This window comes from Tyto alba, unplaced genomic scaffold (assembly GCF_018691265.1).
Source record: "Tyto alba isolate M040663 unplaced genomic scaffold, T.alba_DEE_v4.0 Super-Scaffold_18, whole genome shotgun sequence".
NCBI lineage: Eukaryota > Metazoa > Chordata > Aves > Strigiformes > Tytonidae > Tyto > Tyto alba.
This window is the reverse complement of record NW_024881280.1, coordinates 17,538,861-17,610,949: the sequence shown is the minus strand read 5'-3', so window position 1 is coordinate 17,610,949 and position 72,089 is coordinate 17,538,861. Positions and strand designations below refer to the sequence as shown.

The 72,089-nt window shown below is 36.5% G+C and overlaps 1 long non-coding RNA gene across 1 annotated transcript; it reads right to left on the bottom strand.

The window, feature by feature from the left end:
- Positions 1–28,794: 28,794 nt before the first annotated feature.
- Positions 28,795–37,759, bottom strand: LOC116965724. The gene is made up of 3 exons (XR_004409593.2): positions 37,687–37,759; positions 31,097–31,238; positions 28,795–29,191 (listed from the first exon to the last, which is right to left on the bottom strand). It is a non-coding gene; the product is annotated as an uncharacterized LOC116965724 (long non-coding RNA).
- Between the last annotated feature and the right edge of the window lie 34,330 nt (positions 37,760–72,089).

Here is a 72,089-nt window from a genome sequence, read left to right as displayed (position 1 = left end):
GAGGGGCTCTCACTTGTGGGAGTGTGGCCGTGGGGCCTTTGTGTTTGGGATGGCCAGCTGGGAGCAGGTGGGTGGTGAGCAGCTGTATGGTACGTTACCCGTTGATACTGCTGTCAGCGTATTATTCTGTTACTGTTGTTAAACTGTTTTTATCTCAACCCGCGAGTCTCCCTTTGCCCCTCTGATTCCCTCCCCATTCCCAAGTGGGGGGAGGGTGGGTGAGCGACTGTGTGGCATTTAGCTGCTGAGTAGGCTCAAACCACAACATAACTACATAAGTACTCAGCTTTGATATCTTTGATATGTCAGTGAAGAATTGAAGGAAAATGTTTGGAAATAAAGATTCGGGAGAAAATACAATTCCAGGCAAAGCAAGCAAGGAAGTAAGTTAATATCTAAGTCTAAATTAAGCTTAATACAGAAGCTTTTAGTTTTGATATACAGTATCTATTAAGGGGAATTTATGATAAATAAAGGTAACACACATAATCACTGCAGAACTTTTTTCATATTTTGAATAACATAGCCTTTAGTCCAATGAGAAAAAGTATACAATTATTTTCACTCTCATGCTTCATTATTCCACAAATGTAGACATATGCAGACACGCATTCACACATACAATTCTAGGCCTTCAAGTAACTTCTTACGGGCTTAAGAAAATACTCTTCTGTTCCATCTAATTTATTTGAAAGAACATTGATTAATATTGCCAGTGGAAAATCAAACAGACTTAGCTGCTTGTAAAGAAAGCACTATAACCAATATCTTTGTCCAGTTCTCTCTGCTGCTGCTTCAGCTGTCAAAGTCAGTGGTGCACTGCAGCATTGAAGGTAATTTCCATTCCGTGTTAAAAGCTGTTTTCCTCAATTTTTTGGCTTCTTTGTCTTTTGGCTTCTTTGTCTTTCTGCTTGCCCCCTATCCATCTAATACCACTCAGATGTCACTGACACACTTACATTTACCACACCCCAGTGATTCCTATCCACCTACATGACATGCCTATAGCACAAATGCTGATGATGCATTATATGTCCAGCACTTTTTGTCGCAGTGACATTCCTCAGCGAAGTACAGCCTAGGGGCAGCTGCTGGTTCACAGCCACTTTCTTATGCAGCAATTATTCAGTTCGATTACATGTTGATGATAAGCTATTAAAAAGCACTCACGCAGGACTTTTTATTTACCAACAGTCATGAAATTCTTTTTTTCCTTCTACCATCTACAGATCTAATTGGAGACCAAAAGAGAAAAACCATCTGACAGGGTCTTAAAATGCTTGGATTAATTAATGAATGTAAATATATCTGTATTAACTGTAGTGTTTCTAAAACAAAAGCTCAGAGAAAGTGAGAGAAAGAGGGAAAGAAATAAAATAATTATATTCAAAAAATCACATTCTCTGAATTCCTGTCTCTTGTCTTTTCAAATTAATTTAGAAATAGAAATAGCAGAATGAAAAAAATGCATGCATAAATCTCAGAGGTTCAGTTCTTATATTGATGAATTAGCCAGATATCAAAGCATCTGAAAATAATTCTGGTGGGCAAGATAAAGCTAAAAATCAAAACAAAGTACCCCAGTTATTTAGCTAGTACCACTCAATATGTGGTAGACTCGGGAAGAACCTCAAATAGCCCCTCTATGTTGTACAGAGACAGCATTAAGAACTAGCTCTCTTGTTTTATTGCTGTGTGAACTAGAATAAAGGCTAAATTTCAATTCATTAGAGACTCCTGTGTCTTTAAAATGGAAGTACAAAAAAGAGGAAGGAAAACAGTGCAGAACTATAAAATGATCTGATACTTAAAGCTGTCTATATTAGAGATATAACAGAGAGTGAGGACCATAACACAGCCAGAATCTTGGTTATATGGTAAAAAAATAAGTGTTAAAGTGTGTTAAGAAGAGAAAAAAAATAAAAACAACACAAAACTAGGAGAACCTGTAAGTGGTTTATAATGGATAACAGACTTTGTTAAAACTGCTAGATCTGGCAAAAGGATGTAAGACTCATAAGTCAATTACAGAGCTCCAGATGTTTTATTTAACAAAAGGAAAAAGAAACATCAGTTTTATTTATTGGCTTAGTAACTGTTTAATATATGATAAAACATGAGCTTAATGTAAAGAAATATTTGTTCTTAAATCAAGTAAATTAGTAAGACCTTAAAAGCACACTTCTTTATTACAGCTCACTGCAAGCTAGAGTTGTCAACAAATAACGAGCCTTTTAAATCAGTCAGCATTTAGTATTATAATTGCAGATAGGTAAAGTTCAGACATAGCAAAATGCCCTGCTTGTGTAACTTATAACCCATTAGCTGGATCTAGTTATGTGTATTAGATAAGGATTGTAAGTCTAAGTCCTCACTTCAGGCTAAAAGTCTTATGTGTTGGGTAATACATGAGGTAAAATATACCAATTTGTGCAGAGCTGATTCCTTTATGATGGAATTCCATGGCTCCTAAAAGCGAAAGGAGAAAAAAAACTATGCCACACAGTCAATAATCTTGGAATGTCAAAGTAAAATAATAATAACAGTAATCATAGACTCATAGAATGGTTTGGGTTGGAAGGGACCTTAAAGATCATCTAGTTCCAACCCCCCTGCCATGGGCAGGCACACCTTCCACTAGACCAGGTTGCTCAAAGCCCCATCTAGCCTGGAGTGGGGAGGGGGCATCCACAGCTTCTTTGGGAAATCTGTAATAATAATAATGATAATAATAATAGGAAGAGTGCCATTTGAATTAGTAGGCATTTTTATAAATCTTTTTATTTGAGTTAAAGCTATTTAACTTAGTAAAAGTGCAAGTCAGTTCTTCTATAATTGCAGTTTTATGCATATAGGTCTTCTTACACACTGTGTAAGAAGATAATGCAACAAATTTAAGGATGATAACGCTAACAAGAAAAATACCTAAAAGTTAGACACTGCAAAATTATTCCCAAAGGTTCTCTGTAGAATTATTCTTGAGTCCCAAACCTACAAAACAAACAGATCCTGAATTGAAGTCCATAGTTATGACCTCTTTTATGGATATTTACAGAAGGCATTCATAAAATACCTGAGCAGATTTGAGGTAAACCATTTTTCCATCTAGAAGTCAGTAGGTGTTTTGATTCTTCCTGAGTTTTTTTGAAACCTGATTACAAGATAGTCCAGCTGTTCTGTCAAGTGGAAGAAAGGAAAACCATTACTGAAATGTCACTCTGACCCCATTCAAAGAATCAAAGACTTTTCAAAGAATCAGGTGTTGAAGTAAACCCAAAGATGATCAGTCTTTGATTAATGCAGTTTATTTTGTCCTCTGGAAAGAGATGGAGCCGTAGCGGAGGTAATGAATGGCTCCTGCTACTGTACATCAGCCACATCCAGTAGCTTTGAGCTGAATACTGGCAGTACAAATGAATTGGCATAAAAGCTCTATCAACCAAGTCAATGATCTTACTTTTTTTTTGTTTATATGACTGACATATTAATGGACAACAGGGAGAAGGCAGCTGGACCACACAATGTCATACAGTGTCACAGTTGGAATGTATGGAAAGGAGTTATTTGATATATTTATAGAATTCAGCATAGAACCATAAGGACAGAACACTTTGCCAAAGGATTAGAACTTAATGTTTTTTATAGATTCAGCTGTAGATATATTTTTATCCCACTGGAAAAAATATGGATGCAAATGTATTTAAATCTAAAATTAATTAAAGAATTTAAACAAAACAATTATCTCTTCTAGTGTTCTAGAAACTCTGAAGAATTAAAATCAGAACAGTCTAAATTTATAATTATATTACCAAATTTATTCTTTTACTTTATACTGGAGAAAATTAACAATGGTTTTCTTAGCTGTCTATTGTTGACCTCCTCTAATCCTCCAATGTATTACTTAATAATGCATGTTGTCAGATTAATTGTGGTTTATAATAATTTTTAATTAATTCCTTAATTTTATCTTTTAGATGAATGTTGCTTAAAAATAAGATTAAATGTCTCTTTTAATAAAATTGTAGTTTATTTGTTTCATATGACCATTTTCAGACTAAAGAGATTGCAAAAGATACTTATTTATTTTGATTTATATTGTAGAGTGCACATTACTTAATGTCAAACACAGTTCTTTCCAAAGTAACCTGTGTATAGTGGCACTCTTAAATAAAACTTAATCTTCAATTTTCCGAAGTTTATATGGGAAAAATAACAACAAGGAATATGAGAGGAACTTAATTGAGTGTTGGTCCATAAAACTTAAATAAAATTTTAAAAAACACATAAAATTAAATGGGCTTGGGGTACTGTAATAATGCAAAAAAAAAAAAAAAAAACCAAAACAAAACCAAACCAAAAACAAAACCAAAGGATTAATCTAAGTAATAATAAAATGCTAATTTCTGATGTACTTCTTTTAGTTCAAGTCATTGTAAATTATAAAAAAAAGACTTTGGAGTATCTTTTGGATGTTTTCGGAGTACAAGCAGATAATTCAGTAGTTAAATAATCAATAGACTCTTTAAAGACCCTGCACTTTCTGGATGATTTCTTGGTCTACAGAGAGCCATCCAAGATCCCCAGTGTCATCTGCCTCAGCAGCTCTGTGTGTGGTGACATCTCACTGTAGTTTGTAGAAATTTATGTGCTGTAGGGAGACAAGTATTGCTGAGCCAACAGGCTTTTGAGAGCCCAACAGTTCCTCTGATGGGGGCATAACAGAGAAAAACTACAGCCACCTAGTTCAGTTGGGTAGGGAGTGAAGAGGAAGAGTCTTTGCACAAACACTCATGAACAATTCACTTAACTGTAACCCCTCACCTCAGGCAATATGACTCTGTTTGGAGAAACGGAGGAATTTGAATAAGTGAACCAGAGGAATTTCAATAAGTGAACTTTGTATCATCATGACTAAGCAATAAACGTTTTCACGTTATAAAGATCTGCCAACCTCTCTGAAATATTGTTTTCTGCTGCTAGAAGGAAAAGTGACAAACTCCCAAGAATTTTCTTTAATGTAATTTAGCATTATATATGATATTTCAAGCTACCTCTTGCAAGAAAATGATCATAATTGTGACAAAACACTTGTTTAAGAAAAGGTCATCATGCTACACCATAGTGAAGAAATTATCTACTTGACAAAACTAGGCATCAAAGGTTTTTGAAACAGAACTAGCAAAGTACAGATTTTTTAAAAGGAAAAAAACCCAGCAGCTTAGTTACACTGTAATTTGTACCATCAACAATTCTATGTATGATAGAACGTAAACTGAAATATATAGAATAGCAATGTAGGAATTTCTGTATATAGCTCCACTGGGTAAAATCTTCCCTTAAAACTTAAATACATATCTTCAGCTTTAGCTCATGCTGGATAGACAGTGAGAATCAATCTTTGGGGTAATAAAAATCAAATGCAGCACATCCTCAGGACCCTAGTCAGCTGTCTGGCTGACAGTAACTACAACTTACAGCAAGAGACAATTATTTTTCCAGTTTTGTGTGCAGCAACAAAAAGTTTTACATTTATTTCTTCTAATATATTAGAAAACTACTTAGAAGCATGGAATTTGCATGCAATGCAATATATCTGAAGTTTGTTCTGAGTACTTGGTAGTTCAACTTTCTTAAAAATGTATTTTTTGGGTGTGTTTGTATAAACTTTAGGAAAGGAGGAAGACTGTGAGATATCAAAATTGCTGTTAATAATGTTTTTTGGCTTGGAATTAAAAAGTTGTGGTGGGTTGACCTTGGCTGGATGCCAGGTGCCCACCACACTGTTCTGTCACTCATCTCCTTAGCAGGACACAGTGGAGAGGAAATAACATGGAAAAATATCTTGTGGGTCAAGATAAAGGCAGTGTAATAAAAAAAAAAAAAAAAAAAAAAAAAAAAAAAAAAAAAAAAAGCAAAGGCTGAATGTGAAAGCAAAGGAAAACAAAGTATTTATTCTCTACCTCCCATCAGTAGGCAATGTCCAGACACTTCCCAAGAAGGAGGGCTTCCGTACGTGTAGCGGTTGTTCCAGAAGACAAATGTAATAACAAACCCCACCCCCCCACCCCCTTCCTCCTCCCTTTCCTGGGCATTTATTGCTAAGCAGAGGCCATATGGTACGGAATATCACACTGGCCAGCTTGGGTCAGCTGTCCTGGCCATGGCCCCTCCCAAGGTCTTGCCCACCCCCAGCCCACTGGTGACAGGGGAATCTTGGAGTGAGCCCTGATGCCGTGTGAGCGCTGCTCAGCAGCAGCCAAAACTCTGGGGTGTTACCAACACCTTTGCAGCTACCAACACACAGCACAGCGCTATGAGGGCTGCTGTGGGGAAAATCAGCTTCATTTCAGCCAGACCCAATACAAACATGAGTTTAAATGTCTGGCCACATGTGGAATCAGGAAAATTAGAAATTTAAGGAATATATTTTTATTAGGATGTTGAATATAACAGAAAGAGAGAGCGAGAGACACTTCCTCCTAACTTGAAGATCATTTAGAGAAACAGCTCATCTGGCAAGGAAGCTGTAAGCCTTTCTGGGTGAAAAGCAGGAAAATTATTTTTATTCCCCTGGGATAACACTAAATCTATGGAAGATGCTTAAGACAGCTGAAGTACAGCTTTGTGTAAAGTTGCAGATAATCTGAGTACTCTGTTAAAGACTATCAAGAAAGAAATTGGGAAAAAAAAATTTACAGCTCATCACAAGGAAAATGAAATTTGAGAAAAAGATTAAGAAGCAGAACCAGGAGTACAAGGCTCATCAGTGTGCCCTTGCAGATATTCTGCATTCAGCACCTGTGGTGCAACAAACCCAGGCAGGAAGTACTAACTGATATAAAAAATCAAGTGCAGAATCATTTGAGCAGGGGAGTTGGAAGGGCAGTGAAAGGCAGCTCAGGTACTGTTGATGACAGGAAAAAAAAACAAAAACAAAACCAAACACAGATACAACCTCCTGAGTAAGATCATTTGATTTGTTTAAAATATTGTCTTTAGAGGAATGCATTTCAGGAAAAACAAGCACATTGAATGAGATCCTATTCAGTTGTTATCAAGATATGTAAAGATAGAGGCATTGACCTTGGGATTGTAATAGATACCTGGTATGCCCATCAGTCCATGTCTAGAGCCACCTGTACTCTCACCTTTTCCCTGCATGCTCCCCGTAGAGAAGAGCTAGCACAGGTGAGTAGGACACATCCTCTCAGCCTTGACAGCCCTGAATGTAAACAGAACAATCACCAAAAAATATAAGGGAGTTACAGTGGTTGCCGATCTAGTCAGAGATGCAGTCAAGGCCGTATCACAGTCCTTCAGAACCTTGACAGATGTACAGCGAGTAGTGGCGATGGGAGACTAGCACCCTAGAAACCCAGGAAGGCTTGTCCCTTATTAGGCTATTGAGAGGATATCTATGACTTTCTTAGATTAGAGAGTAGTGTAAGCAGCATTAAATGAAAGCCTTTCTGTAGGAAATAGGTCTGCCTCTCTTCTGGGAAGGTACCGACAACATTGTTGAACTCACAGACCTAGTTATTTTGCTTAGACTAGAAGCCCAAACAGCAACTTGGCAGTGTTTAACAACATAAAAGCAACTGCATTTTTTAAATTGATACAATTGTCTAATTGTTACATTTTAGAGTTTGTGACTGAACTAGTAATTCAGACCCACCCCCCCACCCCCCACATTCCCCTTCCCCGCCCCCCCCCCCATTCTGGTCGGTTGTACTATCTCAGCGAAATATTCACGCTCTTTGAATGGACTCCCTGAGAAACATTTACACCACCAGCTGATCCACTCAACTGTTGATAGCTGTTTAAAATGTAGGCTCTGGTTCCCTTTGTGGCAAGATAAAGTCAGCTAGTCAGCTTCTTTGCTACTGCTCTGGTTAGTCACCCCTTGTGTTATTCCCCAAGCTTCATAGGCACATCATCCTTGCTCATCTTCTCTGAACTTTCTTCCATTTTAGCGGTTCATTTGTCAGGCACACACTAGAGCAAATCTTAAGACACATTATTAGTCCTACAAGTGCCAGTGAATAAAACAGTGTTATTGCTATATCTCAGTCATCAATGAGACATCAGCTTCTGAATCTAGTCATTAGCAGGGAGCAGATATTTCTAGATATGAAAACTTTGATGGTCAGTTCCTGTGCCATCTGTTGTCATCAGAAACTGGTGATGTTTTTATAGATCCTGACAGTGATGCCTACCAAATGTGTTTCACACAGATGGATAAATAAGTCCGTAATTACTGAAGTCAAATACGTATGTATTAGGACATCACATATAAATGCAAATGCTGCTGTTAATGAAGAGTACAGATTCAACATTAAAAAACCATACTTTTTATGTTTAAATATATGAATATAGTAGAGTCACAATAAAGCAAAACTTTGTAACAAAACTTATGTACAAGAAATTTGAATAGCCTTGGAGTTAGCTCCTGACTTCCTTCATGTACTACTTCAATACTCACATTTAATGTCTCAAACTGACAGTTGCAAAAGAAATATTGAATGTTATACAACCTACCCAAATATAGTGTCCTGGTTGGGGCTGGCCTAGAGTTCCCGTTGGTCTGGCAGCGGGAGGAGCTGCAGCACCCTGAGACCCCAGGGGCTCCCCAGGTCCCAGTGCCCTCACCTGTGTGCGGGGGCGGGGGGAGCACAGCTGGAGGGCTGGGCCCCGATTGGCCGATATCCCATGTCATGTGACCTTGTGCTCACTATATAAAGGCAGGAGTGGGCCAGGAGGGGCTCTCACTTGTGGGAGTGTGGCTGTGGGGCCTTTGTGTTTGGGATGGCCAGCTGGGAGCAGGTGGGTGGTGAGCAGCTGTATGGTACATTACCCTTTGATACTGCTGTCAGTGTATTGTTCTGTTACTGCTGTTAAACTGTTTTTACCTCAACCCGCGAGTCTCCCTTTGCCCCTCCAATTCCCTCCCCATCCCCAAGTAGGGGGAGGGTGGGTGAGTGACTGCGTGGCATTTAGCTGCTTAGTAGGCTCAAATAATGACATATAGTTAGGTAAAAGGTAATTCATATCTACTAGGAAACTATTTTTGATTCTCTGCAGTAGCTAACGTGATTTCTAATACAATATTCAGCATTTTACTAGTTCTTCAAAACTTACTAGTCTTGCTAGTTAGCATCCTTAATAAGGTTTAATTGCTAGTACAGCAGAAAAATTTCACATTCAAGATACTTAATGCCCAGCAGATTTAACTCCTTAAAGTGCAGGTGTGGAAGTTAACAGTTCCACTTAAAAGATGAAGTCCTTCAAAGTATTTCACAGTCTTTCACATTCTTGGCACAGGAACTGCAAAGGTAGCCTACCTTTAAAAGGTAGAGGCAATAGCGTAATAAGAAAACTTTGGTGATGTTACTGAATTATTTCTGAAACCACAGTTTCTGAGACGTGGAATTGCTAAGGTGTTGTAACTAAGTATTATAGTCAGGCATCAACCAGTGAAATAACTGAAGCAGCAGTTCTTGCATGAGCAAAAGTGAAGCTTCTCTATTCTGTTGGTTAGTAAAAAGAAAAGATGAGGTTTCAAGGAAAGCTTTGAGGTTTTCTTCAGTCATTGGAACTCCCAGAAACCCTGAAACTATAAATATAGGATTGTGACAATTTTGATCCTGTTCTAATAGCCTTCATAGAGGAGCAGAAAGGCATAGAAACCAGACCTGCAGCCATGCTTCCCATGAAGTCTTGTTAGTTCATCACAAGACACTCTACCAGATGGAAGGTTTATCAGGTAGATGAAACTATTTCTCAGCTTGCTGACTGGGAAGTCTTGAATTGTTGCAAAGCACAGAACTAAGTTATAGAAAACAGAAAGTTATATTTGTTTTATTTATTTTGCCTTGCTAATAAGGCATAATGCAATATGCTTTGTATGCCAAGAATTATGGAGATCTTGAGAGCCTGAGACCTAAGGCATTTAGTTCACCATTCTTTACCACAGGCAGTTTGTAGCTTAGGAGACTGATCACCACATTTATAGACTGAGCAATCAAGCATGAATAAGTTTAGGTATTTATGTCCACTTTTAAATTAAAAGCTTGATGGAAAAAATGCAGATTGTCAGCCTCTAAAAGTAGATTCCTATGGTGGAATCCACAGTCTTCACGTGAGATTAGAAGATCTCAGTATAATGTTTGGGAGGTGATATGTACTTCAGAATAATTTTAATCTCAATGGTTTTAAAAATCTGCCAGTTGGATTTGTCTGGTAAGAAATGAAACATTTTCCTTCCCAGTGATTATATATCATAGTAAGGAATATTTCTAAATGCTTTTTTTTCTGCATACAATACCTTCTATGGTTCAGGAAGTTAAGATTCATAGCTCTCTGAGCCTAGAAATTAAGGTAGTAGGAAAAGCACTGGACTTGTTTCTCCAAGGAAAATGCATCTGTTTAGTAGAGACTGCACTCAGACTTGCAGTGCATACTACTCTACCATATTCAGCAGTGTTTCTGTTCCTAAGAGAGTCTGTGGAGAACCAGCATGTGTATCTTTGCACCTGCCAAGCTCTCTATTCTGAAGCATGGCAAATACACTAATTTTGTAGAGCTCTGAATATTTTGATTCAGATGTACAGTATTCTTTCAAGCAGAATGATTTGCATTGTTGGAACTGATTATATGCATAAATTTCTTTTACAGTGGTATGCATGAATTTCTTTTATAGTGGTGACTTCCACATTAATATATACTATTCTAACATAGGAGCTTTTTTAACACTATGACTAGGATGGGGAAAAATAACTAGTGTTGTTATGCTTGTATAACTTCGGTGTATAATCAAAAATATATAATTGTTTTAAAAATAGTGTTTGGGTTCCTAAAACAGGGGAGACACTTTTAAACTGTTTTTTAATATATTCCTTTTTCTTCACATTTTACATCAATTTTCTCAAATCTATGAAATTTTCTTCACCTTGGTTTTATAGTCTTTTATTTCAACTAAGATTCCCCCTTAAAAAGCTTCTTGGGACTATGTGTCTTGCAGTTCTCTATGCCTTGGTAAATATGACAAGTGGTCTAGCATCTGGTACCTGACATGTTTTGAAGTGATTCAGTTCAGGCTACTTTAAGAGAAGATTCACTTTCATGATTGCTTCAGCCTCAGCTTCTACAGCTGTGCCCTCATCGTCTGCAGTTAGGCACACTGAAATTCTTTCTCATTAAACCAATTTTTGGTCTTTTTGAGATCAACATTTTTATTCAGCTTGGTATTCCACATATTTTAGGAAAACAGTACACCAAACCACTAACATTTACCCTAAACAAATTTCCATCAATGTACACTGTGAAATTCTGTATATTAGAAATTATAGTTTTCCAGACTTTCAAGACAGGAATCAGGCTAATTTCTGTAGTTTAATTACTCTCTGCATGGAAAGAACAGAGGGTTTTTCCATGCTTCCTTAAGTTATGCATCCTTGCTTCATATCCAGATTAGAAATTCAACTGTTAGATAAATGATTACTCTATTTTTTTGTGTTACTCAGACGTCAGTCAGAAAAATATTGCATGAGTTTGAAACTGACTTCGTGGATTAGGTTCTGGTTTACAGAAATTAAATTAATAGTACTTTCGAGAATAATAACAGCAACATCCCTACGGTTAGTTCAACCTGCTTGTGACTTACAATTAATGAATTTTTGTCACATGTAGTAACAGAACTAACACAAAATGATGATTTTTAAGGACTACTTCCATAGCTAGTCATAAATGGAAATCAGCTCCAGGCCTATCAGACCTAATGCTCCATATTGTATTTTGTTATTGAAAACTATCCTGGTATTTACATTATGGTTAAAATTAACCCTATTATTAAATAGGCAGTTTAACCAACCTCAGCATCAAAGTGTTATTTTGGTTTTCCAAAGGCCAATTATTATTGAGCAGTTTAATATAATAATGTAACTTTACAAGAGTGAACTTCATATGACCTCGCTGTAGACATATGGTCACAATAGTAAAAAATTAAATATTAAAAAGAAAGTATTTTCAACATGCAGCTGTTGGTCTTCAATCTTTTCCATTCAGTAATTCCCCTCCTCCTCAATCTGCAGTATGTTAAATCCCATTAATATACCATAAGTATGTTAACTTGGCATGTTTATCTCCTGTAGAAATATTGAAAATTAGGAAAAAAAAATGCTACAGACCAAAGCTATAGCTTTTTAACTGGCACAATACAAAAATATGCCAAGTTCTGTGGCAAGATCCCAATAGACAGATCTTTGGGGAATAGTTCTGTTATGTTTTTATGACTTAAAAGTGTAACTAAAATATTGTTGGAATTCATCTTTGATTACATTTTTGAATACAGTATTTTAAACAAGGGTATAATTTTTACACATATTTTCTTTCAACTGATACTTTCTTTCTGACTGCTGCAGGAAACTACTGGGACTGTGCATCACAGGTAGAAATATGTAAAAAAGTAAGTTAAGTATCATACAGTGTAAATAAGTTGCCTACTTAGAAGGGGGGCTAAGATGTTATTAATAGCCTATCTGTTCAATAAAGTATACATGTGTAAGTTAAAGTAACTGTCAAGGGTACCAAAAATCTTTGTCACTGTATCTTTAACTCTGAAGTTGCAATAACAATCTATTGCATAACAGAATTTGTAGAGCTGTAGCTTCAATTGCAAGACATTGATTGGCCTTCAAAAAAATACTCTCAATCAATATTGCCCTTGTACAGAAACTTCTTTTCGTGACTTAGCAAGCTATTTATGATATTTAATTTCTTACCTGAATATCTGAGCTACAGTTTCACATTCCTCAAAAAGGTAAAGAAAATAAAGCACAGTGATATTGTCAACTTTTCAGAAAGTATGATGCTATGGGATGCAGATAGAAAAAAAAAAAAAAATACATGGCTTTGTTATTACTAAGGTTATATGTTAAGATAGCACCTAGATATTAGCTGAAAAATACTAGGGTGGGATTGAAGCTCAGGGAGTAAGTTTTCTTTAAAGTTTTCCAAAAGGAATATGAATTTATGGAATACAGTTCATCCTGCCCTAAGGTGTGCGTTTAAAGTACTTCCAAAAGTATTTATCTCTGTTGACTACAGATGGGAACTTTGTAGACTAATTTACATGCGGGCAACTATTAGAAGTCAAAAGTTAGGTGAAATTAATTCAAGACCTCCCATTTAGATCCATTATAAAACATATGGAAAATGGAATTATTAAAGCCTATGTTTAACAATTTAGCATACAGAAGATGCCACACACAGTGTTTCCCTGCAAAGTACCCTGGAGAGTGTACAGTATGAATAGAGAGCAGTTAAAGCTGGTATGTATGTAGAGACAATGGAGAACAATCAAGTAAAATATCAGTAAATTGAACTGAGTATCCAGAGGACCTCAGTGAGATTGAGATAGATTTAGGATCCAGAGTAGGAAGTGCAAGATCTGGGGCTTGTATTTCAGCAGGAGAAAGAGGTTCAGATTTCAGACCAGGCCCAGTGAAGAAAGAGAGAAACTTTTTTTTTTCTTCTTCTATTGTTTATGAAGATAATCCAAAATCATCAAATCCCTGGTGGGATCCATCCCTCCACAGAAAACTAACTTTAATGAAATAATGATAGCTTTTTTGAATAAACCCCACATGTTCTATAAAGCATTCTGTTAACCAGAATCTATACCTGTTAAATTCTATTTGTTAATCTTTCCAGTTATGACAAATCAGATTAAATCCTAAGAGTTAATGTCAGGATCCACAAGAACTTTCTTATGGAGAAGAGACTGTTCAAAACTTTTTATATAATTTTCTATTGGAAACATGGTTTTAAACAGAGGTCAGAAATTCATCCTAGAAATAAATTGTTGATTTTAATTAGGGTGATAAGCTATAGAAAAATATACAGATAGGGTATAACACTCAAAACCTTAAATAGAAATGCATGTGCTGTTACTCAAACAGAAATTGTGAGTCTGATGCAAGTTTTACTGGGTGATGTTTCATGATGTACATTACGTGTGAGATATAAGATTAGATGATTGGCTCACTCTGCTCTGAAATCACTTGAATCAAATCCTTATCAGTAAACCTTATAAGGATAGTTAGAAAATATGGTATTTTTTTTCTTTTTTAATATTCCAGATAAAGTTCATTAGTGTTTACACTGTCTTTCTGGATTTAGATGTACTCTGATTCCTTTGTGAACGCGAATGCATATAGAAAGCATTATATTACACTTTCTTAACATGAATAGCATGACAAGATGACTCATTATGGTTTATAAGTTTAACTTACGTATAATAGCATTGTGGTTATATTATCATAACTGCAGCTGTTGTACTATAGTGTGTTCAATCATACACAAAAATGTGTGCCATTTTATGACAAATACATCCAAAGGAGTAAGCACTAAAAAACATGACCTTAGATCACTTTTTGCTAGAAGTATTTGTATATAAACTTGTATATCAACATGCACTGTGTTGGAAGGTATAAATAAAATTGTAATTTCTTCTCATATGGTCCCAAATCTTCCTTTTTTCTTGTTTTCTTTTTATTATCTTTCAGGATTACTTTTCAACCTCTATGACAATAAACCAGTGCTAATCTCTGATTCCTCACTTTGTTACTGTACAGTATTAAGTCATAACGGTTTAGACAAAGATGAGTAGACTACTCCACCAACATTAATGTTTGAAAGGTTTCAAAACTTTGAAGTGTGGTTCATGTTTTCTGTCAGGTGATGATTTGCTCTGAGTAGTATCAACATGAGGAATCTAGATACCAAAGAGTACATTAACAGTTTTCTACTGTTTGGCTCTTGGGATTTTCAAATATATTAGACAGCTAACTTCTATCCTTTCCAATTAATGTTTAGATGTTTATGCTGTTGCAAAATCTGCTCTATATCTATCAATATCTTTGAATGTCTAAATTTCACTAAAATTCAAAATTCTATAATTTAGAAAATATTTTTCTATAGAAGATGTTATTTGTACTCCAGAGTTTTCAGATCCATTTTTTATGCAGAAGACAGGAACAGTCTGATATATTCTACTGATATATACTCAAAGTGTGCTTTCATGCCCTTTGCTGTAGATTCAAAACTCAAAGTCTGGTAAGGCTCTTGTTTATTAAGATTATTCATGGAAAAAAAAAAAAAAGTCTTCAGTGAAAGCACACAGTCCAGTTAAACATTCTTTGATTTAAATATGAATTTAAATATATAGTTTCATAAACATTGGTGTTATAGGGTGTTTACACGTTATGAAAAGTGTAGCAATCATTAAATGATTAGGGACAGTTTAGAAGCCCAGTAAAATTGGGATGATACACATGGATACATTATTTAAGAGGGAGAAACTTTAAGCAGAAAATGATCATAAATTATTGTAACATACCAGTTAGTATGGAATTTCTGTCACTGGATGCTCAATATTAAGTGAAAGACATCAGAAATGTCATAAGCACAGTTGACTTTAAGGCAGGAGAATAAGTGACCTTTTAAAGTCACTTTTGTATCTATAATTCTACCTTAGTCTGACTAAAAATAAAATCCTCACATGGTTTGAGATGACAATTTTTTTAAGTGACTTATGCTTTTAGGCATCACTGACTTCAGAATGGTATTTCAGCTTCTCTTTCACTTTGCCTGCTCAGGAAACTTGACCTTGACGCTAATCACATTGTCACTATTTGATAGTACCTGATGTCTTGCACTCACCTATTGAATAGATACAAGAATCAGATAGATCATATATGGACTGTGTTTAGTTCAAATAGATTAATATTTAACCTAATGTCCCCATGGAATATTAGATACACCTGTGTCAACAACCATATATACTTAGTGCTGCAAGATATATTAGCTGCTTTGACTATATTTGCTACATTTTCAGAAAATACGTATATTTCTAAGCAAGCAGTAGTCCGGGGGGTTGTTATACTGAATCTCCATGGACCACTATTGGGTATGGACAACACTCACCAGTCAGAAATGCACAGATTTTGCTATCTGGGTGTTCACACTCTTTTCTTTGTAAAGTTTAGCTAAGTATAAACCTTCACTGGTCCACAACTTCTTAAGCTACATGGTATACAGTAAAGTAGGCTAAAACTTTAAGGAAAAAAATGGTAGAACCATAGAATTTATGGGGATTTGTTCATGAATATCACTTATAATGTAAGGTTTCCCTGAGCTTTTTTCTTTTTTAAGATATTTTCACTATCAAACATATCATAGTAAAGACATGTCTAAGTTAAAGCGACACTAACATAACAAAGTCTGGGATGGGAATTGAATTAAATGCTGAGTTTTAATGATAAGTATTTGTATCAATTAGATAGTGATATTCTACTAAAAAATGGCACTCCTTATGTTCACAAAAAAGCAAAATTTTACATTCTCTATTGAAATTTCAGCTTCCAGCTTTCAGATGATAAAATTTCTCATAAATGTAGGACCAAATTAATTTATATACTAATTGATGTAATGTACTGTAGTTGGACAGCAGAGGACAAGTGATGATATTACAAGGATGTCTGAACTAGCACTTCATATCTAATCAGCTTAAATAAGTAGTGCAATAAGCTTAAATAGCTTATTTTAATACATTTATTTTGTGTCCTGACTTTGGCAAATTGTTTTAGATATTCATGAAAGGTCAGAGTCTAGTCCATAAAATGTGTTAAAAATATTGTCCATCCAGCACCATGTTCAGTTCTTGAGTAGGAAGGGACATAGCACAGATAAGGAATGCTTTTGTCAAAACTTTAGTGAAATTTAATTGTATATAACAGTCAAGTAAACTGCTGATGTCAACATTTAAAGCACCATTCATATCACTAAATTACCTTTGGCTGGCTGTGGGAGCAGGTGTAATTTGCCTAAATGAGTGTTTGTGTATAGATAGACATACTTTAATAAAAAAATTTCACCATTAGTTTGATGGTCTGTATAATTTTTCCAGTATTAGATACGCATAGACAATGGGTTGAGACTGCTGATCTGCTGTCCATCAGGAATTCGTTTTTAAAATCTGTAATTTTTATTTGAATAGGAAAATTGTTATGTAATAATATGATTTTATGCACGATCACTTTAGAATTGTTTCAATAAGCCCTTCAGGTTATTGAATACACTTTGTACAGTTTCCCTCACACTCTACCTCATGTATCTCTAGTATGACTTGAACTTTTCATTTTTTTTTCATTTAGTTATAGGTAAGTAAACTTATTAACATGTTATATGTTCAGAGGAGTAGATTTCCGCAATAACAGTAAATATATACCTTTAACAAACCAGTAAGGTAATGGCAGTTGCAGTCCTTAATGATAAATGAGAGAATTCATACAGACTTTTTCCCAGTATCTAGATAATATTTCTGCTGAGAAGGCTTCACAGTTTTTTCCAGGAAATTTCTTCAATTTTTTTTTTTTTTTTTTTTTTTTTTTTTCAAAAATTAAGGGCTCCACTGTAATGAAAAAAAAAAAAAATCTTGGTTTCACCTAGTAAACAGATCTATACTGTGAAATGTGTCCATTCTATAGCCTATATTAAAACCATAACATTAGAGCAATTCCTTCAGTCTGAAAATCTTATGAATCAAACACTTGCCACTGTCTGTGGGAAAAAGAAATACTCTTCCTCTTACTTTACTTATATATCCAAAAAGCTGTATACTCTATGAAAAAATTATATGTTTCTGCTTTTATTATAGTGTCTTTTTTTCCAGATAAATTATACATCCAAATAATATCACCTATAACCAATAAGTATCATCTACCTACTGTTGTCCAAACCACACAGCTGGTAAAATGATAGGAAAGATAAGAATCCCAGTCTGATGGAATAAGTAGAGAGATTTCAATTCCATCTACAGCTTAAGTAGAGCTTCAGTGCAGAGTACTGAATTCTTTTCCTTAGTAATTTCTTGACTGTGACAGTAGTTTAGATTATGATAGAGTGAGGATTAGAATTACTAGCTTATCATTAACACACAAAATATATGATGGCAAAATATATTGAGGAATAGAAAATACAGATTTTTGGTAAGATACTGGGTTTTATTCTCTTAGACATTAGTCCGAAGCTTCTTTTGACTTTAATGGATCAAATCATGCCATTATTGTTCAGATGTCATCTTTTATCTTTGCCAAAGTCTCTTATATTCTTACTAGTGTCTTGCTTTCTGCAGGTATATCACACTCCTTCAGCTCTAAATTACAAATAATTATTTGTCTCATCTGTAAGATTTGTGGTCTTTGTTTTATGGCTAATTATTTAAATAATGATAATATACAGCTTTGGACTCTTCAGTTTATTTATCCCCTTTTTCTTGTGTCACCTATCTTCGATCATTCCAGAAGTCAAGCCTTACCTGTACTAATGCTCACAAAGATTTTTTTTTTTTTTAGGATTTTACATTCAGATACTTCAGATGACAAATTTTATACACACATGGGAAGTTCTTTATACTATATGTGGCATAGAACCTTAATTATTAAGACAGGAAACAGACAATATTCTCAGTGTCCTTCACTGGAACTTTAGCACAGAGGGATTAAATGAGTCAGACAGGTATCCGGCTGTACTCTTTACAGCTTGGCTCAATCATTCATACATACTTTTTTTTGCAACTAAAGGAAAAACCTTAAAAAGTCTTCAACCTGTTAGGAAATCCTAGATAAGCCTCAGTCTGCTGCACAAGGACTTGTAGTCTGAAAAAGATTCAAAATATTCTAAAATTCTCATGTCGTGTTTGCCTGATGCTTTGTCGTAAGTCACTTTTAGTTCCTGAGAAATTTAGATCTCAATAGGATCACCAGTTTCATCTAACTGTAGCAGTTAGTTTTGTCAAGATATTCTAGAATAAAGCCATGTGATTAGTGTAAACAATAATTAATAAATACAAATGTTAAAAACAAGCCCTAAACATAATTATTAATTTGAGATATTGAATGTATGAGTATACAATTTTTTGTGGGTGAACTAAATAAGAGAAAAAGGATGAGCCTGCTGAGGTTATACGAGTTATATGAGAAATAGATACCTATTTACTTCCTCAGACACATTTTTAGAATTAAGTGACTTAAGAATCTAGGTCTATCTGGAATTCCTTTGATCAGTTTTATATTTAAAATTTAATGTTTATTCAGTATATATACAGCTCACAAAGCTGATCAAATAAGATGCATATATATCTAAAATAATTATGGCAAATTTGTTCAGTTACACAAAATATTTAACACTGTATCACCTTTTTACTTAATCACCCAGCTGACCTACATTCTTTAAAACAAATTTTCCTAGCTGATTTTTTTTTTTTCATTTTGTATTTGTTATAGTTCAGGAAGGATTTGTTTTCCCTGTAAATAGAAAAGGTGCCTCTCTGTATAGAAGTGTGAACATGTTAGCAGGGGCCTAACATCTATGAAAAGCTAAAGAAGTAGAAAATGTCTGTCAAGGATGCTAACAGGACAGAAAAGTTATTTAAACATAGAGTTACCATTAGCAATATTGTTCTGCTCCATTATGTATACACAGCATTCTGTGTTTTTTATCATTTAAGTAGTAACCTGAAAAAAAGTATTCAAAATACTTTATATATATTCTTTTAAATCTTACTTTTTAGTGATTGTGGGACAATTAGTGTTCCCAGAAGGAAATATAACTCTTCCTTTATTATTACTATAATTATTTCATTAAGTACCCTTTAGGGCTTCAATGGCTGGAACTGTCATAAAACACAACATGGAATTTGTTGTAGAGATGGAATTAGAATTTTATTTCAGCAGTATTTTGAGGAAAGTGAGGAATTTTCACACAAAATTAGCACAGCTAAATTCAGAAGGAAGTAACTTTTGAAAAAAGGCACATACCTTTAATTATGTATTACATTTATTAAACCACTAATTGCATGTGATGTTTGATATTATGTCTCTTAAAGGCAATTTTGTGATGTTTAGCACTGTAAAAGAGTCAATGACCTGTGGAGAGAGTTATTTTCTTAAAGTGCTATACTATTCCTGTTGAAGTTACTAGCTTTGGCTTGTATAGAATTGACCTTCTTTGACTGAAATGAGGATCACATGGAGCCAGGTCAACAATTCTGAGGATGACTGACTTAGATTAACAGCAAGATCTTTTGTACCAATCCAACTGGTATGGCAACAAGGTGCTGACATTCAGGAAATATAGCAATGAGTGGCAAAATAAAATTGATTGGATCATATACACCCTGGAGATATTGTGGTCTGTTGTATTATAAATAAGGCAGTTCATATTATCCCTCCTGTGTTTCAGCAGCATAATAGAGCTAATAACGTGTAACTGATAAAATTTCTAATAAAGCCTTATTAAAAATATTTGTTCAGTGATCCTTTCACCCCTTAGTTTTGCCTTCTTGTGGCTGTTGGTGTTGCACTTTCAGTTTCTGAACAGCTTATGTCTTCCCTCTATTTTTTTTTTTCTTTGGTAACATCCTCTTAATTGGTTCTTTGCTCCGTAGCAACTTGTCTTAATGAATTCAATTAAAAGGATGTGATATTATGTGATGAATGTTTTATACTCTAATTTAACACATCTTAAAACTGAAGAAGTACAAAATGAGTATCCTGTGGCAAAGGGTACAAAAATACACTTCTTTCTCTCACGCTTAATTCACTTGAACTAGAGGCCATCATAGTTTGAAGTGGTTTTTGGTGTCTCCATGGACACAATGGACAATGACTTCAACTTTTACTCAGATTCAGAAACTGCTTTCAAGAAATTTACAAAGCTTTATTTTAGTGCTTGCCACAGTAGAACTTCCTTTGCAGGCATTCCTGGGGGCACCACACTGAAGAAGCTATGCCACAAGAAGGCAGGGCCAGGGATGACAAGGACACTGCATTAAGTACACTCTCCTGAGGGAAGTATGTAGCAGTCTCAAACCATATCCATTAGAATTCAACAGGAGATTTCTTGTCCACAATCTCACTGACATTCAGCTTATGTTGAAAGTGACAACAGTTGTGAGAAAATGATTACCATATTATGAAAGAAATGTCAGTGGACTTTCAAGTACTTTCTTCTGAAACAGTAATAAGATATGTGCAAATAGTACAAAATTTTATTTTCTTTTGAATGAACTGATGAGCAATGTTGTTCAATCTTGCTTTAAAATATGTTAAATATGTAACTATGTTACAACAATGTACAACAATATTAGAAAATAATTGTTCTGCTATTGGGATTACTTTGAATATCTGCTTTCTTAAGCTTGGATAAATGTAAATACATGTAAATGTGAAGTGAAGGCTTTACTTATAAAAATTTTGCTAGTTACAATTGAGGAAATAAATTACCACCCTAATAATATGGCCACTCATAAGAGCTTAATCAATCCCTACTCTATACTAAGGCTTCAGGAAAAAACAAAACAAGCCAAACCAACCAACCAAATAAAGAACCCCCCAAACAAGTAAACAAACAAATGTTTAAAAGGCAAATTCCTCAAAGTATTGACGTTATCATTAGAAAAGTGCATTGAACAATTATAGACAGGAATCCAGACCATTAGTGATAATGAATGGGTGGTGGAGACAGAATATATTTCAGGTATCTCCATTTTATCTATATATGCTTCAGTGGCAAAAAAGATCTTCAAGACAATTGCATTTGCAGCACCATTTGGCTAGCCTCTTATTGGTTTTGTTTAACCAATACAATATATATTCCAAACTCATCAACAGTTTGTGATGGATGTCAACAGAGCCAAGCTATTCCCTTACAGAGAAATATAACCAGAAGGAACAAAGGTGTCTTCCACATTTTTCCCCATTGCTTGTTTGAAAGAATAACAAAACATGATTTACCTCCTGTAAATGTCAGTTTAGGATGTTACAACAAAGAATTGTACAGAACAGTGGGAAATCTTTGGAAGAAAATCATCATCAAAATGATAAGAAACTCATTGGTTTGTGTTTAGTGAACAGCCTAGTTCTTTCCAACTTCATGTTACCTAACAAACACAAACTCACCAGATGGTGAATCAGAAAATCAAATAGATTATATTCAAACAAATGTAAAAGCACATTGAACAGTCATATCAAGAACATCCACAATCTTAACTTTGCCAAACCGAAAATAAATCCAAGAAATCTTAAGACGAACAGAATATCTATGAGAGACAGAGGCAAAGACTAGAATGGAAGAAAAATGAGCCGCACAGTGGAATTCAAGCTTCAGTACTTCAAGCCAAAGACAAGAAAGCTAGCCAAAGAAGAGAACTAGAAAAAAATACTAAGAAAAAATAAAAATGAGGAGAGGCAATGAATAAGAAAGGAGATAAAACACTGAAAATCAAGTGTGCTTTGTAGTGTGAAAACACAATATAAAAAAAGGTATATGGTGATAGCTGGAAATGTGGAATAATCCTGAAATTTCTCATTGTTTTGAAAAGCTAAAAATAAATCATACTACTCTTGCACAGTGGATATACATTTTGAAGAAGAACAAGCTGGATTTAAGACCATTAGATTCTATGTAGAACACTTATTCTGAAGACCCTGGTAGAAAAGTACTTCAAATAATTCTCAGTCAACAGCAGGGCTAAATTTCAAAGGCAATTGATAGACCACAGATATCTGGTAGAACTTTCATTTGATAGACCGAAGTTTTTGATAGAGTAGACTCACATTTTGGAACACCATTCTGTCATATGAAATCTCAATGGTTGCTAATGTTCTCAGGACAGGAATATAACTGAGCATAAAAAATAGCATCAAATGTATCTGCTTTCTCTTTCTGTCATCACTGATAACATCTAGAGTATAAAGAACTAGATAAAAATCCATATATTGTTGATATTATGGACAACACTGAGACAAAAAGCTGAAAAATTATCATTTGTAGAATTGAGGGCTCAAAATTATGACAAATCCTTGAAATGCTAGAAGATTAAACAAATGTTTAATATGGGAGAACAGTTCACCAATTTAAACAGAACTTTAATGAAGCATGAAAACCTCATAAATGTATTAAGATCAAGGTGAGGAAAAGTACAGACTGTATTCACTTAGTTTATCAGTGGATGGACTCAAAAGTTCACAGTAAGGATTCTTGCCAACACTGAGACATTTTGACTCAAATATGTTGATACATGACTGAAAATTTAAAAGTGTTTTGTAGAAAAAAGTAACCCTTCTGAAACAATAGCTGAGATATACTTTGCCTGCTTGGCTTAAGACATCTACAGAGAAACATGGAGGGCTGTGATGGTTCCCATGGGTTCCCTGACATGTGCATTGCTCTTGTCCACAGAGCAACACCTAAGACAACCTTGCTCATCATTAGTGTAGTTATCTAAAGTTTGATTAAATGAATATATAAAATCCAGAATTTTTTTTTTTTTTTTTTTTTTTTTTTTTTTTTTCACCAAAGGAAAGATGTTCTCAACAAAACCTGGACCTCAGATTTAACTTCTAGCAGCTGATTTTCACCAAACTCAACAAAATGTTCCTGTAGCTGGGTGCATACTTTGATTCCCCTGTGACAGTGTCAAGTAGAAACCAAATGCTTTGGAGACATGAGTACAAACACCAACAAACAAGAGGCAAAAACCATTTGAGATCCTAGAGTAGATGATATTAGTATCAGTAACAGTGTAGATAGCACAGTTTAATGCAGTTGAAGATAGACAAGGAAGTACAGATGTATTCACCTACTATGGGGAGAGTTTTGTACATTGTCCTGCTATACAATAACCTTAATTTATACTATAACATATATTAAAGAAATGGTTAAGTAAGACATAGATCTGAAAACAATTGTTTACATCAATCCCCAGATATCAGATCTTTCTACGTCATACACATATTTAGCAAATGTTCCTCATTCTGAAACCAATGAATTGAAATATCTATGCAAAATTTTCTCACTAAGGTTAAAGGGACAAATAAAAACCCAATAAACTAAATATCACCAAAAAATAAGAAAAATATATGGGTCAATCAGAAGAAAGATAACTTCTAAAAACCAGCATAATTTCTTGGAAAAAGACTTTTTCTCCATCTTTGGAATATTCACATTCAGAACTTCCTAAGGAATTTTAAAATTTTTTAAAAGACTGTGATATGAATGATATTGTTATCTTTGGATACTGGTTTTTAGAGACTGCTTGTTGGAGCTCAAGAAAATATTCGATCCACTAGCTCAACAGTAATAATTAAACATAAACATGCTGCGAATTACATATTATTTTTGTTGTGTTTATTACCGGGACTTCTTTTTCCATCACTAACTTAGTATCATAGTGGTACTAATCCAAGAACTGTGATGCACTGAAATCACAAACATCTATTACTACTAATCAAGTCAGAAGATGTCACCTACATGTTCCTACTTTACTTTCTTTGTATTAACCAGACTGTATAGCTAAAAAAAGATGCAGAGTCCACTAAGGGATGCTATAAAGAACATCTTTTAAACTGAATTCTGACTCTTGTGAGCCTACATTAAACTACAGCTTTTTTTTTTTTTTTTTATCATTCTACAATAATTGTAGTCCAAGAAAGTTATCTAAGTCTCTAGCAAGACACTGTACGTTAGACTCTATCAGATTGCAGAGACAAACTGTTCACTCTGCCGTTTGCAAAATAGAGATAATACAAGTGAGAAAAGAATAAAATGACTCTGGCAAAACTGTTTGTTCCATTTTAGGCATAGAAAATTGAAGAGCACTTATTTTACTATAAACTTTTTTTTCTATACCATAAACTTCAACTCCTTTTTCTTTGATAATCCATTCTATTTTTTTCAAAGATCAGAAAATTTATTATCTCACCAAACCCCATGCTGAGCTTTCTTCTTATCCTTTCCTGATTGTTGGTATTGTTGCAACCTGTTCACAGTAAATACATCAGATTATCTTTCACAGTTTGCTCAAGCTCTTCCACCTCCAGAAAGCTGTCAAAGCACTATTTGAAACACACATATACAAGCAGAAAAAATACTATCTTGAGAGAAAGTTTTCATTCTTCATTTACACATGGACTTGATATTTCACTTCTTGCAAATATCAGGTGCATCTTATAAATCAGATCATTAAGATAGTTTCAAATAGATTAGTTTTTATGTCCAGGCAGTCTGTACTTCCCAAAAGATGAGCCAGGTTTGAAACACAGGTAGCAGCTGAAGAAGATTCTGTGTGTTAAAGCATAGGCAAAAAAATTCATCATATTTTTGCAAAAACTCAGGGGTCTTTTTTTCAGGTTAAAATGAGGATAAATTCATTAAATATGTTGACTCCAATTACAGGTAGCACAGCATATCTAGATAAACTGGAAAAGGGGAAAGGTGATGGCAGATTCCAAAGGACAGCATGAGAGAGTAAGTCACTAAGGGCAAAATTAGAGGGCTAAAAGGAGAAGAGAAATTTAAGACAAATAAATGAAAAATCTACATTTTTGTCATATATTGACCCAACTAATGTTTTCTTAATGCATGTTCTTCAGGACTGTATCAAATACTTCTTAGATGTGGATGAAAAAGGATTAGACTTCAGGTCTCTTTTTTTTTTTTTTCTCTAGTTCAGGACAGAAGATACAAACAGGAAGATGGCTAAATGAATTATGTCTGGGAAATCAGGTTTCACACTTCAGCTCTTAACACATGCTTCAGCTTTAGACTTAGAAGCTTTCCTGTTGTTTCTTGGTTTATGCTAATATTCTGTATTTCTAGTTCTAACAACTTTGCTTTAAAAAGAATCCTGATAATGCTTATTGAGTTCAGTTACTGTTGAGCAGGCCCTTAAGTTTTCATGGTTGTTTGTCTCAGTCCCATAAGGAATTGTATTCTCTTTGACAAAATTTCCCTGCAGTTCTGTTTATACCATTTCTGTCGCTAGCTGTGCATTACAGAAGAGTTGCTGGGTTTCACTGTAAAAACAACTGCATTTCAGTAGTTGATAAATTGATCCCTGTTCATACAATTTTGAAAGCACTTGGTTGGCATTTTATTAATAACTATTCTCAAATGTTTTGTTAGTAATTCCACATGTATAGAACACATAGAAACCATCATTTCACATTACCAGCGCACAGGAGTGGCACTTGGACAGTGGTGTATGCTGTATGTTTAACACTTCAATTGTTGTGTCTTCTATCTAATCAGCTAGATTTTAAGGGACTCACACACAGTTGCTACAAAGAGAGAGAGTTTTATCTTCCATCTGGCTTAGCCTCCTGGTACTTATCCTCTAGTTAGTTCTTGCTCTTTTTTTCTGTCTCTATCCCTTTGAAAGGTTTAGAGAAAACACTTCAAAGTGTTGTTTTTCAAAGATGTGGTACTTAAGATAAACTCCCCTCCAGTCTGACCCTCTCCTCATATTTCCCATCTTACAAAAATTCACATTCAGCTTTCTCTTCTCCAATTTGCTGCTGTTATATCCAGTGGCCAAGCCCTGTGCTCACTTTCCATATGCAATCAAAATATATTAAAAAAAAAAAAAAAAAAAGAAAAAAAGAAAAAAAGAAAAAAAGAAGAAAAGAAGAAAAGGATAGAATAATCTTTCTTTTAAGAACTTCTTTTCTATTAAACAGTTTCCCAGTAGTTTGATTTTACCAGCCTGACTGCTAATAAGCAGATTGAGCAAGATGATTCAACATTAAAAATGCACTGCTAGTGTACTCAATCCATATAATAATTGACAATTTTTTCAAAAGGCCCTTAAAATAGGTAAGTGTCTAATTCTAACTGAGTTTCAGAAGGAAATAAAGAGAAATATCAAGAAATATTCTGATTCTAGGAAATGTCACATATCTCTGTATTTATCCCTATTTGTCATCTGTCTGATCTGTAATTTTCTATTCTGTGCATGTGCAACACAGATTGTCTTGCCTTTTCCCTAGGTTAAAAGAGTTCTTTGTGATAAATATGTGAGGTGGTCCAGCTATAAAGTACACAGTAGTGTAAAAATAGAGCACTAATAGTCATGTAGTATACCTATGTCAAAGTATAATATACATTCTGGGAAGTCTCTTATCAAGTGCAAACTCCATCAATCCAGGTTAAGTGCCTTACAGTTCTACTTTCAACACTATTTTTGGAGTTCATGTCTTTGTTTTATTAAAAAAAAAAAAAAAAAAAAAAAAAGCAAAACACTAGCAACAGAAACAACCTACCACACAGTTACCAAGCATTCTGGCTAACAAATTATGCAATGACAAAAAAACTTTTCCTCACCCTTGGCCTTCATTTCCCCCTTGATTTCCTAACTAATACAAGTGCATTGCCACTTAGATGATACTGGATCCAGGATTTGTGTTAACCAAGGCAGATCACTGAGACTGATAAGCTATTCTGAAAAGTGTCTGATTAGGTATGTTAGCTTTTTTAATGACTTGGTGTTATGCAAAACAAATAGGCCATGTTGCCCCTAGCCTGCTTCTTAGAATGCACTTGAAATTGGCACTATGTCATCACTGCCACCTGCTCATTCACTGGCAGGACAGAGCAAGATGATGTGTTCTGGCAAACGGATGTCCAGCAGCTCAATTACTGATGCAGTAACGAAGACAAAAGGGAAGAAATACTTATAAGAGCATCTCAGAGGGAAGGTCTCCTGTGACTCCCAGCACTACCAGCTAGTTATTCCATCCCACATCCCCTCTCTACTCTGTCTATGGAGTCATGATACTCAGTACCTTTGTGTACTCTTTGGCTTGGCGTACTCTTACAGATGATATATTTGAAAACTTGGCTAGACTCAGAATGGTAGTGCTGGAAAGTGTTAATTTCAACTGCTCACTGGCTAACTTCCAGGTCACACTTCCAAAGACTGATATCTTGGCTTAGTAGTGGCATGGGACATTTAAAGAAAGATATGCAGCAATGACAGTAAAACCACTGCCATTTTAATAGAATTTACAGCCTAGTATCATTTATGTTGTGTACTCCCATATATACTTACTCATGCCAGAATATTTAAAAAGAGCAGAAGTAAACCTTATTATAGATACAAGATTCTAGGAAATAAATGTTGCCTTTTTAAATGTCATTCCTTCTGGGATTTGCTTTTCTTTAAGGAACCACAATATGATCTAAATAAATTGCTGCAATTATGGCTCTGATTCAGAAAAGCACTTCAGCACATATTTAACTTAAGCATGAACTTGGCATGCATACTGCTGAGAGCTGGCTTGTGATGATGTTGCTGTAACTGAAGATAGAAGCCCTACACCTTTTATTCAGTACACAGCAAAAGTAAAACTTTCAGACAATAGCTCAACAAAATAAGTCACCTTTTGGAAACTATATGCTCAGTAACATAAAATCTACTGTGCAACTGAGGTCACAACATTGTTTTCCTCAGCTTTTATTTGTCTCATCTCGAAATAACCCTGTTACATTGATGAGTACTAACTAGTTTTATGAAATCAACACTAGCTATTACAGGTGTCCTTGAAGGAAAAAAAAAAAATCCATTTATTTCATGAAATAAGGCGATTCAAATTTAAACCACCACCCTCGCCAAAGACTGAAAATACTTTTTTTAGGAGGAAATTGACCAAGATCAATATAATATGACAAGGGTAGGTAGTTGTGTGAAAGATTGAAATTTTAGTCATACATGAAATCTAAAACATTTAAATGTGTTCTCCAGATAAGAAACTAGCAAATAAATATTTATTTAAAGTCCAGCAGACCTATCAGTAGTTTTAGAAAATAATAAAAATCCCTACAACAACATTTCAAATTAGGACACTTTTAATATTTCTCACTTTTATTTTAAGGCATAGATATCAAGCTTCATCATTACCCACACTAGGCTACTGTTATATGAAAGGACTGATTGTCTTTGCCTTCTTCCAACTGCCAGTGTTCAGACCTGCAAGAAATGCTATACAGAAAAGGAACCAGAGAAGTCTCAAAGATTTTTCCCTCCTTCTACAAGAATTAAGTCATTTTTCCTTACACCAAAGAAGGTGAAAGAGTCAGTGAGTTCCCTAATTGAAGTGAAAATCATCTCAGTCTTGCTTCGCTTGTTTTTAGGAATCTTGAGGGAAGGAAGGATTTCTCTCTGCAGAATCAACAAAATAAACATCTGTAAATTCCTCTGCAGGTCTAACTGTTTTTCATGTACATTCTTCATGTTCTGTAAATTTGAATAGGCAGTAGTGAACAATGCAGTATTCCTTGGTGGGGCAGGACCCTGTGAAAAAATGCAAAATAAGAATGAAGTAGCAAGGAGACATGTGTGCTGGGTTTGTGTGTGTGGTGGGGGTTTTTGGTAGCAGGGGAGGGGGATACAGTGATGGCCCCTGTGAGAAGCTTCTTGAAGCTCCCCCCTGCTCCAAGTTTAACCCAACTCTGCACCAAGGTCAAGTGATGGTGGCTGCACCTCTGCAATAATGTATTTAAGACAGGACCTGAGAGGACAAGTTGGAGTTGTGAAGAGGAGTTGTAACATCTACATGAACACATCAGTGGAAGAATGGAGGAGGAAAGGTGGGGGGAAGTGTTCTGGAGCAGAGACCCTCCTGTATCCTGTGGTGAGATGGCAGGGCAGCCCCCCCCCGCCACCCATGGAGGCCTATGGTGGAGCAGATGCCGACGTGTGGTTTGTGGGGTTCCTGCACTGTCTCAGACCCTGTGGGAAGAAGCAGCCCCCGCTGTTGTAGTTCAACACTGGGAGGACTGCAGCATGCAGGGTTGTCCCACACTGGAGCATCTAGAGAAATGTTGCAGCCCGTGGGAGAGTGTCACATCAGAGAAATTTTGTGGAGGACTGTCTCCTGTGAGAGGAGGACCACACTGGAGCAAGGGCAAGAAGTTCCAGAAGCTCCCCCCACTGAAGATGGAAAAAGTGGCAGCACTGACTGCACCCCCCCATTCCCTGCCCCTGTGCCACTGGGGGAGGAGGTAAAGATATCGGGAGCAGAGATGAGCCCAGGAAGAAGGGAGAGGTGGGAAGAAGGTGTTCTCAAGATGTGGTGAAGCTTCTCACTGTCCTGCTCTGTCTGTTAAGTGTTGTTGTTAGTATCTGTATTAAACTTACGTCCCTTTTTTTCTTCCCCTAATGAGCCTATCTTTTGCCCATGACCGTAATGGGTGAGTCATCCCTCCCTGTCCTCATCTCAAACTTCTAGAATTTTGCTTGTTTTCTCATTCTCTGAGTTAGAATTTAAGGGGGGGAGTGAGCAGCTGTGTGGTGCTCAGTTGCCCTCTGAGCTCAAACCACAACAATGTGTAATATAGTAGAGACTTTGAAGGCATAGTAAATGTTCATAAAGGAAATAATGCAAAAAAATTTAGAGAAAAGTATCCAAAGTCTATGTGACTGTTTTAGCCTGAATCCCTTAAACGTCTTCTCAGTGATAGCTTTCTTCTTATTGCAGAACATTGTTTCCCCCACCTGCCTTTTAAACTTTTGGATTTTGACAGCACTATGAGGTAAAGGTCTTCTCTGACTCATTAACTCCCCACGTTCCACTCTCTGCTCTTATGTTTAAAGTTTAAGAATTAATGTGGCAGCAAAGTCCTAATAACGGCACAATGATTTATGGCCAGTGACTATTGAATAACTTCACATTTGAGTATGTATTGGGAATTTAGAGAATCCTTATAAATAATATTGAAAAACAGTTAGAGTCCATAAATAATAACCATAGAGGCCAAGAACATAAATGCCACGCAATGCCTTGTACATGAGGTTGTACAAGAAACAACATTCCTGAAGTAGCATTCTAGATCAGAGCCTGATTTCAGCTGCGATGATATAATCCTCTTTAATCCCATGACCTTTTTTAAACCACAATAAATTTCTAGGTTTTTTTGTGTGACACATAAATTGATGCAAATGACATGTGTGGTATTATATCACTTCCTGTTCCTGTGCCAAAAATAGAAATTGTTGTAACTAATGTACCATGAATACTGTAACTGCTTGCTGTAAAGGTCTAACTGGGCCTGTCATCTGTCACTTATTTACCCTTTTTATGAGACAATCAATGAAACTTGTCATGTTGTTCTTTTTTTATGGCTCATTGAGTTCTTATCAAATACTCAGTGAACTATTGATTAACGGACAAACTAGGGAGTATCAGCTTTTACTCACCTTGAAACACTATTTCTGTGAACAGTAAGACTTTAAAATATAACTTTGCAGAGGTTCAATTCTAGACTGTGAATCATACATGGAATTTCAGATGTTTCTCAGCATCATCAGTTATTCATCTCAGTGTTCTTGTCCATGAAATCTGCAATTAAAATCAAATGCTAAACAGAATTTTAGTCCTTTTATATGGTAACTCAGGATTTTTCATTCCACTTAGATCAGTGCAGAAATACAACTGGGATCCATCAAAGCATAAATTTTGTTTGGCTAAAAAGATTACATGTTGCCAATTAAGTGATAAAATGTGATTTTTTTTGCATCTGGTTGCAAATGAAATGAAGTTGCTTTGGTCTTCCCTGAGCCAAGTCAAACTGGAATTCTTATTCATAACCATAATTTTCTTTTACTACTTGTGCTTTTCTCCCCTCAACTCTTCCAGATCCCTGCAGTCTTCATTAACCTCCACATTTATGTTCCCAGCAAAGGTTGCAACATTGTCTTTGTGTGATTTCAATATTTTCACTCTAGCTGCTGATGAAAATAAATTCCAGCAGTTGTTAGACAGGTTATATATTTATATATGTGGAAATAGGAGAGGTTACTGTTCTTCCTAGAACTTATAAAAACCCCAGGCTTTAGTTTTTGTACTATTGCTTTTTCAGTGCACCATTTTTAACATCTCTTTTTGTTGGAATCAGTAGTTAAAAAGCCCACTTTGGTTCTGTATACATGTGCATATGATTGTACCTAAAAGCTCGTAAAATGACTCTTTACAGTTTTTTCATTTCCCCCCTTCCTCCCCCCCCCCCCTTCTGTATTGTGTGATGTCATAGGTTCAATCTGCCTAATTTTTTCTTCAATCCTTGTTTTCAAACATTTTTATGCAATTAGCCTGCTTCCTCATTCTTTTTTCAGTAAAGCTGCAGTATAGAGACACCTGCTGGGAAATGAATGAACAGAAACAAATGCAAACATCCATTATAATATTAATAATAAAAATAGTAATAATAACATTATTTTTTTTCAAAGTGGAAAGTATTGGCTAACCTTATTTTGATTTGGTATTTTTAATTTCTGCAGAAACCCTATTAACCTGATCCAGGAACATTCTACGCAAGGATGTTCAATTTGAACGTTCAGTCTGTCTGATTGGAACAGAATTTAACTTATCCATGGGATTTCACATCTTTCCATACAAATATTTTGCTCTTTCATTATCAATCAGAGAGAATCCTTGTGATTTGACCCAGGAATAATCAATGCTTTCTGCCATTTTCTGTGCATTTATTTTAGAAGTTTAATTATTTAGGAAAAGTAAGTGTTAGTTCTAATGGTTCTATCTAGAAGGAAAAAAAACCAAACCAAAACAAAACAAAACAAAAAAAAAGAGAATATGACAAAACTAAAGCTAAGAAACTTATTACTGAAAACCATACTGTGTCCAATATGTTCACACAAATGTATAGTTAAAGTTAATGCTTCATTTCAGTTTTATATTGAAACTTTCCTCTCACATTAGATTATCATCCACCTATTAGTCACATAATTCATTAAAATCTTCATTAGTCAGAAAAAACAGGGTAATATACTTGGGTAATAACTATTTTATTATTGTATAATAAATTTGTTTATAAAACATATTATATATTGAATATCTTATTTATTTAGGCATCTAATTATGAACAGTAGGGGTTTTGTTGACTACTCTTTTCTGTAGTTTCTGTCATAATTCACAAGAAAATAACTTCCTACTCTGATTCAGAAGTCTCCTGAGAATAATTGCTGTAGCACGTCTCCTGAGAATAAGCACTGTAGCACATGCTCCAAAACAGTTACAATGATAGCTCCATGTGCTTATGAGTTAATGCATTCCTAGAAAAAAAATCATTCTAGAAGTTAATATTTTATGAACAGTTTCCTAAAAATATAAATCTTATAAACAAGTTAATATAAAAAACTATTAAACATTTTTTTTTTTTTGGTAATTTTGCTACCAGTGGGAACAAATAAAATTTTCCAAATGATTGCACTCAAGAATAAATTCACAAAAGTACTTTTATGCTGCAACATTTTGTATTACAGCTCTTGGCTTGAGGCATCTTGCTACCGGTAGAAATGACAGCACTGAATTAAGCATTTTCTTAAGAATGACAGCTGAGGGAGATTTACCATTTACTTGAAGAAATTCAATCATGTTTCATCCTACCTCTTAGCTAAGAACTCTCATCCCCAGGCTGCAGAACAGTATGGTACACTGGTCTGATGCATCCTCTGCTTTCCAAGGAGCCTAAACTGCAAGAGCCTGCCATTAAAGGTTCAGTAATGAAGTTATTGTGGAAGGGGAAGCTCCACTTCAAACTCTTCTCCAGTTAGTGTGCTAGGTTTAGATATGTAGGAATCTATTACAATGTGTGGAGCAAATTCAACAGGAAAGGCTGTTTCGAAACTTGACAGAGCAACATATTTATTTATGGGCAATTTGGCCAGGTAAGAATATTAATAAAAAGAAATTTTAAAGTGTAAATAAACAAGTTCTCACCACAGCTACATGCAATATTGTTATTTTATATAAAGAACACAGTAATCAAGGTGAATAATTAGTTCTCTGATACTTAGGTTCTCAACAGAAACCCAGATCTGTACCTTCTGTTATGTATTAGCCATAAAGTTCCTGAAACTACTTCCCGAGTGTTTCACTATCAGTCACTTTAATGGAAGAGCTCAGGTATTTTGTAAACCATTTAATTATGTCCTTTGCCACTTCCTTCTCAACTTACAAATATACCTTATTATGCCCTGATTTTTTTGTTTCTTAATTTCTTCATTTTTTTCTATCAGTGGATCATCTGATTGCATTAATTTTTGATACTTAATAAACACTTATGGAAAGAGTGATATTGTTATCCCTCCAACAATCGCTGTTGTAAACTTGAGTCAGGACTAGAAAAAAGAAATAATTTCTTGCCCAACCCATTGCTTGTTGAAAAAAGAGTTCCTCCTGCAAAGTAAGATGCTGTATTGTTACCTTTGGAGGGTCATTTTCATCCAGTTATATTCAGTCTATATGTATCTATTATATGAGTTAGATGTTCTGTTCACTTATTTTTTATCTAAGCTTCTCACATTTGGTATACTTTATCAACTTTTTTTTTTTGGGGGGGGGGGAGAGGAATTGATTGTCTGCTATTTAATTCCTTTGAATGACACTCCAGTATTTTTCTAGGCTGTACCTCTTTGATATCAATCTACCTACTACCTATTCATGTATAATTTTTGTTCCAGGTTGCACTGACAGCTACAATGTTACATGTGTCTTAGTGACATGCTAAGTAGGAGTCTGAATTCAAAATATATTTTCTTGTCAACTTTACTTCAGTGTCCTGTTTAAATAGACTCCTCAGCCAATGACACTTTCTTGCATCAGTAATATAAGGTAGAAATTTAGATAGCAAAAACTTAAGAGCACCAAGCAACCTTCCTAAAAGCTTTGAATTTATGTTTTTTTCTAATGATCTGAAATTAGAAGATGAGAAACTTGTCTTCCCTGATATCTATTGTGTTCATTCTGAGAGAATACTCAGATTTTACGTAAATGTGGAAAAGACTTTATGTACACATATTTATACATGTATACATACACATATACGTATAAACATATATACATGCACATATATAAACTATTACTAGATAAGCTCTCATATAAAGTGCAATAACAAAGCTCCTTGAAAGGTCAATCTTTGAGATAATCTATTCTGTTATTTTAATTATTCATGTACACACTTCTATTTCAAGTTGTTTCTGCATGTTTCTCATGACCAGCAACTTCAGTATATAGCGTTCAAAAAGAATATCTTTTGCTATTAACATTCTTACAATAATAATTGGTTTTTGGGTAGTGTACAACAAGACTAATCTCAATTGTGGAGGGCTTATTAGCATAACTTTCTTCATTGAAGTTTCTTATTACTTCTTTTTTCAAAAGTATCTATTAATACATATTCACAGATCACTCATAAATTCAGTACTTTCTAATAATTCTCTGTAAAAGAAACCTCCATGTCTATCAGTGTCATGACTCCAGTAGTATAGATTGAAGAGTAAGTTCTAAAAGTAGGTAGATTTCTCTATCTTAAAAACTATAAAAAACAACTATATCTCATCCTAATACAAACTAGCAGTTTTAAGTTAACCAGCTGACTTTAGTCAGCAGTAATATCTGAGCACAACCGCATAGTTTACCACTGTCCCATTTAGTATATCAGACATAACTGGTCAACATATGACTTTGTGGCAGACTTTGACATAAATTTTAAAATGATGGAACATAAAGCAAAAGGCAATAACTGACCTTATAGTAGTTGATAATTGAGACACAACATATATTATTAACTTTTTAAAGCATAATTGATTAAGAAAAATAATGTTTACAACGTTTGGAGTCACATAAGTGACCAATGTAACCAACATCTTAGATTATCCACTGGAAGAATACAGTACAGAAGAATACAAGCTAGTTCATGTGTTATCTACTTTTTTAAAACAGCTGATGTGGTGAAACCTAAATATTTACATACATAATATCTATTTTTATTTATTAACGACAACTATGTAGTAGGACCTGCTGCAACTTGCTCCTTAAAAACCACATTGAATTCACCTTTTGTTTATGAGTGCAGGATACTTTTATTCTCTTCAGTCCCATATGCTTTTTCAGAAAGTCTGGATAGCTACCACTTAAGCATTAATATTATTGCTCAGCTCCTGTTCTCTCTTTTCTAACTGAGTAGAGGTCCTGTTGTTTTTGTTCTCCAATAAACTTTACTATATATGTAAAATGAAACATGAAAATAAGACAGTTCTGTGAAACTGGTTCTTGTGCTGGTGTGATTAAGGAGAACACAGAAAGCTTTATCTGAATGATAGTAGCTAACCTGTTGTTTTAAAAGTGATTTTAAATGTATCCTTACTTCTCTTAACTAACATGAAATTTAAGCTCCCTATTTAATGTTCTCTGACAGTATTTGGGAGTTCAGCTGATATTCAGCTTGCCACAATGGGGCTAGAGGCTAGGTAATAATGTCTTAGAGCTGAGGACAACAGTTAACACTTATACTAGTTCCAGTTCTAACAGAACTACTCATTTAGTTCCAGTACCACATTTCAAGTCTACCCTGAAGATTCTCACCTGAAATGAGTTTAATAATGATTCCAGGCACTCAAAAAGAATGGGACATTACTTATCCTGATTCAGCTTCACTGATGGTGGTTTTCATGAGTAACCTGAATAAATTAGTGGAATAGACCTTGGAGCAGGTGGTTATGTAACATGAATTATGACTCCGTATCAGTGTGGATATTTCTTAAGCCTGTGTTACTATGTTTCATACATTTTTCCTATATATGTATGAAATGTTCTATCAATTAGACTAATAATCTCCTTAATCAAATAGTTCCTGGACTGCCTTCATGTAATGACATTAGGTGAAGTTCATATCCTTCTTGATAGCAACATAGTGGAATTGTGTTCTCAAAAAGCAGTAGAGAACCAAAGTCCAGATAAGAGACCTAAGTCTATATAGCCATTTAAGACACAAAAAGCCCCTCTTCACTGAAATATATTCTTGATCTCAGTTGAGGTCAAAGTCTCTGTATTATTTGGAAATAGATTTTTTTGTCCACTACAAAATCAAGAAAGGAAAGTAATTTCCTGAGTGTAACCACATATTGGTTTATTATTATACCTCTTGAAGAAGTGGAAAAGTGTATTCGTCTGCAACATCACCTAGAGAGATTTGAAGTGTGTTCTTGTTTCACTAACACATTAAATAAACTCTGGTTTTAAACATAACGTTTAGTTGGTTTAGGATTAAAATACCTAATAGAGTTCACAAAATCTATGTGCCCTTTTAAGAAAAAAATATTTGACACACATTTTTCCATATTCACCACAGTTCTTATTGAATAATTCAAATGGTGTTTAGTACAACTAAATGCATCCTTACATAATATATATTTTTTTTCTTTTTACTAGAGTCTTTAAAATAACATAGTACAGATATGCTCGTGATTTACAAATGGAAGAAAGATCTGAGACCATTGGCAAGCCTCACATATTACCAGAAATTTTGTGCCAATGAACTAATTACTAAAGCGTAGCTTCAAGTACGAAGCTTGCAGGTTTTATGAACTATCCACAAAATTAAGTATGTTTTATTTGTATTAGAGCCCTGTAAGAATCCTTTCCATAGACTGGTGTGTGGGGGTGAATGTGTGCAGGTATCTGTACAAACACCAATCCAGTGATGATAGAAGTACAAAATGAGTGTTCCTGAGCTGTAAAAAGATCACAGAGTATAATATTCTCAACATTTTCAGGAGAATGATAGTAAAACTACATGTTTATTTTGATCCTGCAAACAACCATGTGCCATTTTAGTCAAGGTAATGTGGGTTTCCTAGCATGAGTAAAGTGACACATCTATATAAGTGTTTCTATGGCTTTATGCACATAACTGCAGAAGCTGAACCAATTTCATATCTGACTTTAGCTTACCTGTTTTATTTACCAGCAGAATGGATTCAATACTTACATAGTCATCTAAAATATAATAAAACCAGAATATCTGTTATTCCTATATCACTCGATTTCCATTTACAATGGCATTACTGATTGTGAATAATTCTTCCCTGAAAGTAAAAAGAATAAAGGCATTATATTTTCAGCACAAAAAAAAAAAAAAAAAAAAAAAAAAACAGCAGGAAATGAAGGACAGGAGAGATTAAATGAAGTAAACATTTTATCTTTTCAATTGTTGCAGCAAGTGATGCTGCACTGCAAAATTTTAACCATAACTTTACACCTGTCCTGATCATGGTGGTGGAGTAGACTAGCTTTACTGTATGTCTAAATATGTACACACAAATTTTCAATCTATTAGTTTAGAATAGTTTTCCAGGATCATGTCCCATTTTCCTCTGCAATGCTTTCTGCCCCTACTAAGTTTAGCAGCAGGAAACAAACTTACTGGCACAAACCAAGCTTGTTTCCTAAGTCTAACATATTGGAAAGTAACAACTTATGCTTTTGTGTTTGATCAGGATTAGGTTAATGTGTTGATTACAACACATTACCACATACACACATAACATATAAAAAAATATGTAAAAAAATGTAACGTAAATGTTTTGCACATATCTTGGATCTCTAGGAAAGAACTCCTCCTCAGAAGAAAAGAGGAACATTTTTCATTCTTATTAATAGTTCCTTGTTCTGTTTTAATATCGTAAATGGGAAATCCCAAGACTCAAAGTGGGATAGAAGATAGTGTTGTGATTCTGATCAGTTTTCTTACAAGATGATTGAAAGCTAAGGATTAATGTTGTGCTTGGGGTTTTGTTTTGCTTTTTATCTGATGGAAGAAAGTTTCAGTTCACAGAACCCCTGACCAGCAAAGTGCAGTTGAAGAAAAACACATGCTTTAAAAAGCAGAACTCAGCACTTTGCTCCTTTATGTTATTTTCTTTTAACTAGAGCTATTATCCAGACCAATCTTCAATGATTGCTTTTAAGCATATAAGCAGACATATTATATACTCTTTTAAAACATTTATTAATATATATTGGCCTATATATTTTGTAGTTGAGTTGATAAGAGTATGCACTATAGCTCAGTAAGGACTTATGAAACAGATATTCATTCTGACATGAGTGGCAGTCATCAGATTCGGGATGTCTTACTGAAATGTACCCCTCTGCACTTTCCATTTCATGGGGAAAAATCCAATCAAATAAATTCAAGTCTAATTTTTTGATACATTTCACAGAATCAGGTAAGAGGGGACTGGGAGAGATCTTGAGAAATTTCCAGGTACAATTAATGTTATTTTCTATTAAAGCAAAACTATTGGACACATCTGAAATGAAATATTTAAATGTTTCAAAATAAAAATTGATCTAGAAATCAGCTGTAGAAGAAATACCTTTTTCTGACAGGCTTTATTAAACAAGTTTGCCTCTACCAACACAAGCTATGCTTACATTTCAATTCCAGTTGGGACTGTAGGACATGTTGACATACTTAGTTAACAATCCTAGCTCAGATAATGATATCCCTCACTGCAGATTTACTTAGATGGATATTCAAATCCTGTTTACAAGTAGAATATCTGTCCTATAACCACATCTACTTATTTCAGACTAGACAGAGCTTCAAGTCAAGTAATATATGTGTGTGTCTGGGTTTTTCCTAGAAGTTATATAGATACATAATTATCAAGTATGCATTAATTTATAAAATATATGGCAAAATATAGCCATATTTATTATATTGGTATAAAATATGTATTAATAGCTGTTAAGTTTCTGTGTTAAGACTATGCGCAATTAAAACAATAGCTACATGCTCTCAAAGTAAATATCTATCACGTTATAGAACAGATATTTTACCACCCTCACACTAGTTACACCACACTAGATCTGGCTCCCTTCATTAGATAAATACTTTTTATCATTATTTGAACATCTTAATTCTACACACACTAGACTCTTTGAGGCTTCTACACATCTGCATAAGGAAATATGTTTAAGATAGTCATGGACTGATGTTTTTAAGTAGCATTTGTTGTATCTAACTTGACTTGTGACAGACAAGTATAATAGCAATGGATTTTGGCATAGCTTTTATTGCAGAGATTTGTTAACAAACACCATAATGGTGCAAGGGGCATCATTTTCTGTCTATCTGCAGCTATGCCATTCCTAATGCCATTCCTGTACCATTAGTAATGACATTCTTTACACAAAACAAAATTGCACATAGTTGAATCACAGAAAAAGGATTGATATGACATTTACATCTTCTAGTTAACCAGCAAGACCTTTAGCTTTGCAAGATAAACATAAGCAGGCAGTTGAAAACACCAGTAGTACACAGGATGGAAGACATGAATTTATGGACAACGATACAGCCAACTTTCTGAGTAGACTACTTGAATTCAAAGGCATAAAAACTCAAAGTAGTTTTAGAAGCATGAACCTTCAAAGTACCTGACCTGCAGTACATAACAGTTGGCTGCAGAGATATAGAACTGACATTCTTTAGTGATTTCCTCTCCCATCAGCACTTCCCAGTCAGTCTAAGAGATTTACCTAGAGGCGCTCAAAGTGAGGTACAATGCAGAGGTATTCAAGTTAGCATTCAATGCTAAATTAGCTACCAGATAAAGGATAGTCTTATTATCAGACTCCTTTATCTTGTGCCAGTGCTTCCCAACAGAACAAATTAATTCCTCTGGGGTACATGGCTAACATACCTTTACTGGTTTAGTACCTGAAATAGCTCAATTGGGGTCAGTTAGCTCTATGCAACTCTTCATTGTACTACATTAGAATATACTGTGACTAAAATAGCAATAACTGAAAAAACTGCCAGGATTAGACCTTGTAGAGGAAAATGTAAGAATAACAAAATGTTCTATCTATAGTGAGGCTGTGATTAATTTGGACAGTACTTCAGAATTTAAGATTGTTGGAAGTAGATGGAAAAATCTACAGAAATTGTACCAGAATTGTGTCCTCCTTTTGGGTAAAACCACATTCTTTTCAACGCTTTTGATCTACTTTAGCAGTGATTCTAACACTTCAAGATGCCACAATGCAAGTTAGCCATAGTGAAAGAAATCTAATGAAAAAGAAGACCAGTTTTAAAAAATATGTCTACAGGGAGTGCTGTCAGGTAGTCTCTGAGGCCCTGCTCTTTATAATACTTCTACTGAGTTGATTGTATTAGGAATTTCACAGTCAATTACAGAAGTCCATCAGTGATAGGACACTTTTGACTCCAGAAAGAATATAAATGTTTGAAGAAATCACGTTCTGTAAGAACTGTTCAATCAGTGATTCATGTTTTCTGATCCAAATATGCCCTTACTTTTGCAGATTTAATTTTGTCATAGCTTGAAAAGTAATTTATGCTGTTTGTCTTAATTCCTTGCAGTGAGGAAATTCAGGAGAGTTGGAACACTTTTCTTTGGTTCTATTACTGAACAGAAGACTGTGGGAATAAGTATGTGCACAAAATCATCCTACAAGCTCTGTATTATGGGTATAGCTTATAATGACAGATGAGATACACAAAAACTAAGATTTTTGATGTAAATAGAACTGGGATGAATTATGTAACAAATTCTTACTAGATTGAATTCTACGGCAATGTAGTCTTCATATTTGTACATCTTTTTTTTTTTTTTTTTTTTGTAATGATGAGCAATTTATGGTGGAAACCAAGGCAAAGAAAATATGTGGGCTGGATATTTAATCACTGTGATTCTAGAAAGAAATAAAAACATAGTGATTTATAATACTGACCAAAATAATGTCAAGGATTAGAGCAGACTGAATAATATGAAAAAATCTAGCCCTCAGAATAAATACCCAAACTCTCAAATGCTTCATTTCTGAAGAACTTATTTTAAAGATGTAGCTAACAGTATTTAGTTAACAGGTTTCAATCATCTTTTACAGCTGTTTGTACATCATACAAAATGAAACAATTCTTCCACTCTGCATTTGATTAGTCTGTTTAGGCATTCTTAATATAATATTAGAAAATACGTTGGAAGAAGACTGTTCTTCTATGTTCTTCTAAGGAGCTTGTCTGTGGCCAAAGGCCAAAGGCTATTTGTGTGGACAAGAATTAAGGACAGCTATGTCAGAGTATGACGTCTCTGATGCAGACAATTTTTTTCTAACTGACAGGTTACGGTCCAGTGACAGTGTTCTACATATAATTTCTACCCTATTTACATGTATCCTGTTTGACCTCAATTCATCAGGAACGGTAAGATGCATTTAATCTATTTTTTACTGTCTTCAAGTAGTTGGTAGCAACAATGATAAACAAGTGATTCCAAGGTAGTTTCATATAAAAAATATTTAGTCTCAGTTCATTAATTAAGGTGCCTCTGTGGTCCATGAAGAGGTGAGCACTTCCAGAGGGCAATTCCTGCCATCCTAAAATATGTGTCAAATTTGCTGAGCTGAATTATATTTTGGAACTTCTTATTTTTTTCCTTTGGCTTAAGAAATGCTCATATGACTAGCTTAGAATGCATGTCTAATTTATAAAATGGCTAAAGACAAATGAGATAAATCACATTTTCAATTAATTTTTCTGTATATAGACCCTTCTGTAAAAAAGGAATATGAGCTTTAGAGATGTAAGAAGAGGAGCTTGGGTCTGAGTAGGTATTACTGCCTAAGGCAGATAGAAATCTAAATATAACATTTAACACATACTGTCCTAAGCCTACTCAGAACTGATAGAAAGTACTGTAATACAAGTAATAGTATCAACTCTTAGTCTTTAAAAAGAAAACACATTACAACTATTTAAATCTATCTCTACACTTAATGGAGAATAACACTATTTAGATGAGATTTCTTTAGCAAATATTTAGGTACTAGAGACTGATTTGGGATACAGGCAGTTTAAAATCTGACATCATTCAGGAACACCAATTTGCCAAGAATACAGCTGAAGGTTTGTTGGGGAAAGTACTCAGCCAATTCAAATGAGAGTTTCAAGACATGAGAGATGATTAGAGCTCTAATTAAAGGGGTAGCCAAGTTCTAGAGTTTGAACTGAAGTAGAAAAAGCAGTAGGACATTAATTCATTTAGTTATACATGACAATAATATGAAAATCTGACAACTCAAACAGCTGTGCAAATTATTGTACATATGTGCTACTCTGATTTTTAGAAAATCACACACATACATTCAGATTATGAGTCTGCAGAGGATTCTGTGAGCACAAGAAAATATCAGGGCAAACAGAAAAATTTCAGGACAGGGAAAAATTAGCATCATACCGCTGGGGAAAAATATACATGCAAACTACTGAATACCAGAGCAGAAGCAGAACAGTTTGATGACTGAATACAAGCTATAAAATCTATAAAGAGATCAGAAGGACTACAGAAAGTCACTGGAGCTTTCAGGAACCATCAACACCAGAAGAAAAGCTTGATTTTTTTCTTCTTTCCTTCCTCTTTGTGAAACCTCTTACAGTTCACTGTTTAGTCCATTCACAATCTTGCTAAATCTAACACTAGATTCTGTGCCAAAACAAGTAAGAACATTTCATCAAGCTGTGCTTTGTTTTTTATATATTATTCCAAAAAAATTGAAGGGGAGAGATATAAACAATGTGTTATGAATTTGGTAACCATGCATTTAGTAACACATTACCTTTTAATCTAAAAATTCATTAGCTAACAACAAGGGTTTCAGTAAACTTTTATAACATTGCAGCAGCCAAACACACACAAAAAAAGGGCATTGGCTAAACAAAACCAAGGATAATAAAAAACAAAAGGTTTTCTAAATTACTGTTGCCTGTGTCATTAAATTTCATATTGTGCATGGAATCTAAATACATCATTTTGTTCTGCATGACAAGCAGAAGTGAGCATTCATACATTACTCAGCCATTTAATTAAGAGCCTGGGATATTTGCAGTTAGCAGAAACTAATAAGGGAATCACATTTAAATTCAAATCACTCCTCAGGGTAGCTGTCTGCAACATAAGCAAAGCTTACTGGGTAGATGTTCCACTAAATGCTCAGCTAAAAGCTTAGTTTTACTGTATTTGTGAGTAAAGAATAATTCTGGGTTTTATTAAAGGTGAGAGTAAAATAAACAAATCTGTTTTGGATTTTCAAGTTATGTTTCATCTCAGCTATTTTTAAATTCCAGTATATCTATTACTTTGTATAGTAAAATAAGAGTGTGATTTAGGTGTTTACTAGCACAAAATAGGAGGTTCTATAAAACAGTCAGCTGGGCTTACCTGCACATGATATTTCAAGACATTTTGCAGGAATAAGACCTACTGGAGACAGCAAGCAGTCACTGTAACAACCTTAAGAAAACATATGAAAACCCCATATATTCACACACTGTGATCCATGTCAGGAAAACTTATTAAATAAATTAAATATACTGTACTACCAATTTTCTTTGTTGCTCACTACTGAGCAGCTCATTTTGCATTTTATTTGTGAATTCTCACTCTTAGGGAATTTCATATTTTTTTCTATAATGGACCAAAAGTAATAAAGAAAACAGTAGTAAGTATACTTAAAATGTCATTAGCCAGGAATATTGCCATTGATGATATGCAGATGGCCCTGCACTATCTTCAGACCACTGCCAGGGTCCTCACACCAGTTCTAATCCTTTCTTTCAGTTTTGTCTAGAGGACATCTGCTTGAAGGAACAATGGATCTGAAATCTTTAAAATTCCAGCCAATTTTCTGCAATTTGAATGGAAAATATGCCTCTAAAATAGGCCAGAAATGTTCTTTGAAAATAAAGCTTGTTTATGCCATTTCACAAATATAAGTAATGAGCTTTATATTAACCATAACCATGTTTTTAAAAAATATTGAGATAATGACTTTTTTGTTAAAAACCTCTCTGGATTCTAATATTTCAGGATAGGAAAATCAAACATTAATATCTGAAAACTCACAGGAGAAACTTGTTATTAATTATTTTTCTGCTTTAAGAGTTGCAAGCAGGGCAAAAAAATGCTAATAATTTGTTTATTAAAAATAAAAAATGTTAAACTCAAAAAATATGACATCAATAAAAAAAAAAAGTCATCCTCAAAATATTTCTTACAATTTTTCAGCATGAGAAAAGTTGTCATGTCCTAAATGTAAGCAACAGTGAATGTTTAATGTCTACCACAATGTCAGGGTGTGTCTATATTACAACAGATGCATTCTTGCGTAGCATGCAAGTATGTTTAAGCTAGTTCTAAATGAGTTCAGTAAAAAACCTCAAACAATGCAGCAACAGAAAAGTAGTGCTTCTATCCTAACAACGGATCACTGCTGTAAGCCGTTACTGTTTCACTCCTTGCTGCCAATCCACAATGTACATGTTCCCTGTTGGCCACCTCATCTGTACTTCAAGTATATATAACTGACAACACAAAATATCCTTTCTTCTGTGACCTTTCCACACTTCTGCTAAATTCAAGGTGGTTTTTTTCCTTTTCCTCTGAAGTTATTTTCCCAAGGCTTCTTCTGTTGGTCTGGGAGCTCACCAGTTCTGAGACTCTCAGCTTCTATATTTGAAATATTACATTTAAAATACTACATTTTTGGGGATTTTTAAACAATTTGGAACTTCAACACTGGTCATTATCAATTTTTATTACATTTATGAGGGAGTCTGCGACATATTTGTTGCTTTGACACTTTTGCCATATGTTGTCCACAAAATCATATTATCATACTTCATTTTTGTATATGGCATTCTTTTAAATTTAATTGTTTTATGGCTATAATGTCCAAAGATGATTCTTGACTTACAGTTTCCTGTAATACTCTGGTACCATGCAGGAATTGTATGATGTTTTCAAGCATTAAATCTTTAATTTTCATGTTTATGAGGATGCCTGTGCTAGGGTATGCATATATGCAGTGTGTCGTGGTTTAGGCCTGGTTGGTAGCCAACCACAATGCAGCACCTCTCTCGCCCTTCCCCTCCAGCAATGAGAAGGGACAGAAAGCCAGGCTTGGGGTTCAAGATAGGACTGGGATGGGGGAAAATCCCCCTTTTATGATCACGAGCAAAAGGCAGACTCGTTAGGGGAAGAAAAAAAGAACATACATTTATTACAGACACTAACAACACATAACAGAGTAAGACAGTGAGAAGCATTGCCACATCTTGAGAACACCTTCCCCCCACCCCTCCCTTCTTCTCGGGCTCAGCTCTGCTCCCGATATCTCTACCTCCTCCCCCAGTGGCGCAGGGGCAGGGAATGGGGGGGTGCAGTCAGTGCTGCCACTTCCTTCATGTTCAGTGAGGGGAGTGTCCAAAACTTGTTACCCCCTGATCCATCGTGGTCCCCCTCTCACAGGAGACAGTCCTCCACAAACTTTCTCTGACTTGAATTCCTCCCATGGGCCGCAGCATTCCCCACACTGCTCCGTCATGGTTAACTAACTTCCTCCGACTGGATTCTCTCCCACGGCTGCAGCCCTTCCCGAGCTGCTCCGGCGTGGGACACCCCTGCATGCTGCAATCCTCCCAGAGCTGAATTACAGCAGCGGGGCTACCTTTTCCCATGAGACCCTGGCCTTCTTCGGGCACAGCACCTTGATCATCTGAGCGGGAACGACAGGCCACAAATCAATGTCTGCTCCACCGTAGATCTTCATGGGTGGAAGGGGGGGGGCCGCCCTGCCGTCTCACCACAGGATACAGGGGGGTCTCTGCTCCGGCACACCTCCCCCCTCCTTTCTTCCTCCATTCCTCCACTGACCTTGGTGTTCACGCAGCTGCAGCAACTCCTCCTCACAAGTCCGACTGCCTGTCACCACGTCCCTTCTTAAATACGTTATCGCAGAGGCGTAGCCAATTGGCTCAGTTTCCAAACAGAAGTGGAGCTGACTTGGAGCTGGGGGAGCTTCGAGAAGCTTCTCACAGGGGGCCTCCCCGATAGCCCCCTCCCCTGCCACCAAAAAACTCCACCACTCACTTAACCCAAGACACAGTGAAATGGAACAATGCAGGGAAGTGAGCATTAAGTGTCAACCAAGTCTACTCCAAAATTAAAAGCAGTTTGATTGCATCAGCAGGATTACACGTAGTCAGCATTTATGAGTGGCCTGACATATTTCTGTAAATGCAACATCAACCCAGCACTGAGCTGTTGCTTTCAGATCTGAGCTTTTATCACCATGTTAGAGCTCCCTTGTTTGCTTCTTTATACACTATTGGTTGGAACCAGAGATTTCTGTGCCCTCTTAAAATGCACAGTGCAAGCAAGCCTTCAGAGGATAGATATGTATTCTTACTCTTCATTTGCTCATAAAAAAAAACAGAGGAACAGAGAAATAAAAGTTTAAAATGCCTTAGGAAACATTCTTTTTCAGCCTTATGCTTCTACCACTTGAAAAAACTGTGTTTATCTAATAGCACTTGATGACAGTGAAATCAGCAACAGAACTGTGATCGAGTGCGAATTTGACCCATGGCAAATCTTAGAAGAGCTACTTTAAATGCCAACATGTCTTGAACAGCTGTTCTCCTATATCATAACTGGAAGAGATTAACAAGTTTGAAGTCAACTGAGGAAAAACTGTTCTAGTAGAAATATCTTGACTGTAAATTAAGATACATTCTGTAATCTATTAACCTTAGCAAAACTGTGTGAGTAGACTAAGAGTTTAGCTCTGTGAATTCTGTAAATCAGGTTTATTATTCACTGTTTAGTTTTGTCATGGTTTAGGCCTGGTTGGTAGCCAACCACAATGCAGCACCTCTCTCTCCCTTCCCCTCCGGCAATGAGAAGGGACAGAGAGACAGGCTTGGGGTTCGAGATAGGACTGGGATGGGGAAAAATTCCACTTTATGATCAAGAGCAAAAGGCAGACTCATTAGGGGAAGAAAAAAAGAACATATATTTATTACAGACACTAACAACACAAACAGAGTAGGACAGTGAGAAGCATTGCCACATCTTGAGAACACCTTCCCCCCACCCCTCCCTTCTTCCCGGGCTCAGCTCTGCTCCCGATATCTCTACCTCCTCCCTCAGTGGCGCAGGGGCAGGGAATGGGGGGTGCAGTCAGTGCTGCCACTTCCTTCATGTTTGGTGAGGGGAGTGTCCGGAACTTGTTCCTCCTGCTCCAGTGTGGTCCCCCTCTCACAGGAGACAGTCCTCCACAAACTTTCTCTGACATGAGTTCCTCCCATGGGCCGCAGCGTTCCCCACACTGCTCCGTCATGGGTCACCAACTTTCTCCGTCTGGATTCCCTCCCACAGCGGCAGCCCTTCCCGAGCTGCTCCAGCGTGAGACACCCCCGCATGCTGCAATCCTCCCAGCACTGAATTACAGCAGCGGGGCTACCTTTTCCCATGAGACCCCGGCCTTCTTCAGGCACAGAAGCTTGATCAGGCAAGCAGAAGCCACAGGCCGTAAATCAATGTCTGCTCCACCGTAGATCTTCATGGGTGGCAGGGGGGGGCCACCCTGCCGTCTCACCACAGGATACAGAGGGGTCTCTGCTCCGGCACACCTCCCCCCTCCTTTCTTCCTCCGTTCCTCCACTGATCTTGGTGTTCATGCAGCTGCAGCGACTCCTCCTCACAAGTCCGACTGCCCGTCACCACGTCCCTTCTTAAATACGTTATCACAGAGGCGCAGCTGATTGGCTCAATTTTCCAAACAGAACTGGAGCTGACTTGGAGCTGGGGGAGCTTCAAGAAGCTTCTCACAGGGGCCGCCCCGATAGCCCCCTCCCCTGCCACCAAAAAAACTCCACCATTCACTCAACCCAGGACAAGTTTTTCTGTGGTAATACACAAAACACGTCATAATACATCTTGAAAAACCTTGAAGTCCACAATCTTGAAGTAAGTTTTCATATATAACGCCAAACATGGAAAAATCCACAAACAATCCCCACTGCCTGAACTTCTTCACTTTCTTTCTTTGGGTCTCCCAGAACACCTTCTACTTCAAAAGAAGTTAAGAAAGTGCATCACCTTATAGTTCAATAAAACAAATAAACCTTGAGCTGTGAATAGACACTGGTCTGGTATTTTGCTTTCTTAATGCTAAACATTTTTAACACTTCATGACACTTGTCTTTTCCCTATGGCAATATAAAAAAGAGATGAGCAAGAGGGGTGCTCAAGCTGACTGAGATAGGAAACATGGCAAAAGGAATGAGAAATAAGAAAAAAAGCAGAGGGAATCTGCCTTCTCATTTTCAGGATTAAAGGAACAGTATCAGGAGCAATACTGGATGTACAACTGAGAGGAGAAGAAGGGATTTTCTACTTTTTAGCTGATTGATTTTATCTGGGAGATCATAAAAACATTTGAGAAGTGTGAAGATTTCAGAAATAATTGGGAGAAGATAGGTAATGCTTGCCACTGTCTGTGAGGTTCACCCTTGCTTGTGATCCTTTCACAGGTAAACTTATATGCACGTGGACATTGTATTTTCACTGGTGAATAAAAATAATAGTTCTTTGTATGATGACACTCGTTTTCTTCCATAGCAGGGTATTACTATGGAAATAAGACTGCTTGGAAAGAACACTACTTGATGTAGAAAGTAGTCACAAAACACAAAATGTTCACAATCTGAGTAAAAGGTAACAAGATTTTTCTCTATCCAGAACACTCAACCAGTGCTCAGATCCTACAGAATAATTCATCTTGTTTACAATTTGCTCCTGAATGCCTCCTTTGGGGCAGAAGGGGTAGGGAGAGGGAGTCCCCACAGCTGTTCCCCAGTATGTTGCTTACTGTAATTCAGTTTATTTTCAGCTGCCATCCTCCCCAGGGAGTAGAAATGGGCTTACTTGTGCTTACCTGGGAAAGAGCAGGACAGGAAACCTGAGATGTACATTAGCTCTGTGGCAAGGGAGGGACCGTGACATTCCTGTTCCCCTAGAACTAGCATGAGCTTTATGACCTGCCCATCCACATAGGCTGAGCACAACTAGTTACAAGCACATTTTGTAAGTATCTCTAGGTTAAAAATTGCCTAATCTTTTGAGAGATACCAGTAAATAACAAACATATTTGCACAGATCAAGACCAATTAACATATCATTAAATAATATAGGTTTTTTGTGTTCAGGTTTGGCTCTGTACATTCATTCATTCATTTACCTTACAAAGAAAAAAAAAATCATGTCTAATAGGGTTAAGTCTGGCATTTATTTTTGTGAGATTTTATGTGTTCCTTTTATTTTTTCTGTGTAATCAAGTTAATGGAAGTATATTTCTCCAGAAATACATTTCTCCTGCACGTGTCAGGACAATTCCAAGCACAAATACAGAATGGATGATGAGTGGATAGAGAGCAGTCCTGAGGAGAAGGATTTGGGGGTTTTGGTTGACAAGAAGAATGACTTGGTACCGTGTGCTTGCAGGCCAGAAAGCCAATGGTATCCTGGGCTTCATCAAGAGAATTGTGATCAGCAGGTCGAGAGAGGGGATTCTGTTCCTCTACTCCGCTCTCATGAGAGCCCACCTGCAGTATGTAAAGACATGGACCTGTTGGAGTGAGTCCAGAGGAGGGCCAGGAACGTAATCAGAGGGCTGGACTATCTATCCTATGAGGACATGCTGAGACAGTTAGTCATTCAGCCTGGAGAAGAGAAGGCTCCAGGGAGGCCTGCCAGTACATAAAGGGGGCCTACAAGAAAGCTGGAGAGGGACTTTTTACCAGGTCATGTAGTGATAGGACAAGGGGAAATGACTTTAAACTGAAAGAGGATAGATTTAGATTAAATACAAGGAAGAAGTTCTTCATTATGATTGTGGTAAGGCACTGGAGCAAGTTTCCCAGATGGATGCCCCTTCACTGGAAGTGTTCAAGATCAGGTTGGGCTTTGAGCAACCTGATCTAGTGGAAGGTGTCCCTGCCCATGACAGAGGTGTTAGAACTAGATGATATTTAAGGTCCCTTCCAGCCCAAACAGTTTTATGATTCTATGATATTTTAGAGAATGACAGCAAGCAGGCTGAGGATATCTATCATGATTTTTAACTTGTGTAAAATCAACAGAACATAGCAAGTGAAATTCTCCATGTGTCTATGCCTTGTGCAGCAGAAACACAGTCCATGATCCTCTTGTCCAATCACATGACTATTTCAGAGGGATAATTCAGGATTCAGAGTAATTTGCATATTCTTAGCTAGGTGTAAACCAACTGTAGGAGAATATCTCTGTCAGAAATGATAGATCACAGATCATAGTTTCAAATGAGTAGTCATTGTTCAGTAAGGGAAAATAAAACTAAGATCATGTGAAATTTGCAACATATTCTTAACCTCCATCTTGTTTTCTGTGGTAAGGAAGGCCTTTATGGAACAACTATTTAAAACCTATGATGGATACATCCATTAAAAGTACTCTTTATCCATATTTTTTCACAAGAAGCTTATATGCATTGCTCTGGTAGTCCTTCACAAAGTGGTCAGCCAGTAAAACACTGACATTTAACAGTTTTAAGAAGTTAAAATTGTGGACTGCTTTTGCATTTTGTTGTTTGTTGGCATGTAGCTAAATCCAAGACTCAGTTTATGGCAGTCTCATTACTGTTCTAATTTTAGAACTGGAGGTCAATAGTTCTCTGAGTTTTCATCCCTTTTCTTTCCTGTTACTCTTGCAGAATTCTTGAGTACCTGGGAAAACAGGCCTGAAATTTGATTTTCCCTGCCACTTACACAAAATATCACTCATGGGAAATCAACACTTGACTGGGCATTATACTTTTTATTTCAGTATAACTTACTATATTTCTCATTCAGAAACATTTCATAGAATCATAGTATCATAGATTTGTTTAGGTTGGAAAGGACCTTTAAGATCATGAAGTCCAACCGCTAACCTAGCACTGACAAGTTCACTGCTAAACCATGTCCCGTGGTCTTGTAGCTATCTTTTAAATACCTCCAGAGATGGAGACTCAATCACTTCCCTGGGCAGTCTGTTCCAATGCTTGACAACACTTTCGGTGAAGAAATTTTTCCTAATATCCAATCTAAACCTTCCCTGGCGCAACCTGAGATTGTTTCCTCTCATCCTATAACTTGTTACTTAGGAGAAGAGACAGACACCCACATCACTACAACCTCCTTTCAGGTAGTTGTAGAGAGCAATAAGGTCTCCCCTGGGCTTCGTATCTCCAGACTAAACAACCCCAGTTCCCTCAGCTGCTCCTCATAAGACTTGTACTCTAGACTCTTCAGCAGCTTTGTTGCTCTTTTCTGGACATGCTCCAGTACCTCAATGTCTTTCTTGTAGTGAAGGACCCCAAACAGAACACATTATTTGAGGTGTGGCCTCACCAGTGCCGAGTATGGGGGACAATCACTGCTGATAGTCCTGCTGGCCACACTATTTCTGATACAAACCAGGATGCTATTGGCCTTTTTGGCCATCTGGACATACTGTTGGCTCACATTCAACTGGCTGTCAATCAACACCCCCAAGTCCTTTTCTGCCAGGCAGCTTTCCAGTCACTCTTCCACATGCCTGTAGAGTTGCAGGGTGGTGTTGTGACCCACGTGCAGGACCTAGCACTGATCCTTGTTGAATCTCATACAATTGACCTCATCTCATTGATCCAGCCTGTCCAGATCTGTCTGTAGTATAGTACTTTCCTGCCCTCAGGCAGACCAACACTCCTGCCCAGCTTGGTGTCATCTGCAAATTTACTGAGGGTGCACTCAATCCCCTCATCTAGATCACTGATAAAGATTAATCAGAACTGGCCCCAATACTGAGCCCTGCAACACCACTTGTGATTGGACACCAACTGGGTTTAACTCCATTTACCACAATTCTTTGGGCCTGGCCATCCAGCCAGTTTTTCACTCAGCAAAGAGTACATCCATCCAAGCCATGAGCAGCCAGTTTCTCCAGGATAATGCTGTAGGAAACAGTGTCAAAGGCTTTACTGAAGTCCAGGTAAACAACATCCACAGCCTTTCCCTCATATATTAAACAGGTCACCTTGTCATAGAAAGAGATCAGGTTAGTTAAGCAGGACCTGTCTTTCATAAACCCATGCTGACTGGGCCTGGTCACCTGGTTGTCCTGTACATGCCATGTGATGGCACTCAAGATGATCTGTTTCATGACCTTCTCCAGCACCAAGGTCAAACTGACAGGTCTGTAGTTCCCCAGATCCTCCTTCCAGCCCTTTTTGTAGATAGGCGTCACATTTGCTAACCTCCAGTCAACTGGTATCATCATGCCTTCCTGCTCTTATAATGTTACCCAGAATATCTCCTGGGTCTCTGTTTGCATTTGAAAGCATACTTTTAAGTGTTTTTAATTGTGTTTTTTACTGTAGCCATCCCCCCCCCAAAAAACCAAAACCTTTCTGGGAATACGTATTTTTATTCATCGGTCTATTGGTCTCTTTTAATAACATTTGCAATGTTTTATTTCCAGTTAGTTAATGTTCTGCAGTTACATGTAATTTCCATGCTGTATTGTGTCAAAAAGAGATAAAATTCCAATATAAGATTAATTAAAATATCTGAAGACCTGTGTTACATATCGATGTATAAAAAGGCATAATTCCTCACAACTGGTGTTTTGACCTGAAAAAGAATAAATGGTTTACTTTTAAATTAATGGCATACTTAGCTGTTCTGTCACACCCTTCTGTCCACAGTTTTCAGAGGACATGAATTGCAATTTCTTTATTTGTAGATGGAAGAACTGAACCACAGAAACTGATGAGAGCCTAGCAGGTTAACCTGATGATTCAGTACTTCTTATCTTTCTGAGGTTGCCCTCATTTGCCTACAGTGACTTATAGTAGTAGGATGATTCTCTTTATCTTATGGAATGCCACCTGCAAGGTGCTGAGCATAAATCACTTACAGGTAAAGGATGTAATTATGCCCATGAATTCTACCAAGACAACTTTCATGCATATATTTAAGCCCAAACAGAAATGATGAGCTTGATGAACTGCATTTTGGTTTATTCAAAGGACCAGCAAAAAATGTAAGTTCTGCCAGTGTAACATATATGTGACCTACAGTATCCCAACTATTTCAGATGTGTGCCTGTCTCAGGCAAAGCCTTTCAGTTGTGGTAAATTATGTGGTGGCTTTGTGAAGGGGGCAAAACATTCAGAAGGAATTAGCCTATGATGAGAATTAGATCTGAAGTAGCTGATGCCTCACCTTTCCTTATCTGTGCTTTTTTTTTAATCTATGTTAAAATTACATTCTCTGTAGTGTTACCACTACAGAACAGAGAAACTTTCATACAAAAGAAAAGAGATAGTTGGATTTTTATTTCTGTAAATGGTCCTTTTAGGATGGGATGTGAAAGAGATCTCTTCCAAATCTCATGCTTTAAAGCAATACCAATAAATGATACAGGGCATCTGGTGACAATTGATACAGGGCATCTGGTGACAACTGACATGAAGAAGGATGAGGAACTCAACAGTTTCTCCCCAGTTTTCATTGGTAATTGCTCTTCACACATCTCTCTGGTCCCTGAATCTCAAGTCAGGGACTCAGGAAATCAACTCCAGTCCATCATAGGAGAAGACCAGATTCAAGACCACCTGAGCAATTTGAACATACACAAGTCCATGAGACCTAATAAGATGCAACCCAGGGTCCTGAAAACAGATGTAGCTGCTAACTGGCTCCCCATCATATCTGAAAAGTCATGGCATCCAGGTGAAGTCCTCAGTAACTGGAAAAAAGGAAACATCACGCCCATTTTTAAAAAAGGTGTAAAGGAGGGCACTGAGAACCACAGATGTATTTGGTTTGTGTGGCAAGGTTTTGATAGAGTGGGGCTGCAGGGGTGGCTTCTGTAAGAAGATGCTAGAAGTTTCCTCTATGTCTAGTAGAGCCATTGTCATCTGGCTCCAATTATTATATGTCTACCAGGGACATAAGAAATAGTTTGCACATAAACCTCAATATTTTTCATCCATTACAGAGGCTATAACAGACATTACCAATATTTCCAAGTATATAGTTATTTTCCTGCAGTATTTCTTATAGAAATAATGGGGTTTACACTGATAAATCAATTATGTATTATAAAGATAGGTCCCTATAGTGAATTCCATATATACGTATTTACATTCAATTCCTTTTTAAGCACTTTTACAACCTCTGCAATGTATCTTGAATAGAGTGCATAATGACCACTGTTTTGGTTTTGTTGTTGTTGTTTTGTTGGTTTTGGTTTGTCTGTTTTTGTTTGGTTTTTTTTTTTTTGTTTTTTTTTTTTTTAATGGAGAATATTAACATTGTATTTATTGCATTAGAGTGGTTCTGAAAACACTTCTGGAGTGTGTTCATGACTGCAAGATAAGTCTCCTGTTACTTCTTTAAATTAAAGTGAAACACCAATTTGCAGGTGATTCAAAACTCCACAGCAGAAGGCTACAGTACTCACACAGACATTCTTGGATAACATTATTCTGTGTCATCACAGTAATTTGACATACTGTGAAGCAAAACACATCTGAACAGAGCCCTACTGTTCTTACATCACAGGCACTTTTTCTGTTTTGGATGACTGATATACTCTTTACTGTTGTAACAGCTGAAGCAAATCTTTCTATACAGCCTCCTATTTCATTTCACATATAGTAAATGCATGCAGGCATTTTATAGTGGAGATTTTTGAGTTTGAAAATAACTAAATCTTAATTATCTTGTTTGCATGAGAAACAGCACACTGTTCATTCCACCAGCTAGTTCAGGCAAACAACCCCCTTAAGTTTCCAGCCACTTGCTCAATAGGCTTCTTTTGTCTAGCAAACCTGAATTCATCCTCTATATTTGCTATTAAACATACCAGAAAAAAAGGAATATTTGGGCCTTGAGGAGAAAAGGAAAGTGGAACACTGCATCCAAGAGTGGCTGAAATGAAACACAAGTCAAATCACTACAGCCCTTCGAAGAGAAAAGTGTGTTATGGACCCAAAAGATTAAGATGTTAGGAAATTAAACTTGATTTTTAAATACTCCAGAAATACATCCAGAACCCATGCTAATCATTTTTTCTGTGTGACAGCGTTGCCTTATAGGATAGGTTAATCCTGCTCTTTCTACTGTTACATAGAGAAAGAGAGTAACAACCTGTCTTCCTCTTGAGACAGCACATGAGCTGCTTCTCCTCTTTCGTACACTTGCCCCATGGACAAAGGCAAAAAGAACTGACAAAGCTGTTGCTTTAAACTCAGTCCTATGGGATGCTCCATTATCAATATCTGTTCTGTACTTCAGAATGTCCCAGGAATACAGTAGATCTTTTAAACCCATATAATTCAAGTGTACAAAATTTTCCAATTTGCTGTTATGTGGTTTCTTAGAATGCCTTTGCCACTGTTCTGCCTGAATTCTCTTCAGTGGAGCCCAGTTTAAACATTCTATTGTTTCATGGAAGTCATGAGTTTAGTCTATTGTGAAACTTAGAGACTTGAGACTTCCCATACCAATTTTCTCATGAGGCGATGAGCCGTTATTTCTTTTTTAATCATTGACAGCAGTGTAAGATAACTCAGAATCCTAATTTTTATGTCTCAGCTTCAAATTTAGTCATATTTAGTCATATGGTTTGTTCCATCTCTTTATTCTGTAATGGGGAAAGAACTGTATGTGTATTAGTGTTCCGTGGAATTGTTTTGTTTTCAGTTTAAGCTGTAAATTGTTTACATTACAGGAAACAAAATCAGAGAAATGCCACTGATATTTGAAACAGAAAATACCATGTTTGCCATGAGCTTTAGTTTCTGTGAGAATTAGTCTCTAAGATTTTTGTTTCTATGAGAACTTAAAACAACAAGAATAACATTGTATTGTCTGAACAAGCAAGTCTTACCCTTCTGACTCAGCACCACATAACTCTAGACTAACTTTTAAAGTGTCAGCTTTGCCTTATGCCCCTTGAAACTGAATTTACCCTGATGTTCATGCAGCTGAAGAGAATGTACATTTTGTTGCTTTCACAGTCTCTTTTGCAGCTACGGAGGCCCCCAGCAGCAATCTTGACAGTTACATTATCAAACTGCTTAGAAGTTTTAGTCTAGACAAGACACACAATCTGATTAAAAAAAAAAAAAAAAAGAAAAAAGAAAAAAAACAAACTAAAATGAAATACTAAAGATACTAACCTTATTTAAAAACAAATGAAAAATCATAACTCTTGTTCTTCTCATCAAATCACTACTAAAAAACATTTGATAAAATGCTAATTCATTTGCTAAAATCAAAATGGGTACCCTCACTTTGCCTTTACATGAGGAACTCAATGAAAATCATGTAGATTTATTTATAATAATGCTTCCCACCTGTGAATTTGGTTTAATAAATGCAGTACAAGCAAATCACAGGACACAGAATAATAAACTTTTCTGAAGATGTACTTGTGCTAGAGGTAGTGGTAAACAGGCAACAGTAAACCTCGAGAACAAGTGGTAAAGCTGAACAACTGAGTATAGAACATGGACAATTTTCTTAGTGAGACTTTCCTATGAAAAGGTTGGAATCATTGTCTATGATTCACAGCTTTACAGTAACTCTTTTTGGAAGTCTTCAAAGACCTGAAAATGGGATCTTCTACACTTTAGTGGTCAGGAACTGCTTTAATAAAGCATCATTTAGACCTTCAAAGAAGTTTAGGATTTTGCAGGAGTAAAATTACTTTACAAAGCTATACTTTCTGGTCTGTGTCTTGTGGAATCACAGTGCAGAATCAGACTTTGAATTATGATCTTAGCCTGCAATTGATGTAGACGTATTTGATTATTATTTGGGTATCAGCCAGCAATGTTCATTTGATACAAAAGCCTTGTTAAGTCAAAAAGAAAGGTTTTAAACACTCTACAGTGAGGAAGTGATGTTTTCACAGATAGCTTGTATTATTTCTTCCGAGCTCCAGGTACTCATAGCACTTTCACAAACAGGAAAAGTAGCTCCCTATTCTACATTAGAAATAAGAAGAAAAGAATATGAATAGATGATTATGGAGGTTTAAGAATAAGGAGGGCAAATCATGAAATCAGCTATTGTGCAATCACATTCTATTATTCCTATATCCTCAGGAGGGTAGACTGTTTTTATTTTTCTATTAGGTTCTAAATTAATGTATTATATTATTTGCTTAATAAAGTAAAAGAGTAGAAAAAGTACAGTGGAGAGGAAAATAAGAATTAACTCGAAGTGACTTTTGAAAAAAGATTCTAAAAAAAGAAGTAACCAAATCACAAAATCATCTTGGACAGAAATGACCTCTTGAAACCATCTAGTCCAAACCCTCTGCTGAAGCAGAGTGGGCTAGAACAGGTTGCCCAGGGTATTTTAAGTGCTCTAGAAAGAAATACATGGAGGTCCTGTGGTATTAGTTTACTCCATACCACATTGCTGATGTACAGGATAGGTGATTCCTGCCCTTTCTGCTGTCACATACAGATAGTAACAACCTGCCTTATTTTGCCTGAGATAGCATAAAAACTGCTTCTCCCTGTCACACATGGAGAAAGGCAGAGCGCTGGAAAAGCTGTTGAGCTTTTTATATTTCTCTATACCTTGAGACACTTCAGTATCTGTGTCTCTGCACTCCAGAACACCCAAGATGCATGGCCAGTGCTCAAGTTCCATGATATAAAAAGGATTTCAGCATGAGCAAAGAAGTCAAGTTACCAACAGCATAGAAATGATTCATGCTATGTTCACAGAAGAGAGAGCACAAACAGAAAAACTGTAACTGGAATGTAGGTACATCTTTAATTTTGAAAGTGAAATGCAGTTGAAATCAGTGAGAAAAAAAGCTCAGTATAACACAAGGATGTAAGGAGAGGGATGGGAAACAGTCAGAAAGGTCATAGTGGCAGAGACCTAGTGGATGAATTTGTTTTCTGCAATGCAAGTACTAAAGTAGCTAAGAAAGAAAACAAACAGAAATGACAGAAATGAATAGTCTTCTGAAATGACTGAGATACAAATAGACTTCTATCTGTAGGACTTTCTTCTGTGAAAGCAATGAATACTGGGAAGGTCATAAAATGTAGATTTAATGAATTAATATAGCCTTAGAAAGAGAAAGCTGAAACAAAAGTGAAGTTGAAATCCTTGCCCACCTTCAATGAAAATAGAAGTATTAGTGGTCAGGGAGTGAAATGAAAGATAGAGAAAATATTTCATTAGGGGTTCTTTTATGTGTTTTCTTTGGGGTAAGTTTAAATCGAGGACACATATGAATCAGTCATCAATATTCAAAACCTTCAAAAGGTCAGCAGACGGGGTGAGTGGTAAAAACAGAGGAATGGCTTTGGAGAATTTGATCATCAGAATGGGTGAAATTATTTAGGTAAGGGAACTCTTATGGGGAATAAGAGAGGTGAATACAACAGATGAAAGATTCTTATGGTATATTAACTGTCAAAGTCAGTATGTATTGCCCTGTGGTTTGAGATCTTTTGTTACCTCTTTGTCTTCAGCATAAAACAAGAACAGTATCATGTCCTCTGCTTTGGTGTAGTAATTTCTAGATAACACAATCCATTTTTCAGCTGTTCTGTCCCATCATTCAGAAGCCTGAAAAAGAAAGGAATATCTTAGAAAAGGAAGTGAGTATGAGTAGATATTAGTGGCTTCAGGAAGAAGGGGTTTTAGCAGTGAAGAAATAGATCACAGAGACTCATGAGAGATCTAAGAAAGCAAAAGCATTAAAAGAAGGAGCAAACAACAGGGTTCAGTAAGAACTTCAGATATGTCTAACAAACTTTAGGGAACTTCCTAGATCTTACACAAAAATGAAAATAAAAAAAATCCTGAGAACAAGTTGCCTGAAAGTTAGAAATCAAAGCTAGGAAAAAATGAACAATTTGGTCAGTTCACAGGTTAGAAGTGGCAACTACCAGTATTCTGGATGAGGAATGTACAGTCACTGACTGCTGTGGAATATGTGCTAATGATATGGAACAAAATCCACAGATGCTTGCAATTATTTAAGTTAGTTTCTACTGATATGACTGTGATGGTTTCAAGTAAACCCAGTACAGTAAAGGAAGAGTTTATGAAAACTGAACTTCCCTGTTCATGATTACAAGGAAGCATACCTTAGAACATACCTTCTGAACTACCAACAGTAATTGAACTATAGAACTCAGGGGAGTAGGAGATGGAAAGAGAAAAGTGTCTGATTTTAGAGATCAACTAATAAATACTTACATACATAAAAACCATGGTTGAAGATAATACCGGAGATATCTTAGCAATATTATGCAAGCCAACAGTACAGTTTCACCTTGACCACTGATGATTTCTGGTCACCCTGCCCATAAATTATATAAAAACTGAAATGTTCAGAGGAAAGTGACAAAAAGAATAAGCACAAAGAGGGTCCATAGAAAGTGCATTGAAAAGATGAGTAGCAGGTAGTGTGACAAAGGCACAGAAAAACCATGCTTCTATTCATATGCTCTCAGAGAATAACAAGACCTCTGATAAAATGAAATGGTTTTTTATGCTGAAGTTTCCATAAGATGAGATATTTTTCTATTCTTAAACCAAAGGGTTAGAAAGGCTCCTCATTATGCAGGTTATGACATGACATTATTTTCTGGCATGGATTTTTTTACTTTTTTTGAAGCAGCTGACACAGGCCACCATCACAGACAAGTTCCAGAGTACTGAAAGCCAGAAAGATAGTATAGGAAAATGAAAAAAATATGGTCCTAATTCTATTTTCACATTTGCTGAAGTTTATTAGAATATACTTTGATAAGTCTACTTGATATATTTTTGCTGACACATTAAGATTTCATAGATTTCAAATCCATGTCACTTTAATAAACTTCCTTCAAATTACAGTTAATTTCTTATACTGTTGATATTTTCCTGCCTTTTGATATCTGCATTTTCTTGGATTCTTCTGTGAATTTCTTTCAGAGTAATCAAAACTTACAATACATCTTGATAAATGGGGTTACTTTCTACAAGAAATCACTGAATGCTTGTGTTTCTTTACGTATTCTAATGTGTGCATAGTGACCACTCATGAATAAAAATATTATTTCAGTAAGAGACACATAGAGAGGGAGAATAGGATTGAAAAGAAAAAGGAAATTGAGAAATGAGGAAAGAAGAGGAAAGAAAAGGAAAGTGAAAGAGGAAGGAGGGTGGAAGAGTTATTCTAGAAGAAATCTGAATTTTTATTATAATCTGGTAGGCTTTTAGGAACCCCTGAATTATGCTCACTTTCTATAATAAATCCTATCAAACTGCAAATTTAATTATTTTTACATTGTAAAACTACTTCCTTTGTCCCTTTTAATATGACAGATGTTATTGTATTAGAAAATATTACTTATGTAATTTTTTTCTCTTCCAGTGATTCCACACCGAGACCCATCTGACAGACATCATGTCTATATTTATTAATTTTTTTCCATCTAGATGGTTAATCACAGTTGTCCTCAAATACAAAGGAATATTCCCTTACTAGAACATACCAAAATAGTCTTTCTAGATGGCAAATTTCAATGTTGTAAGTTATGTTTCCACAATTTCCCATTTCTTTATACAGATTTATAGAATATCAGCTGCCAAACAGTAGTAGCCTTCTTAATTACATTTATACGTTTCTTATTGCTTCATTCTTTTTGTTATTTTACTTTATAAAGTCCATTTTTAAAATTTATAAAATGTATGACAAATTCTTCCTGTTCTCTTCCTAAAGATTTTTATTCTTCTAAGAAATGTCAGGATATTTCAAATATGGTGGCATATACAGAATTTTTGGCAAGTCTAAAGGCACAGCAGAGATAAGATGAGTAACAGTGAAAATTCAATAGTAAAGAGAATTGGCGTATTTCGAGATTCTCATTCATACTCTTCTGCGCAACTACAACATCCAGCATGGGATTGCTGTAATCAAATCATACAGAGTTATATCCTGAAAGAAATATTACTTGCAATTATTTTTCCAGTTCTTGAAGTCTATATAAAACAATTTAAATATATTACTTCAGGACTGGATACAGCTGGTTAGTATACATAGACAGTGATACTTTACTTTTCAGAAGTGACTTGCGGACAAGATACACAGTGTTTGTATCTCCAATAATGCTTGAACTTTGAGTCCAGTCTAGCGTATTGTTTCTACCAGTAGCTGGTGTCCATGTTCTCCTCCAGAATACCTTTTTTTTTTATTATTATTATAATAAAAGAATTAGAGATTTCCTTATGCTGTTAGTCAGCTTATTCAGTATGCCCCTTGCCCAAGCTGTAATACTTGAAACACTGATATCAAGTTAGTATTGATCATCACAGCAACTCATCACTGACTTAGGGAAGATTTTCCCACAGTGTTGTGGTTTAGGCCTGGTCGGCAGCCAACCACCACGCAGCCACTCTCTCTCCCTTCTCTTCCGGCAATAAGAAGGGACAGAGAGCCAGGCTTGGGGTTCGAGATAGGACTGGGATGGGGAAAAATCCCCCTTTATGGGCATGAGCAAAAGGCAGACTCACTAGGGGAAGAAAAAAAGAACATACATTTATTACAGACACAACACATAACAGAGTAGGACAGTGAGAAGCATTGCCACATCTTGAGAACACTTTCCCCCCCACCCCTCCCTTCTTCCTGGGCTCAGCTCTGCTCCCGATATCTCTGCCTCCTCCCCCAGTGGAGCAGGGACAGGGAATGGGGGGTGCAGTCAGTGCTGCCACTTTTTCCATGTTCAGTGGGGGGAGTGTCTGGAACTTCTTCTCCCTGCTCCATCATGGTCCCTTTCTCACAGGAGACAGTCCTCCACAAACTTTCTCCAACGTGAGTTCCTCCCATGGGCCGCAGCATTCCCCACGCTGCTCCGTCATGGGTCACCAACTTTCTCCAACTGGATTCCCTCCCACAGCTGCAGCCCTTCCCGAGCTGCTCCGGCGTGGGACTCCCCCACATGCTGCAATCTTCCCAGCGCTGAATTACAGCAGCGGGGCTACCTTTTCCCATGAGACCCCGGCCTTCTTCAGGCACAGAAGCTTGATCAGGCAAGCAGGAGCCACAGGCCATAAATCAATGTCTGCTCCACCGTAGATCTTCATGGGTGGCAGGGGGGGCCACCCTGCCGTCTCACCACAGGATACAGAGGGGTCTCTGCTCCAGCACACCTTCCCCTCTCCTTTCTTCCTCTGTTCCTCCACTGATCTTGGTGTTCATGCAGCTGCAGTAACTCCTCCTCACAAGTCCGACTGCCTGTCACCACGTCCCTTCTTAAATACGTTATCGCAGAGGCACAGCTGATTGGCTCAGTTTCCAAACAGAAGTGGAGCTGCCTTGGAGCTGGGGGAGCTTCGAGAAGCTTCTCACAGGGGTCGCCCCTATAGCCCCCTCCCCTGCCACCAAAAAAACTCCACCACTCACTCAATACAGGACACACAGGCTTCAAGAAAACTTGGATCAAACCTTTAAGAAGCTGTCTGAATTATTACTATAAGCAGCTTTCAAAATTACTTATCATACTTTGTTACACTGGTCTCCATTTTAACCTCTTTAAAAAAAAAAAAAAAAAAACCAAACTTTTTTCCTCTATTTCTTTGAAGCAAAGAGTCATCAAGAAAATTGCAAACTGTTACTGTCTTTAACTAGATAAACATCCACAGTCATTAAATATAAATGTAAATAAAATGGAAAGCATAGGAGGAATGTTTGTATGATTAATTCTTTCCTGAAACAGCAAACCTCACACATCATCATAACCTTCTATCTTTTACTGAAAAATGTAAGTACCAAATATTTTTCGCTTTTCACCTTTCCAGTTACCATGAAGATCTAAACACAGTGTCATTGATTCTTACAATAGTTATTTGCAGTGTTTGTCTCTTGCTGCTTCACTTCTTTCTTCCCTCACTTCTTTCGTGAGAGCTATAATTCCTCTTAATGAAATTGAGGGAACACAGTAAGTAATTTCAAGGGGTGAAAATTTGTAATGGAGCTTATTGAGCAAGTAAATGCTAAAAAAGGTAATGTGTTAATAAAAATATTCTCACATTTTCAATATTATGCACTATAATATTGCAATATTATGCAATATTAATTCCATTTTCAGATCAAGTAAATTGGTTCTGTTACACAGGCCTTCAAAATTTACTCCACAGTCTTTCACAGTCTTTTGTGAAATGGTACTTTTTATTTTTCTGAAATCAGTAAATCTACTCATATACGTGTATATAGTTCTTTAAGAGTGATTAACAGAAACCAGTTCTTTTAATTTCCTTAAATTTAATATTCAAATGTTGTAGACATTTATTTCAAGTAATTTTCACTATTATTCATATTTGATTTCAGAATTAGTAAACTTGAAACAAAATGAAAATTATTAAAATAAAAAGTATGCAAAATATTATCTTTCAGATTATGTTTATTAATTAAAATATTCTGATGTTTTCCTTTGTTTTTACTTTTACAGTTACAGCACTTCACATTTTACTGATTTTCTCATCAGGGCACACATCCCTTTAGGACTTACATATGCCAAAAGAATATAGGACTGGGTAAAAATGATTTTATTTACTTAAGAATTTTCTAGCACCTACTCTTGCAAACCACTCATTTTGTAAAAGTCAAATTGCTTTAACCCTGTCTCAGGAAATAAAGAAATGGCAATCTCTTTGCTGATGTCTGAAGCACAATAGAATTCAGATGACTTTACTGCATAAATAGAAAACTGAAATATTTCCAGTCATTTGGAGTGGTTTCAGTCCAATGTCCCTGTTTTCCCTTTTTTCCCCTTGCATTCCAGCATAACCAAACTCGCTAGATAAATATCAGTGCTCTTCAAAATAAACTTGCAATGTCCTCATATGAGCTTTGGTTTGTGATGTTGACTTACACCAGATGAGTTGGCCCCTTATAATTCTTATATTTTGTCTCGCCACTACTGTTAAGAAAGATATTATGTAAAAAGGGCAAAATGCCACTCTTATTTGTTATATATGCTCCTAGTGTTTCTCCCTGTGTGTCACATTTGTGCACTTCACTGTCAAAATATGTTTTTACTGTTAACAATATAAACTAAGGGAATGTTAGACAGGTTCAACTGTCTCACATCAGATTTTAGTAGCAATGATTGCACACATCATTGAATCTTTTGATTTTTAGAAAAATGTTTAATGAAAGGTTAATCAACAGTGTTTCGAAACAATGTAGATAGTTGGTTGTTAGAAACCCCTATACAATTGTAAAAATGTTTCAAACTTTTGTCCAACTGGCCTGATGCAAAGCCCATTGGAAGTTGTTAAAAAAGATTTTCCATTCTGAATTCTGGATTTAGTAACATGAGAATGCTGGTAGGAATAGTGGGCTAACCTTTTATTTTTCACTTCAGCAATTAAGCCATAACAATCAACTTGAAGTACTGAAATTGTACCAAACCTTGGTGTAAACCAATTGGTGTTTAACTGAGAACATTGTGAAGTTCTTTTGGTGCTTTCATGTGTAATAATCATATGTGCTTATAGAAAACCCATAAGTACTAATTTATAAATAATGCCTGATGCAAACCTAATCTACTGTACTCAAAACAATGCCATTAACATTAACTAGGTCATGAATGAATGTATACTAAAAAGACTATTGTGTTTCTAGATATTTCCAGACTTTTATGTCTTAATTGTATGATTCTGAAAAGATACAAAAACTTTCCATTTGAGATATAATGGCGTAGCTTCTCCTAAGATGATTTGCTAATTATGGTTTTACCGTTTATGACTAGAAATATGGCTGGTACAACAGAAATAATCAAGAAGGTCAGTATTTTACTATGACCTAAATGAAAAAGAATATTATTTTGAAAATTATTCAGAGTTTTATTTAATTAATGTTCCAAGTATTTAAACTTTTGTATGGTTTAGGAAGTGTTTCTTGTCTATTTTCCTTTGCACTCCATAGCTGCATTTAGGGTTTGACTCCTAGAGCTGTAAGTTTTAACTGATACTCTCATAGATGTAGTAGTCCTGAAACAGATTTGGGTTTTAGGAGCTGAAAATTCTGCTGTTGACTTTCAATAGTTGCAACTTCAAAACAACCATATCTTATGGGTGTGATATTGCTTCTTCCACTGTGTGTGGTTTCTAAGCATTTCTACAATATCTGTTACTTTACACCTTGCTAAGTTTTCTTCCACTGTCAACAGTAGCTATCTATTTCTGTAGACTGACTCAGTACTCTCATGTTTTTTTCTGTGTGTAGGATTTACAGAGGCTCAGAGATTTCTGCTAAAATACAGCAAATATTTTAGCTACTATAATCAAAGATTCCTTACAAATAAATGGGATGAATAGCTGTTAAATTTGGGTTTTCCTCTGATCTTGATTCCAAAGTATCTTATTCTCATTTATGGCTAAGGCACCTCAGCTACAGTGGAAACTGACTGGCAGAATGGTAACAGATCCAGGACTTTCAGGCCAGAAGCTCATTAGCTGGGCTCCAGCACCTTCATTAAAATCTATTCAGATTAAGTATATTTTCTTATTTCATTGGCCTGTCTTCTATTTTAGAAGAGCAAACTTCAGCTCTTCCTGAGCCGAGTTGGAAAGGATTCCATGGGAAGCTTCCATGGAGGATAAAGGAGCTAGTGAGTGCTGGGAGTTTTTCTGGAATGCTCTTTCAGAAGCACAAAATCGGTTCATCCTCTTTAAAGGTAAGGGAAGTAGTCAGAGTAAGAGACCCCCTTGGCTTAACTGTGAGCTTCTGGGTCTGCTCAAAAACAAAAGAAATGCATACCAGCAATGGAAAATTGGACAAATGCCCATTGAGAACTACAGGGGCAATGCCAGAGAGTGCAGAGATGCAGCTAGAAGAGCAAAAGCTCAGTTCAAATTATAATTGTCCAAAGATGCCAAAAACTATAAGAAAGGGTTCTTCAGATACATAAACAACAAGCAGAAACAGAAGGACAATATCAGCCTACTGTTAAACAGGTGAGGTGTATGAGTCACCACCAACACTGAAAAGGCAGAGATTCTCACCACTTTCTTCATCTCTGTCTTTACCATCACTGTCAGGACTCAGATCTTCGGCACAAAAATCCAAGTTGATGCAAACACTGACCCACTGTCAGTGAAGGAAGAGTTGGTATATAAAATATTGCAGGAGTTTGACCCCTACAAATTGATGGGCCCTGACAATATCCACCCAAGGGTATTAAGAGAGCCGGGTGATGTCATTGCAAGGCTGTTCTCCATAATCTTTGAGAAGTTGTGAAGACTGGGATGCATCCCAGGAGACTAGAAGAAGGCTAATGTCACACCCATCTACTAGAAGGGCTTAAAGAGGGATCCATGAAATTATAGGCCCATCGCTCTTATTCAGTCCCTGGGAAAGTTATGGAATGAATCCTCCCAGGGGCTACCACAAGTCAAATGAAGCACGTGACTGGGAAAAGCCATCATGGATTTACCAAGGTCAAATTGTGCCCAAAAAACCTGATCGCCTTCTATGACAAAATAACTTTGCTCAGCTGATGTGGGATGAGCAGTGAATACTGTATACCTGGATTTCTCCAAGACTTTCTGTCTGGCTCCCCACAGCGTCCTCCTAGGGAAACTGATGTGTTAAGGTCTAGACAAGTGATCTGTGCGGTGGCTGGGGAACTGGCTGACAGGCTGCACTCAGAAGGTGGTAGGAAATAGCTCCTTTTCAAACTGGCAACCTGTTACAAATGGGGTCCTCTAGGGAATGATATGGGGCCCAGTGCTGTTTCATATCTTCATAAATTATCTGGATGACAGGATCAGGTCTGCCCTGATCAGGTTTTCCAATGATACCAAACTGAGAGGCGAAGAGGACACTTTGGAAGGGACAGCCACCCTGCAGGGAGGCCTGGATGGGCTGGAAGAGTGGGCTAACGAGAACCTTATGAAGTTCAACAAGGACAAGTGTAAGGTCTTGCACCTTGGAAAACATAATCCAGAAATGAAGCACAGGCTGGGATCTACCTGGCTGGGGAGCAGTTCTGTGGAAAGGGTCCTGAGGGTCCTCTGGTCAACAAGTTCAATATGAATGACCAGTGTGGCAGAGAAAGCCAACAGGATGCTGGGTTGCATCAACAAGGGCAACATCAGCAGAGATAAAGAGGACATTATCCCACTCTACTCAGCGCTTGTCAGGCCACACCTAAAATACTGTGTTCGGTTTTGGTCCTCACCGTACAAAAAAGATGTGAACGAGCTGGAGAGGGTCCAGAGGAGGGACACAAAGGTGATCAAGGGACTGGGAAGCCTGTCATATGAGGAAAGGCTGAGAGAATTGCGTTTGTTCAGCCCTGAGAAGAGAAGGCCTAGGGGAGACCTTATCACCATGTTCCAGTATTTAAAGGGTGGCTACAAAGAAGATGGAGACTCCCCTTTTTACAAGGAGTCAAGGAGTCACATGGAAAAGATGAGGGGTAATGGAAGCAAATTATTTCTGGGGAGATTAAAACTGGACAAAGCAGGAAAGTTTTTCACAGCGAGAACAATCAGCCATTGAAATAATCTCCCCAGGGAAGTGATGGATTCTCCAACATTGGACATTTTTATCATACAGCTGGACAAGGAGCTCGTCCATCTTGTCTAGACCATGGTTTTGCCAAGGAAGGTTGTACCAGATGATCCTTGAGGTCCCTTCCAACCTCATATTCAATGATTTTATGATTCTATTAAGCAGAAACTTAATAGAAGGTATAAAATTCATTTGACATACTATCTTTGTTGCAAACATTTTTTCTTAAATTGTTCTTTAAACTACAATTTTTAGATTGATTTATGCTGATATATGTATGAATACCAGTACTATTTTATAGGATTTTATGAGTTTTCATTTTTATGAGTGTTTGATTCCTTTTAAACTGGACCCTCCCCCTGTTTAAAATGTTATTGATATTTCTGTGGTTTTATCCATTAAATAGAAAACAGGAAAAAAATATAATTTTTTTTCTTGAAAAGTTTTATAATCTTTAAATATGGAACATACCCAGTAAAATAAGATTGTATTCTTTACCAATAGAGAACTGCTATCATTGAGAATAGAAAGATGACAGATATATCACAAATTTCAACCTTCTGGGAACTTAAATAAAGTGGACAGTAGCATGTTGCTGTCTCCTGCTGTGCAAATAGAATCAATTTGCAAAAATTGATTCAGAACTCTATTACATTTATCTTCCAAAAACTAATACCTTTTGGTCTCTCAGGTTTCTCATATAGGTCTCTTTCATACGTTAACATGTTTCAACATATCTTTGAAATAATTTTAATCACACATTTCCTGAAGCCTGTCTGTATTATTGGCTCATTTGTAACTACAATTGTGTGACCTTTTTTCCCTCCCGATAGTGACTGATTAAATGACAATAGATTTGGAGCATTTTCTCTAGCAATGTGAATCTTTCAAGAGTCATGGGATATCAGGTCTGTGGAAATTATTCAGCTTACAATAATTTATTTCAAGGAACATAGGAAGAAGAAGAAATGAGAGAAGCTTTAACGTATATAGGTGGTGAGTTTGTGTGTGGGTGGCAGGATTTTTGGTAGCAGGGCAGGGGGCTACAGCAGTGGCCCCTGTGAGAAGCTTCTCAAATCTCCCCTGACTCCAAGTCAAACCCACCTCTAGCCAATGCTGAGCCAATTAGCGACAGTGGCTGTGCCTCTGCAATAATGTATTTAAGAAGAGGAACCTGGGAGAAGGACTTGGAGTTGTGAGGAGGAGTTGTAAGGAAGACACCTATGTGAACACTGAGGTCAGTGGAAAAAAGGAGGAAAGGGTGGGGCGGGGGTGGGGGGGGTGGGGGGGGTGTTGTGCTGGTGCAGAGCCCCCCCTGCAGTCCGTGGTGAGAGGGCAAGCTGTGCCCCTGAAGCCCATGGAGGTTCACTGTGGAGCAGATGCTCACCTGCAACCTGTGGAGGACCCTGCGCTGAAGTAGGTGGGTGCACCCGCAGAAGGCCAGGACTCTTCAGGAAGCCTGCACTGTTGTAGTTTGGTGCTAGGAGGACCACAGTGCACGGGAGGGACCCACATGGGAGCAGCTCAGAAAGAGCTGCATCCCGTTGGAAGGACTCACGGTGGAGGAAGTTCATGGAAGACTGTATCCCATGGGAGGGACCCCATGCTGGAGCAGGGGAAGAGTGCAAGGAGTACTTCCCCTGAGGAGAAAGAAGTTGCAGAAATGACATGTGAGGGACTAACTGCAACCCCCATGCCCTGCTCCCTAAACTGCTGAGGGAGAGGAAATACAGAAACTGGGAGCAAATATGAGCACAGGAAGAAGGGAGGGGTGCAGAGAAAGTATTTTAAAGTTGTGGTTATACTTTTCACTGTCATACTCTGTTAAGTGGTGGTGGTGGCTGTATTAAATTGCTGTTCTTTTTATTCCCTTAATGAGCCTGTCTTTCCACCCCCCACCACCCTCCTTCCCCACTGGTGACCATAATGGATGGGTCATCCCTTTCTGTCCTTATCCTTTTGTTTTGTTTTCTCCTTCCCATTACTGAGGGGGAGGGAGTGAGCAAGCAGCTGCATGGTGCTCAGTTGCCCTCCGGGCTCAAAGAAAGAGAGCGTGTCCCCATTAGTGGATTGTATAAGCACACAACTTTTTTTCATTGAAATAAATTTCACTCAGAAGACTGATTTCAAAATGAGATTATTTTCTTCTAGCTTTTCATGTGATCCTCTGAGTCCTGACCTAGTCCATAGGAGTCTTGGGCCACAAATACAATTTATAGCAAGTCCTCACACCATTTGCCTTGGATTATGCTAGCCATCTAACTCAGGTGTACTTATCAACACCAAAATTAGGAGTATATTAGGGGTATTGTAAATACCTCCAGAGGAAGATTCACAGCAGCAGTCCAAGTTATAACCTTGGTGGAAACACAATAAACAAAATTAGAAGGGAGCATTCTCTTTTTTAAACTCTAACTCCTCTCCATTCTTTTCTCTACTGAAATAATTCAGCTTCCCTGCACCACAGAAGACACTGCAGTGTGCTCTTGACCACTGTATATTTTTTATTTGTATAGTAATTATATTTAATGTCCCCTTCTCACACTAGCTGCTGAAATCAAACAAAAATAATTATCTATTCACTATTTTCACTCCTAAAATCCATCTTGGGTCAGCCAACATGTGAAAGGAAACTTCCATATTCTTGTTAATGCAAATAGATCAAAAATCATAACTCTAATATTCTGAAATCATAATATTGGCCTATAAGTCCAGAGGACTTTTAAGCAGCTTTTACAGATCAGCTATGTTTCATGATACATTGAAAATTTAACATTAAATGTGTGACAATATCTATTTCCTATCACTTCCTGTTCAGAACTTTCTAGTTGTCTTCCTATAACCTCTCTTATGTACTTAACATTTCCTACTGTATCAGCTCCAGCAGGTTGTCACAGTCCCCTGCTCTTCTGATCCTCTTACACTGCTCTCTCCTGATATATTTTTCTTCTTAATTTTCAACTAGCTTAAACTTTTCAGCAGGAGTGTACAAACAGCACTAATTTATATAAGTAACATTATCATATCAATCCATACTGAATACAGCTAGCCACTAACTGGCACTGTTCCAAGTAACTTTAAGATGACCACAGTAAAAAAACATATTTGTTTAAATAAGCAGAACAAGTTCACTTTTGCAGAAAGATTTTCTGTTTTTTTTCCTTAAATCAGTATGAAAGTGGGAAATAAAACAAGGCAATGACTACCATAGTACCATATTAAAAAGGTTGTATATTAACTTTGATCCCATTCAGAATAAGCTTACATTAATAGAACTAAAATAAGAACCAAGCCTAAAATACTTCTGAGCTTGAAATAATAAGGACTTTTTTAACAAAGTATGTGAAATGCATGTAGAATACATCCCTGCCAACTGTTAAGTTTTATTGTGAGCTTGCAATACTTAGCTTTTATTGAACAAAAGGTCTTAGCTTTTACTGAATAAAAGGTAGGGGTTCAGTCTCACTGGCAGCAACAACAGAAAAAAATACATTCCCTGAGTACCACTGTAGAAAAACAGCCATGGACAAAAGCCCATAGCAGTAACCATTTTCATCAGAAGCTTTCAAATTCTTTCAAGAAATATGGAATCTTAAATATCACAGCATTGACTAAAGATTACACAAAATACATCTAAGCTGAAGGAAATGCTAATGGACTACAATATGAAGCCTGACAGCAGATGGGTTAATACAAAAATCTATCATTTCAGTATTCAACTGTCATTAAGTGGACAGGGATGATACTCCTACTCAAGCACGAATGGTGTGATTTCAGTCTAACCAGTCAATTACAATCTCTTTCCAAACTCAGCTTCTTCTGTTTCTTTAATAAATCCCTAAATTTAACATAGAAAATTGCTGCTTATAATCCATTTCTTATTGCTAAGTCATTTATC